At 41.4% G+C, this 72,089-nt stretch overlaps 1 protein-coding gene across 1 annotated transcript; it reads right to left on the minus strand.

The window, feature by feature from the left end:
- Positions 1–6,434: 6,434 nt before the first annotated feature.
- On the minus strand, positions 6,435–42,572 carry CAT (catalase). Its single transcript, XM_027562688.1, has 14 exons — positions 42,442–42,572; positions 42,239–42,368; positions 29,031–29,202; positions 27,485–27,595; positions 26,320–26,450; positions 25,666–25,770; positions 24,951–25,076; positions 20,574–20,765; positions 19,961–20,113; positions 16,322–16,460; positions 13,636–13,766; positions 9,558–9,665; positions 7,736–7,819; positions 6,435–7,144 (listed from the first exon to the last, which is right to left on the minus strand). Exons 2-14 carry the CDS (start codon positions 42,302–42,304, stop codon positions 7,079–7,081), a joined length of 1,584 nt encoding a protein of 527 aa, XP_027418489.1. The 5' UTR covers positions 42,305–42,368; positions 42,442–42,572; the 3' UTR covers positions 6,435–7,078.
- Between the last annotated feature and the right edge of the window lie 29,517 nt (positions 42,573–72,089).

The following is a 72,089-nucleotide window of genomic DNA, read 5'->3' on the forward strand; positions in this document are numbered from 1 at the left end:
GCAGCAGTGGACTGTACACTCACCACCTAAGAGATGCTGTCCCCCGCCGGAGGTGGGCGTCAGGCAATTCAAAGAACAAAAAAATGAATCCCTCTGCTACTCAAAAAGTTTTCCTTCTGTAAAACCATTAAACTAGCTCTGTCTCTGTATGAGTTTCCAAGGCTACCCGAAAGAAGTTACCAAATTCGGTGACTTAAAACCACAGAAATTCATTCTATAACAATTCTGGGGGATGAGTCCAAAATTAAGGCATCAGCAGGGCGACGCAACCTCCATAAGCTCTAAGGAAGACCCCTTCCTTGCCCCTTCCAGCTTCTAGAGTCTCGAGTGGTTCCTTCACTTGTGGCTGTAAAAACTCAATCTCTGCCTCCATCTACATAGGAATTGCCCATTCTCCTCTCCTTCAGTCTCTTAAAAGCTGACCTTGGAGTTTAGGACCCAGTCCAGGATGACCTCACCTGGCCATGCCATGCATGCGCGCTCAGTCGTGTCTGACTCTTTGTGACCCCATGGACAGTAGCCCCCCAGGCTCCTCTGTCCATGGGATTCTCCAGGCAAGAATACTGGAGTGCATTGCCATTTCCTTCTCCAAGGGATCTTCCTGACCCAGGAATCGAACCCACATAAGAGGAGTCTCTTACGTCTCCTGCATTGTAGGCAGATTCTTTACGCTGTGCCACCTGGGAAGCCAGATCTCATCTGGAGATATTTGCAAAAACTTTTTCTCCAAATAAAGTCACCTTCCCAGGTTCCAGAGGTTAGGATATGGATATATTATTTTAGACCATCATGCAATCCACTATACTCCTTAAAATGTGAGTTTTACTTAAACATAGATTTTCATAATATAATTCATTCCAGATCAGAAAACACAAGGATTATTTAAAATACCACATTTAAACAATAAAAAAGCAAAACAACAAAAATTAAAATGACAATGCAAAAATCACTTATCAAACAGCCAAATGATAGAATAAGTATTTCTTTTGTAAAAAAAAAAAAAGAAAGAAAGAAAGAAAAAGACCACAGTAGAGCTTTCGACATGTGAGTGATTAAAATTCTCAAAAACTCAAAAGTATACAGAACTTTTTGAGTTCACATCTATTAACCTTTCACATCTTTAAAAGCTCTGATGAGAATTTTAAAGCCTTCAGTGTGCCCTGTAGGATCATTTAAAATAGAATCTGGCCCTTTGCCTTTATCATGAAATAAGAGGCAAAGAAATGGCCAAGAAGCTTGCCCACTGTTTTTCTTTCAGAAAAGCAAGTGCTAAGAAATTTTGAAAACTTATTTCTGTAGCAGGGATTACAAATTAGAGTCATGCCCTTTTACCTGGGGAAGGGAAAAAATTAATGTGCTTTAAACTAAAATTCTGACATTGAATTTGAAAGCAACAAGATGATTCTTCAATGTTTCCCTAAGTCCAGACCGACCCTCCTTTTAGAACAGTAAATAACAGAACCAATACAATTTTGTAAAGTTTAAAAATAAAATTTAAAAAAAAAGAAAGAAAAACGAAAACATAAAAAAATAAATAAATAAAAGAAAAAAAAATAAAGAACATTGTATTAGAAAAAATAAAAAAATAAAATACCAGTAGATTTTTAGAGAGTGGTGTGCTAGAAGGTAAGTGAAAATGTCTTTTAAGAAGGTAAGAATGTGAGAAACGAAAAGATATGTCCACACAAAAACACACACACAAATGTTCATAGCAGCATTATTCATAGTAGCCAAAAAAGTGTAAACCACCCAAATGTCTGTCAACTGATGAATGGATCACTAAAAAACAGCTTATCCATACAACGGGATATTATTTAGCAACAGAAGGCAATGAAGTACAGATACCTGATAAAACATGTAAGAATCTTGATAACATTATACTAAGTCAAAGAAGCCAGTCAATGAAGATCACATGTTGTTATGATTCCATTTAGATAAAATGTGCAATGTAGGCAAATCTATAGACAGATCCCTAATGGCCAAGGGTTACTGGGCAGGATTAAATTGGGCGGGGGCAGGGGGGCTGGTGCATGACTGCTAATGAGTACAGAGATTTTTAGGGGGTGACAGAGATGTTCTGAAATTGTGGTGTTGACTGTACAACTCCGTGCATATGCTAAAAACCATTGAACCATACACTTCAAATGGATGGATTTTATGGTATGTGAAGTCTATCATCAAAAAACAGCTGGTTTCTTTTTTGAAAGAAAGTGTCAATGATCAACTGTGTCAAACACTGCCGAAAGGCCACGTTAAGGTAAGGACGAGAATGGACTTTGAGCTTTGGGCTTGTGTGTGTACGTGTGTGTGTGGCAAAAACATACATAAAATTGACCATTTTTTAACTGCTTTTAAGTATACAGTTCAGTGGCAAATATATTCACGCTGTTATGTTACCATCACCACCATCCACCTCCAGAACTTTCTCATCTTCCAAATGAAACTCTATACCTATTAAATAAGAATTCCCCACTCCCCCTCCCCCAGCCCTTGGCAACCACCATTCTACTTTGTCTTTGTGTATTTCACTGTTCTAGGTACCTCATATAAGTGGAATCATACCATACTTGCCCATCTGTATCAGACTTACTTCACTTAGCATGTCTTCAAGATTCAGTCATGTTGCAGCATGTGTCAGAATTTCCTTCCTTCCTAAGGCTGAATAATATTCCATTATCTGGATATACATCTTGTTTATCCATTCACCTATTAATGAACCCTGAAGTTGTTTCACCTTTTGACTCTGATGAATAATGCTTCACACGGCACACATCTCTTCAAGTCCCTGCTTCCACCCCTTTTGGGGATATACCCAGAAGTGGGACTCCTTGATGGGACCACTGGATTTTAGTGGCATGGAAGTCACTGGTGACCTTAACAAGGGCAGTCTGCTTGTAGGTTCAAAGAAAGGACAGAGAGAGTGAAGATAGCAAGTAAAGGCAGTTCTTAAAAGACATTTTTTCAATAAAAGGGAGCAGAATAAAGGGAACAATAACAATAAATATCATTAACACTGCTGTATGTTATATATGAAAGCTGTTGAGAGTAAATCCTAAGAGCTCTCCTCATGAGAAAAAAATTTTTTTTTCTATTTCTTTAGTGTTGTATCTATATGAGATGACGAATGTTAACGAAAATTATTAGGTTGGTGCAAACGTAACTGTGGTTTCGTACTGTGATTTTTAAATCATTATAATCAGCCTCAAACACATCTTTATTAATCAAAATAGGAACCACTACAATCAACACATTTTTGCCAATAAGAAATGTTTGCTTCTTCCTGTAATGTAAAAATCCATGCTACAGGATTCAACAAACTCTTGGAAAACATTTTCTGCATCCTGCTGGCTACGGAAGCATTTTCCCTGCAAAAAGTTGTCCCTGCAAAATGGAGATTTCACTGCATCTCATCAATTTGCTGAGCATACTCAGATGTAATGGTTTTGCTGGGATTCAGAAAGCTGTAGTGGATCAGTCCAGCAGCAGACCACCAGTGACCTTTTTTTTTGGTACAAGTTTGGCTTTGGGATGTGGCTTCCCTGGTGGCTCAGAGGTTAAAGCGTCTGCCTGCAATGCGGGAGACCTGGGTTCAATCCCTGGGTTGGGAAGATCCCCTGGAGAAGGAAATGGCAACCCACTCCAGTATTCTTGCCTGGAGAATCCCATGGAGGGAGGAGCCTGGTGGGCTACAGTCCACGGGGTCGCAAAGAGTCAGACACGACTGAGGGACTTAACTTTCACTTTTCACTTGGCTTTGGGAAGTGATTTAAAGCTGCTTCCTGGTCCAACCACTGAGCTGGTTGTTTGTCACTGGCTGTCATATAAATTCCACTTTTTGCCACGTCACAGTCCGATCCAGAAATGGTCTGTTGTTGTGAAGAATAACAGAAGATGACACTTCAAAATGACGATTTTTTTTTTCAGTCACTTCATGAGGCGCCCTCTTATTAATTAGGCTTTTTTACCTTTCTAATTTGCTTCAATGCTGAACAACCACAGCATGGCTGACGTTGAGTTCTTCAGCAACTTCTCGGGTAGTTGTAAGAGGATCAGCTTCGATGATCCTTCCAGTTGGTCGCTGTCAACTTCTGATGGCTGGCCGCTACAATCATCTTCAAAGCTCTCATCTCCTTTGCAAAACTTTGCAAAACCACTACTGCACTGTACTTCGCTAGCAGTTCCTGGGTCAAGCGCATTACTCATCTTACAAGCTGTCTCTGCTGCTTTACAACCCATTTTGAATTCAAATAAGAAAATAGCTCAAATTTGCTTTTTGCCTAACATTATTTCCATAGTCTAATGTAAATATAAGGAAAAGGAGAACATCAAGGCTGTATATTGTCACCCTGCTTATTTAACTTATATGCAGAGTACATCATGAGAAACACTGGGCTGGAAGAAGCACAAGCTGGAATCAAGATTGCCGGGAGAAATATCAATAACCTCAGATATGCAGATAACCGGAGAAGGCAACGGCACCCCACTCTAGTACTCCTGCCTGGAAAATCCCATGGACAGAGGAGCCTGGTAGGCTGCAGTCCATGGGGTCGCTGAGGGTCGGACACGACTGAGCGACTTCACTTTCACTTTTCACTTTCATGCATTGGAGAAGGAAATGGCAACCCACTCCAGTGTTCTTGCCTGGAGAATCCCAGGGATGGGGGAGCCTGGTGGGCTGCCATCTATGGGGTCACACAGAGTCGGACACTGAAGTGACTTAGCAGCAGCATGCAGATGACACCAACCTTACAGCAGAAAGTGACGAGGAACTAAAAAGCCTCTTGATGAAAGTAAAAGTGGAGAGTGAAAAAGTTGGCTTAAAGCTCAACATTCAGAAGACGAAGATCATGGCATCTGGTCCCATCACTTCATGGGAAATAGATGGGGAAACAGTGGAAACAGTGTCAGACTTTATTTTTGGGGGGCTCCAAAATCACTGCAGATAGTGACTGCAGCCATGAAATTAAAAGATGCTTACTCCTTGGAAGAAAAGTTATGACTAACCTAGATAGCATATTGAAAAGCAGAGACATTACTTTGCCAACAAAGGTCTGTCTAGTCAAGGCTATGGTTTTTCCTGTGGTCATGTATGGATGTGAGAGTTGGACTGTGAAGAAAGCTGAGCACCAAAGAATTGATGCTTTTGAACTGTGGTCTTGGAGAAGACTCTTGAGAGTCCCTTGGACTGCAAGGAGATCCAACCAGTCCATTCTAAAAGAGATCGGGCCTGGGTGTTCTTTGGAAGGAATGATGCTAAAGCTGAAACTCCAGTACTTTGGCCACCTCATGCGAAGAGTTGACTCATTGGAAAAGACTCTGATGCTGGGAGGGATTGGGGTCAGGAGGAGAAGGGGATGCCAGAGGATGAGATGGCTAGATGGCATCACTGACTCGATGGACATGAGTCTGAGTGAACTCCAGGAGTTTGTGATGGACAGGGAGGCCTGGCGTGCTGTGATTCATGGGGTTGCAAAGAGTCAGACACGAATGAGAGACTGAACTGAAGTGAATGTAAATATAAAATAAACAGCAAGTAATAAATCATTATCAAAAAACATAAATGAGAAATGCACATTAAAAAGTTGTATAACATAATCACATTTAGAATGTATCCCAAAATCAAACAGCAAATTTCAACAATGCAAAAACCAGTTACATTTGCACTAATGTAATATTATTATTTTGACCTCACCACACAGTGTATGGAATCTTAGTTTCCCAACCAAGGATCAAACCTGGGCCCGTGACTAGAGCACCAAGTGCTAACCACTGGACTGCCCAATTAAACTTATTGTGATAACCATTTCAGGATTTATGTGAGTTGAATCATTATACTGTACACGTAAAATTTATACAGTGCTGTGTGCCAATTACATATCGATAAAACTGGAAAGAAAAAAAGGGAAAAATAAAATTCAAAGAAGTTAAAACTCATAATCAGATAAAAAGAAGCAAGCTAATGAACAAGAGATCTAAGTAACTTTCAAAACTGGGAAATTTGCTGTTTTCCCAATAGAATAAAGTTCTGGTCCCTTGTATCTCAGAAGCTGTGTATAAAGGCTATTGGTTTAAACAAATAATATACTATCCTTGTGAAACCAGTATTTTCAATTTTAAGGGTAAGTATCTGATAACAGGGGGCTTTCCTAGTGGCTCATCAGTAAAGAATCTGCCTGCCAATGCAGGAGACACAGATTCAATTCCTGGGTCAGGAAGATCCCCTGGAGAAGGAAATGGCAACCCATTCCAGTATTCTTGCCTGGGAAATCCCATGGACAGAGGAACCTGACTGGCTACAGTCCATGGGGTCGCAAAAGAGTTGGACATGGCTAAGCAATTAAACAACAACAATCTAATAACATGATATTCAGATTAAGAATCTTGAGACATTTCAAGTTACATATGGAGACTAAAGAAATCAAACACCAGTCTTCTATTTTTATTTACAGATTATTTTATTGGAAAAAGGAAAGCAATTACAAATCAGTCTACTGCAAAATCAGTGCTGTATTAGGATAAATGTAATTGCAAGTTTTAAAAAACCTGATTAATTCAAAGCAGGAATAAACATCAAGCCATGATGGTGCTGAAGTTATTTTCAAAAGACAGCAATGTGTTCTTCCTCATGGGAACTGAGAAAAATTTAAATTTCTCAGTAAATTATCTTTATCTTTTCTTCTTATATAATTACAGTGATATTTTTAAAAAATAGGTCATGAGATGATATGTAAACATAAATGTCACTAAGACTTTTTCTGGTCAAATAAAATCATATTTCTGCTAGAAACTTTCATTCTAGTCATTTTAAGTGAATAATCAGCTGTCAAAAGCAAATACATGTTTCTTTTAAATGATTGTTAAGCCTTAACCTTCATTCACCCACAGGAAAGTAGGATTAAAAGCCATTATTACATCATTTGCTATAGAAATCTGGATTATCATTTTACAGACACAAACTTGCATTTGCATGTCTAGTGCAGGAGAATCTTCCATCCAGCGATCCGTGGGTACAGGTGTGAACACCATGCTCTGCTTCACAAGCGGACGGCAACGTGGTGCAGGGCCAGGCCCCCGACCCTCAGAGATTAGCTTTCTCCCTTGCAGACAAGTGAGACCCATGCTGCACATAGGTGTGAACTGCGTTCTGTTTCAAAAGGGCAAGAGCAGCAGGTTAATTAACTCACTTGGGCAGAGACTCAGTACGTATTTCTGCTTTCATCTATGCTCAAATGAAAATAACAATGCAGAATTTGTCCACCTTAGATTGTCTTATAACCATATGTGCTAAGTCGCTTCAGTTGTGTCCAGCTCTTTGCGACCCTATGGACTATAGCCCCTGTGGAGGAGGAAATGACAACCCACTCCAGTACCCTTGCCTGGAGAATCCCATGGACAGAGGAGCCTGGTGGGGTTGCAAAGAGTTGGACGTCTCACTCTCTCTCTCTCTCTCTCTCTCTCTCTCTCACACACACACACACCCCAGAGTCTTACATGGCCCAGGGCATCACACACCCACACACACACACACACCCACACATCCCAGAGTCTTATATGGCCCAGGGCTTAAATGAAGAGGTTGCGCTTTCCAGGTGAGATCTTTAAATCTCAACTGAGATTGTGAACAGCTGCTTAAGAAACTGAATAGCTGTCCCTGAGGAGAATCACTGAAGAGAAAACCCACTGTGCCTATCCATGACATACACCCTCTGCCACAGCTGGGCTGCTCTGGGCTCACCTTAGGTTTCTCCTCATTGTATTTGTCCAAAAGAGCCTGGATGCGGGAGCCATATTCAGGATGGACATCGCTGAAGTTCTTAACCTGAAACCAAATGAAGACCATGAGAGCATCACCCTAGGCCCCTACCGTGCCAGTCCCTAGTGTCTGCTCCACGGGATTTCCTCCAGAGGGGAGGAGGGACACGTCCACAGGAGGCAGAGACACAGCATTTAACAACAGGGAGCAGGACTCAGGTCCTGGGTGTATACTGGCTGAGCAACCCTGGATAAGTCATTCGCCTGAGCTTCAATACCCACTCCTCATGGAATAGGTGCGACAATCAAATCTCCCTCATAGAGTTCAATATCCACTCCCATAAAAACAAATGAGTCGATTAAATCAACCTTGCAGAGTATTGTGAGAAAAATGCATTAGGAGGTGAGCTCCACTTACAGCTGGTAAAGAGCTGACCTCGGAGGAATGCAAGCTACAGTGATTTGTATTAAGAAACGGGCCCCAACACTGCCTGAATTTACAGTTAGCGTATACCCCATGGGTAAAATAGATAGCTGGTGGGAAGCTGCTGTCCAGCAGGGGGAGCTTAGCTCGGTGGTGACCTAGACGGGTAGGATGGGGGCGGGGGTTGGGTTGAAGGGCCCAAGAAGGAGGGGATATATGTATACACATACTTGATTCACTTTGTTGTACAGCAGAAAGTAATGCAACGTTGTAGAGCAATTACACACCAATTAAAAAATAAAGTGAGGTGTACAAACACTGGCCTGTGTTGGGCAACTCTGCACACTTCTAGAAGGAATTCCTGACCAGGGGCCGATCCCCAGCAGACAGCAAGAGGTAGGACATCAAGAACCCACGGAGGCCAGGCAGCTTTAGCGTACGTAAGAGGAGAAGGCCAAGAGTTTGGGCCCAATTCTCTGCTTACAAACAGTCTCACTCATTTTTCTAAGAAAGATGAGAAAAAACCCACCCCACCTCTCTCACAGAGCAACAGTCAGGCTCTCTGCCTGAGTAAACAGCAAGAAGTACTAGTGTCCAGGGAATCAAAGGGTTATCTTTCATATACACACTCATCAAACACAGTTTATTGAGCTCTGCCTGCAGAGAAAGCGCGCAGCCTGCAAGGTACTTATCTCCAGACCTTAGAACATACTCCAGACAGCTGCCCTTATGAACAGAGAAGCAGCAGCCAAGAGATAAGAGAGGGGCAGCGGTTCCTAAATTTATGAGAGGCTGACCCTGGGGCAGCCAGGAAACCAACAGTGAGCAAACAGCACAACGAGCGACCATCAGAAATGCCCTGGGACACCTTTGCTCAAAAGGTCAGCCTGAGCTTTGGAAGCAGCTCAGTTTTTACCCCAGAAAACAGCATGTTTCTATTTGCTTCTGAAGGCAGATTGGGTATCATAATGTCGAGTAGTCAGGCAGACTTCAAACCACAAAGACGTAATCTGTATTTCTTATCATCTAAAGTCTAAGCAAAATTGTGGCAGGACCCACATTTTCATACTGGATATTACTCTCTTAACATGGACTTGGCTACAGTCAGATTGAATAGCATTAGGAGACGATTTGCCTTAAACTAAATTATTACACACTGGACAAAGAGTAAAGGACTGATGGATATAGTGTATCTACTGGAGGTAAGCCATAGAAAGAAAAGAATCAGAGGTTGATTGGGGATTCATACTCATTTTTTTTTTAAGTTTGCTTAACTCAAGTAAAATAGAAATGACACTTCTTTTGAAGGTCTTTCTCCCACAGCTGCACTCTCCCATCCTGCCAGCAGGTGTCACTGTTCGGCTTACAAAGTATCACTCACCGCTTTCTTCTGGATAAAAAGCTGTGCGTCTTTCAGATGGCCCGCAATGTTCTCACACAGGCGTTTCCTCTGCTCCTCATTCAGCACTTTCAAATAGAAAGTCCGCACCTGCTCATTGAAAACACAAGGCAGGGAATCAGATAACTATTTTATCACGAACAAAACTGACCCAAACCCCACTTTTGAAATGAAGACGCAAGATTTCTCATTGCTGTAAGAATGAAAAAAGGCTTTGCAATTTAAGAATAATTTATAGATGAAACTGTCACGTGTTGAGTTCCTCACTTTTTGTTTTAAGTCAAACAGGAAGATAACGGGGACTTCGCTGGCCATCCAGTGGTTAAGACGCCACGCTTCCAATGTGGGAAGCATGGGTTCAATCCCTGGTCGGGGAACTGAGACCCCACATACCATTGGGGGCATAAGCAAAAAAAAAAAAGGAAGATAATAGCTCATAACTTCTTTTTAACAATGTCTTTTGTGGTCACTGCTTACAAATCTCTTATAAATAAAAGGCAGTGTAGCCTACAATTAAAAATGCCACCACACCTTACTACTGACAAGTGCAGAATGTGCCATCATCAAATGCAAGCTTAGCACAAGACAACCTTTGCTCAGTTCACCCAGAACCAGAGAGCACACACCCTAGCTCATTAATTAGGCTCTTAGCTACTCGGAAGCCAAGATTTCTTAGAGAAGACAGATGTTAATAGTGGTATTTTGCTTACAGCACTGAGTTTACTTCTAAAATGAATATCAAAAGGTTAAAATTAAAAAGTAAGAGCAAAGTAATACACATATGAGTCCTAACAGCCTCTGCTTATTTCTGAAATCAGCCATTTCTCAGGTATCGCTCTGACTCTATGCAACATTTCATTCATTCATTCGTTGAGCAAATATTTATTACTCACATACCTATAATGCACCAGACCCTATTCTATGTACTGTTCTGATGCTGCTGCTGCTAAGTCGCTTCAGTCATGTCCGACTCCGACTCTGTGTGACCCCATAGACGGCAGCCCACCAGGCACCCCCCGTCCCTGGGATTCTCCAGGCAAGAACACTGGAGTGGGTTGCCATTTCCTTCTCCAATGTATGAAAGTGAAAAGTGAAAGTGAAGTTGCTCAGTCGTAAAACATCAAATTACCCAAGGTAGCAAATTTATAAAATATCAAAACTTTACAGTTTTTATAAGTTATCAAATATCAGAATATAATACTACTTTTAAAATTTGAGCAAACTTTAAATCTGATATTAAAGTTTAAAAATCTTTATACTTTGAGGTATTAACATAATCCAATCAAAGTACTGCATGTGGGAAGATCTAAATAGACATTTCTTTAAAGAAGATATACAGATGGCCAAAAGACATGAAAAAAATGCTGAACATTGCTAATTATTAGAGAAATACAAATCAAAACTACAATGAGGTATCACCCCACTCCAGTCTGAATGGCCATATCATAAACTCTAGTGGCTCAGACAGTAAAGAATCTGCCTGCAACACGGGAGACCCGGGTTCGATCCCTGGGCCGAGAAGATCCCCTGGAGTAGCAAATGGCAACCCACTCCAGTATTCCTGCCCGGAGAATCCCATGGACAAAGGAGCCTGGTGGTCTGTAGCCTGTGGGGTTGCAGAGTCGGACATGACTGAGCGACTAAGCGCAGCACAGCACATGCCTGGCTAACAACCACCAATCACACACAGCTCGGCTGCTCACTACAGGAGGGCACGGACTCCACAAATGGGACATCGGTTCCATTTTATCACCAGATGAGGATGCTGAGCTAATCTACCCACTCCAACACGTTAACCACAGACCTTTAAGAGCAGGACCAAATTCCTATTCACGAAAAAGTGACATTTTTAATAGTCTATACAAAGTGAGAGAAGAACTCTTTTTTTCTTTTTAAGTGTAATATGTCTGCAGTAAGGGTACCAAATGTTAAGTGTGAAGTTCACGGTGATTTTTCAGGGGACACTCGTGTCACAACCACCCAGATCAAGAGAGAAACATCACTCACATCTCAGAAATGCCCCTACCATACCCCTCCTCCCAGTCCCCTTTCTCCAACTGACCCCCCAATTGTTTTTACTTCTATTATTATAAATGTCTTTCTTTACTTCTCTTGGAAATGTACACAAATGGAATCATGTGGTCTATATTCTTCTATTGTTCAATTTCATATTTGTAAGATTCATCTGTGTTACTGCTTGTTGGGATACTTCATCAGTTTTCAATGCTGTACACTGTGGGAATATTGGAGAAGGCGATGGGAACCCACTCCAATACTCTTGCCTGGAAAATCCCCATGAGAGCCTGGTAGGCTGCAGTCCATGGGGTCGCTAAGAGTTGGACACAACTGAGCGACTTCACTTTCACTGTTCACTTTCACGCCTTGGAGAAGGAAATGTCAACCCACTCCAGTGTTCTTGCCTGGAGAATCCCAGGGACGGGGGAGCCTGGTGGGCTGCCATCTATGGGGTCGCACAGTGTCAGACACGACTGAAGCGACTTAGCAGCAGCAGCAGTGGGAATATACTACGGTTTATTTATCCAAGCTTTCGTTGATGAACACTTGGATGATATGAAGAAACTGTTGTACCTGTCTTCTGCTGCTCACATGTACACGTTTCTATGTGGAATCTATGCTTAAGAGTGCACTTACTAGTCAAAAGGCACGTACATGTTTAGCTTTGGTGGATACTGACAACCAGGTCTCCAAAACACCTGAACCAATTTACACTTATGTGAGAGCTGTTTCTCATTTTACAAACACTTGCTACACAGTCTTTTTAAGTCTCATCATTCCTGTGCATTTGTAGAAGTGCCTCTTTTCAGTTTTATTTTGTATATTCCTGATGGCTAGTGAAATACATGACCTTTCGTATGTTTTCCAGTCATTTGGATACTTCTTTTACAAAGTGCCTATTCGAGTCTTTTGCCCGTTTTTTTCATATTCATTTGTCTGACTTTTTCTTACTGCTGTGTGGGAGTTCTTTATACGTACTGTATGTGTGTTGTTTGTTATTTAGAGGAAAGCAAACCGTGGCTTGCGTTCTCAGGCTCTGAATGGTTTCTCATCATGAAGGGGAGTTCTTTTTCTCTCTGTCTTCATGACTGAGTCTTGATAACATCTACTGCTCTACCAGTTCAGTAATCCTCTCTTATGTTTAATCACCTTTTTAAACTCATTTACTAAATGCTTAAGTTGTTCATTTTCCAGCTCAGTATGTCCATTCAATTTTTTAAATTTTATTGGCCACACTGCACAGCTTGAGGGATCTTAGTTCCCCAACCAGGGACACCCCCCTGCAGTAGAAACGCAGTCTTAACTACTGGACTGCTAGGCATGTTCTCTCAATTCTTTTTTTATAGATTAAAGTTCTTAATAATGCTCCATGCTGTCATCTCTTTTCTATTTTCCTAAAAATATTATTTGCAGTTATTTTAAAACCTGTATCTGACAATTTCACTATCTGGATCTCCAGTAGGTTTGCTTCTATTGCCAATTTTGTTTTGTTTTTTCCTCCCTCTTGATTTTTCAGATATAAGGGCTTAAGTGTTGGGTATGCCTGATAATTTAGTACTTACTAAATGCTGGATATTTGCATATGAAAAATAAAGAGATAATCTGAGACTCTATTTTCAACTCCATCTAATATGGGAACTGAGTTATGAATAAAGATGTTGTCCCTGAATTCAATTTGAGACATATTAGACACTTTAAATGGAGAAGGCAATGGCACCCCACTCCATGGAAAATCCCATGGATGGAGGAGCCTGGTAGGCTGCAGTCCATGGGGTCGCTAAGAGTCAGACACGACTGAGTGACTTCACTTTGAGTTTTCACTTTCATGCATTGGAGGAGGAAATGGCAACCCACTCCAGTGTTCTTGCCTGGAGAATCCCATGGACAGAGGAGCCTGGTGGGCTGCCGTCTATGGGGTCGCACAGAGTCGGACATGACTGAAGCGACTTAGCAGCAGCAGCAGCAGACACTTTAAAAGGGGAATATATGCAGACATTGAGAAGAATGACCAAGCAACTCTCACAGAAGACAAAGGAGCCATTACCTGAGTGACATTGTCATCGTTGGCACTGTTGAAGCGCTGTACATCCCCAGAGAAGTGGGTCCTGTGTTCCAGGGCAGAAGGCTGATGCTCGGGAGCACTAAAGCTATTGGGGTAGTAATTTGGAGCCCCACCTTTAAAGGAAAACCACATACATTCACTTGGGGAGATGAAAAATGAAGTAAGTCTACAAATAGTCAACGAAATAAAAAATAAATTCAAGGGACAATTATATATGTGTGCACACACGCGCATGTGTGCAGATGCCATGCACATATTATTTTTAACTCCCCATATTTAGCTATAAACAGCACCCAGATTCTTAAAGAATACCGTCATCTGCTCACATGTCTGTCTCCTTCTGCGTCTTACAGGAGAGATCTCAAGTTCCCTTTGAACACTCAGATGGTCCCATCTCTACAATCTTCTCATGTTTACCAGGACAAATATATTTATATAAGTTTGGTTTGGCCCCCATAGAAGATGACACCCAAAGACACATTTCAAATTGGAGGGTTTCAGTTGGGCCTGGGTGCAGTTCAAACATGCAATCATGGGATTCCTGGGAGCTCAAAGTTCTAGCTCTGCTCTTTCAGTCACCAGACACATGGACTGAGCCCTGAGACACTCACTGACTGCTGCAGGGTGGTGTAGCGGTCAGTGCTGGATCCTGAATCCGGCATTTTTGACTTTTCCATTCCAGCACATACTAGATTCCCATCACGGGACTCTACTTCACTATTTCTTAAAGGTGTTTAAGACGCTTGGGGTTTCTTTCCTTTATTGACTACGACTTTATTTAATTCTATTGGGCTGGCCAAAAAAACCCAAACGAACGTTTTGGCCAACCAACCCAACAGCTTCACTTTTGCTTCTCTCTACAGATACATTTTTTTAATATTTTTTTAACTTTGATATTTCTAATATGTCACCACTGATTTCTCTGGACTTAGGAAAAATAATGACAAATGCAATCAAAACATGTATTAAGACTTCTGGAATAAATTTTGAGGCTTTTTTTTTTTCCTTTTGGCATGTTCATTTTCCCAACTATGCTCTGCCTCAGCTGATGTATACAGAAGCTTGTGTTATCTGAGTACATGCTGCCTAAACAGAAAGGATGGCTTGAAAAATCACAGCAAGTGGTTGGAACAAACCAGTCTGGATTTAGAATTTTACCCAGGTCCCTGCTGGAATAGACAATCCTGGGTGGATACATCACACTGTACCTCACACTGACAAAGGAACCAAAAGCTTGTAGGAAGACAGGGGCCCCATACTCCTATGGAGTCCAGTTACCAGCCCAAGAAATTCATTCCAGGTCAGCCACGTCCATGTGAAAAGCAAGGTTCTCCATAACAAGCCATCACAGTGATTTTCTGTACTAAGAATTAGTTCTTTGAAATGTACCAGTTGGAGTAACTTTAAAATTTTATTTCCAAATAAGCTCTGACCTTTACTCAAAGTTGGAGTTGTCCTCAAGTCACTGACTACTGGGAAAGATTAAGCTTTTTCACCGAACTGCAAGGGAACAGGTCAAACTTTCTACTTTTAAAATTAGGCAAGAGGGGTGTCAAAGTAGTTTTTTCACACATACGCCACCATAATAGTAAACAAGAATGGTAAACACAAAGCAATTACTTATTAATGACATCCCAAAATATATAATGAACCACTTTAATACAGCCGGGCTTCCCTGACAGCTCAGTTAGTAAAGAATCTGCCTGCAATGCAAGAGACTCCAGTTCGAGTCCTGGGTCGGGAAGATCCACTGGAAAAGGGATAGGCAACCCATTCCAGTATTCTCGGGCTTCCCTTGTGATTTAGCTGGTAAAGAATCCACCTGCAATGCGGGAGACCTGGGTTCGATCCCTGGGTTGGGAAGATTCCCCTGGAGAAGAGAAAAGCTACCCATTCCAGTATTCTGGCCTGGAGAATTCCACGGACTGCACAGTCCACGGGGATGCAAAGAGTAGGACACAACTGCACAACTTTCACTTAATACAGCCAGTCTCAACAACAAAAGAATCAAGGACTATTAATGAAAAACAGTAACTTTAGTATAAAAACACAGAAGACAGATAGAGGAGTACCGATTACTTTGGGCAATTATACACCAACACGTCAAGCCTCAGAGAGCAGAAATACTGCAACCACCCAATACACGCAGTTAGTGAGCATATTAACTTGTTGAATACTTGGAAGAGGCTTAATGATAATAATCGTAACAAGATGCAAGGCACAAAATTATATATATATAAGCTAATCTTAAATGTGTAACAAATATTCACAGGAGAGACTGGCAAGAAATACAGCAAAATCAATGTCAGTAATAAAATTAATTTAAAAAAAAAAAAACCTGCTCCCTAAGTTGGATGATATCCTGCAGCAGCCAGGGTGAAAGATCTTTCTCCCTGCCTTTCACTGTGAGATGGACAGAAAGTAAAATCTGAGGTGGGAACTCTCAATAAAACATATAAAATAGATAAAGGTAAGAAGAGTCCTCAGGCAGCTGAAACCTTCATTGCTGGGCAAGAAATACGTGGTGGGCACAAGCAGCCATATGGGGCTTCCACAGAGCAGGAGGTCCCTGGGGCAGCCTGAAAACCCGTGGGCTGATGGGGCGCCCCAACCCCTGCCCAGCAGTGCCCCCCGGCACCCTCAGAGCGAGCCACCTTCTGAGGCTTACCCTGATTGTCCATCATGCACATGGGGCCGTCACGCTGGTAGTTGGCCACTCGAGCACGGTAGGGACAGTTCACAGGTATCTGGAGATAGTTGGGTCCCAGGCGGTGGCGGTGAGTGTCAGGATAGGCGAAAAGGCGGCCCTGCAGTTATAAGGGAACAGACATTGACAATGTGCAGTAAGAGACAAGAGAGAAACAGCCCGTGAACTTCACTGGCAAGCGTTGAACACAGAGCACCACAGAGCCCTGACTGTCCGCCCAGTAAAGACCAAAGTTTCTTCTCTCTCACCAAATGAGCGCTCCCTAACTGAATGGGCCTTAATCTTCCACATCATGCAGCCAAAGAGCCACAAATCTTCACATCTCTTCTAGATCTTAACTCCTTTTTTTCTCAAATAACAAGTTAGTGCCCAGGCTTGAATTCCTTCTTATTCCTGGGACTTCCCTGGCAACCCAGGGGTTAAGACTCCAATGCAAGGGGGACACGTGTGACCCCTCATTGGGGAACTAGGATCCCACATAGTAAGTGGTGCAGCCAAAATATAAAAAAAAAAAATAAGAAATAAAAATGATTTCTGTTTCCAAGGACACATTACATTGCAAAACAAACTTGCTAGAACCCGACTAACTGGAGTCATGAACTAATTCCATTCCTCCCCACTCTCTCACTCCAGGGGAGGGGTCAACCATTTGCTCTTAACAAAAAGAAGCAGATTTCTACAAAACCAACTATATGGGAAATTATTAAAAAAAAAAAAAACACCTTTTGTGTTGCAGCCTGGTTTATGTCAGATACACTTTGAGCTCTGAGACTTTCTAGATATTAACAAAGTACTACACAAAGAAAGCCATGGTATAGGACGATGGCCCTACGATGACACAAGGCCCTGAATCAAGATTAAACTAAATCACATATTTACCAAGGCAGGAGATTGTGCAATTTCTTTCAATTAGTGTTGAAACAAAAACCTTGATGATTAACTCCATATAAATCTTAGTATCCAATTATTTAAATATTCTCATTATTCAAAGCTCTACTCACAAGCAGTTTTCTTTAATTGACTTTATTATTGGCCTTGAATCTGAAAGAATATTCATGCGTGCGTGCGTGCTAAGTCACTTTAGTCATGTGTGACTCTTTGCAACCCCATGGACTGGAGCCTGCCAGGCTCCTCTGTCCATGGAATTCTCTAGGCAAGAAAACGAGTGGGTACCCATTCCCTTCTCCACGGGATCTTCCCAACCCAGGCCTCGAACCTAGGTCCTCCCGCATTACAGGCAGATTCTTTATCATCTGAGCCACCAGGGAAGCCTGAAAGAATATTCTTATATCACTAATTCTACGGGCCAGCCAAAACACAAATCAAGTTGAATAGGGCAACTGATGTGATTATTTTGTTCAAATCACTCAGGCCAACATGCTTAGTCCAGTCTTGCTCTTCTGTCCATAATCTGCTCTTGGCTGAGTGACTCTACCTCCCATAATCATGAGTCTAAAGTAATATTCAGGGACTTCCCCAGCAGTCTAGTGGGTAAGACTTCATCTTCCAATGCAGAGGATGCAGGTTTGAACCCTGGGCAGGGAGCTAATAAGATCTGATATGCCTCTCGACCAAAAAAAACAAAACATAATGCAGAAGCAACACTGTAACAAATTCAATAAAGACTTTAAAAATGGTCCACATCAAGAAAATCTTTAAAAATATTAAAAATAGAGTAATATTCAGATGACCGGCCATGCAACCATGAACAAAAGCACCTACAGTTTGGAGCTGGTCGCCTCCTTCTGCCCAAAATGGACTAAGCTGTGCTCTAACCATACCAATAGGACGGAAGGTACAGCTGGCCACCAGCAGCCCCTGGATGGAGCCTCATCATATTGTTCTGGTTTGGGGTCACCTTGTATTTATAAGGCGTCCCCACCCCACCTGCAGGTAGAGACCTTCCAAGTTAAGGCCCAGAAGTGCAGACAGCAAGGTCGCACCCTGACCCCACCTGAATGAAGGCCTTACCCAGGGCCCTGTGCCCAAGCTCCTTACCCAGGGCCCTGTGCCCGACCTCCCTGCTGGGCCGGGGCACAGCTCTCCCACTCCAGCAGTCGACTTCTCCACTCCTGATAAACTGTGAATCTCGGGAGGGAAGAAGGGCTACCCCTGCATCACCAGGCACTCAGGGGACAGTCTCTGGGACTCACGTTACACTACTGAGTGCTTTTCACCATGGTCCAGTTTACACTTTGTATCCCCAAGTTTTAAAATTTAATAACGTGTTGCCTTTCCACATTATTGTTGAAAACACTGTCCATTAGCGTACAACTACTACCACCTGGTCATGCGTTAGTTCCCATCAGAGTAATTTCCAAGCCCTCCTCACTGGCTCTCCTTTTCCAAGCCATTCTTCCAACAACGTCACCCTAAATATTCCTGCCAAAAGACTCTTCCTAAGACCCCATGCAGATTCTACTACTTACCTACTCAAAAAACCCTGGACAATTCCTCAATGCTCATCAAAAGGCTAACCAAGTACAATGGTTCTTCCCTGCTGTATGGCCTCCTGCTATAGCAGCCACGGCAGTCTATCAGTAGACAGGTATTCAACCCACAGAAGTCAAATTAAATTAAAAATTAATAGACATTTATTTTCTATAAAAGGTTCAAATGTTCCCAATGTCAGAGCAAAAATATCGTTATTTTAAAAAAACAAAGGAAACTTAGTTCACCTCCATGGACGGCGATACCTGAACTGGAATTGGACGCTTACATAAGAAATAGCTGTCAGTCACTGTGGTCTGATCTAGGGTAAAAACTTTAACCTTTGTACCATGATCATAGTCTAAGAACACAAAAGATTGATTTACTCAATAATTATTAAGCCAGTTATTTCCCCATTAATTTTTGATCCAGATAAGAATTTTTCACTCTTTGTACTCTTGAAAAAACATACTAGAAAGAGGTGAAAAAATACTGAATGCCTAGGAACATTACCAGAGAAGGCAATGGCAACCCATTCCAGTACTCTCGCCTGGAAAATCCCATGGACAGAGGAGCCTGGTAGGCTGCAGTTCATGGGGTCGCTAAGAGTCGGACACGACTGAAGTGACTTAGCAGCAGCAGCAGCAACATTACCAAAACAAACAGTAAAACCCACTGCCTTTAATCAATGGAAACATAAACTGAGCTTGTAAAAATCACCTCTGGGTCTCTTTTTACACGTGCCATCATTTTCTCTTTACATGAAAGAGAAAATGAATACAGTTATGCTGATCAAATGTTATAATCAATTAATGGTATTCCCCATCCTTGATTAGAGACTGAAAAAGAATATCCCACAAATACCTAAGGTATTTCTCCTATAACTTCTTTTAAATTAAGAGCCTAAATATCAAAGTTACCATATTGAGGGACTCACTATGAAATTTGCTTTATCCTGTAACGCTCATTTAAGGATGTTTCATTCAGTCCCACAGGACTAAAGACCCAAACCAAGGTTTAAGTGATGTCCTAGTTAATTCTTCATATAAAGATCAAGCCAAATTACACTCTGTGTGTGTGTGTGTGTGTGTGTGCGCACGCACACGTGCAAGGGCACACAGGCATGTACACACACTCCTGCCTCAGAACCTCTCGATCAACTGGGTTTACCTGGAGCATTTTGTCAGGGCTGGGCTCGATGCCGGGCGGCATGTTGCTTGGGTCAAAAGCCAACTGTTCAACCTCAGCAAAGTAATTAACTGGGTTCCGGTTTAAGACCAATTTACCAACTGGAATAAGAGGATAGTCGCCGTGAGGCCAAACCTAAAAATAATGTCATATTCACAATTACCAGACAACCAACAGAAGGAAATTACTCATAAAAATATCAGCTTTCAAATACACTGAAGCCAATGATAGTAAGTGAAAATAACATTTTTGAATCTAATAAAATGGTAAGAACTTAAGGTGAGGGCATGGGTTGAATCTTTTGCAACAGCAAACAGGAGTAAATATTGACATTTTCCCTGGGCAAAAGTACATCATCTCATCAAAATTTGTTCCCTGCTAACAACAATATATCAGGCCACCCAGACGAACTCAGTAAAGTTATCAAACAGGAACTGGAAGGGAGATGCTGGTGAGCCCTCATTCACAGGCTAGGAAACTCTTAGGTGGCTCCAACTGTTTTGTACACGACTTATAAATGCTTGACTACAATTTTTTTTTAATTAGGTGTGAAGACACTTTAAAAAGAAAACAACTTAGTTGTTAACTGACTCACCTTGGTAAGATCAAATGGATTAAATGGAAAAATTTCTGCCTCACTAAATGTCATGACCTGGATGTATAAAGTCCAGGAGGGGTAGTTGCCTGTGGCAATGGCATTGAAAAGATCGCGGAGGCCATAGTCAGGATCTTCGTGGGCAAGTCTTGCTGCATCTTCAACAGAAAGGTTTTTGATGCCCTGATCAGTCTACAGGAGAAAACAAAGAAGCTCAACCTGAAACTTACTGGCAAAGTTATCAAACTTCAATCAGTAATTCATTGAGGGATTGTGAGTGACACTATCCAAAGACTGGATTTTCCTGTAACAGTAACTCCCCTCTTCAAATCTGACACAAGTATGAATTTATCAGTAAGAAATTCTGTTTGCTTATCCTGATTCTTTTCAATCTCCAGGGAATCTGTCTACACATTTTATATTTAAAATTAGTCTTTCTTTCTCTTTATGGATTCCACATTATTTGAATTTTTTAAACTGTTGACATAGAGTTCACTTTCAATTTTTCGCTCATCTAGAAAATGCTACATTAGTGTCTTCAGAAAAGCCAAAACAATTTTTGCTATAAAGTATACATAACATATAATTTATCATTTTAACCGTTTTCAAGTGTTCAAGTCAGTGGATTTTTCTGAGCACATATTGTAAAATGGACTTGCTGAGTCATATGGTAATTCTATGGTTAATTTCTTGAGGAATTTCAAAAGTGTTTTCCAGAGTGGCTACTATTTGAATGTTTATACTCATGCTATTTCCAATCAGAAAAAAAAATCAAAATATATTTTTAAAGTAAGCAAATAGTTAATAAAATTAAAGGACTTTCCTCCTTTTTTAGCATGAAATAATTTTTTAAATTCCCTGTCTTATAATATCTCAAATCAACTACTGAGATTGTGCTCAGCTAGTATTCCTCCACCCCAACTCTCTTCCTTTTTTAACTTTTTTTTAAAGAAATCATAGACTCACGGTTTATAGAGCTGAAAAGAAATTCGGTATAGCTACTCAAGCAGTTCACCAACTATGAGCAACCAAAAGTACTGGGTTGGCCATAAAGTTCATTCAAGTTTTTCCATAAGATGAACCCAACTGAACTTTTTGGTCAACCCAATAGTATTAATATTCTGACTTTCAAACAAGCCATTAAAACCCAAAGACGTTAAGTCACTTTCACCAAAGCTCCTATTATCATCCCATCCTGCTCTTCAATAGAGTTCCCACCACTATCTTATTTTGAAAGAGCCCAAATAAGTCAGGCACCACATAAATATTTCCTTCACAAAAGTCACCTCTAGAAGGCTGGCCGATGTCTAGCACAGAAATCCCAGCTCTCTCTAGCCAGTGGCAAGATTTTTTTCAGCCTGTTAGATCTTCAGAATTAGAATATGGAAGTCACCATCTGCAGATCACCCAGCAAATACACTAAATTGTACAATATTATTGCAATACCTTTCTGATTTTAACTGAAGCCCCTGGGTTTAGAAAGGTATGACCTTAGGTTAGAATAATCCAGACTGATGAGTCTATTAGATCCCACGCTACCTCAGAGCCCTTGGCTGAACAGACCCGTAAGCATCCCAATCTTTCCAGGGCCACTAACAGCTGGCACTATTTCACCATGACTAAACTGGAGTTCAGAGAACCTTTAATAATGTGCCAAGAGACAATTATCTAGAAGAGGGAAGATGGGAGTTCAGATTGTTCTAACTACAAAGCCACGACCACACTAGTTGTCCCAGATACAATCACTTAGTCTTGCTCTAAGTGACACTACACTTCTTCTTTTGGCAATTACAAGCCAGTGGGTCAACTGTTTCCTGTAACTGTTCCTTGCCAAAGGTTATAGATCCAAGTCATAGATATAAACAGGGGTAACAGTTTTCCTGTTTGATACACCCACCTAAGTTGTTCAGATAATGCTTCAAATAGGACAGAAGAAAATAGGTCCTTGGGATACCATTAAGTGGGAGCCTGTATACGTCATGAGTCCACTTCTGTCTCTGCTTATTTTAGCAGCAGTATTTGGAAACAAGTTCTTAAGCAACCAGAGGTTTTTTAAATAACCCTCTAGAGTTCTCTGGCAATGTTACTTATTCTAACCAATGCCAAAGTCATACTAAAAGAACCCATGAGAACACCTCAATTAAAAGATTCTCAAAATGTTCCCCAAAAGTAACTGATCTGATTGTATGAAAGGAAATGAAAAAAAAAAAGAAATTTTAGGCTGGAGGAGCAGCAGCGGCCAGGTGACCCAGCATACCTCCCCAGCTCCCACTGCTGCCATGAGGAAGGTCAGCTCAGAAGCTGGGGGAGGTGGGGAGAATGAGGAGCCCAAAAAGAGAGCTGCAAGGCTGTCAGCTAAACCTGCTCCACAAAAGTGGAAATAAAGCCCCAAAAGGCAGCAGAAAAGGATAAATCTTCAGACAAAAACGTGCCAACAAAAGGCTAACGGGGAGGAGCAAAAGGAAAACAGGACAAAGTCGCTAACCAAGGGACTAAAGATGATCACCTGCAGAAAACAGAGACACTAAGAAACGAGGGAGCCCGGCCTCTGATGAAGCAGGAGAGAGAGAAGCCAAGTCTGATCAGTATCACACACCCAGTGCTATCAGTGGTCCCTGTCTCCCTTCTTGTACAATCCAGAGGGATGTTTTTTTAATCAACTATTTGGTAAATCCAAGTTTCTTAGTAGCTTTAGAAACAGTTTTAAGAAGGAGGGAATCTTGGGACTTCCCTGGTGGCCCAGTAATTAAAAATTCACCTCGCAATGCAGGGGACGTGGGTTCAACCCTTGATCAGGGAACTAAGATCCCACATGCCATGGGGCAACTAAGTCCATCTGCCACCACAAAGACCCAGCACAGCCAAAGAAGTAAATAAATATTAAAAAAAAAAAAAAAGAAGGAAAGTATCCCACCTTATCCAATTTTTTAAGTGTAAATGCTTTTTTTTTTTTTTTTTTTAAATAAGATCATTTGCTGGTTGGTTATTTTTTGGTACAACCATAAAGTAGTGGGGTACTGAATATGGGAGGCTTTGATTGTCTTGGGTGTCAGCTTAACAACTCCATAAATGAGGATAGCTTTTCTACCCTATAAAACAAAGCATATTACATAGCACTTTGGAATTAGTGGCACACTTAATGTCTTGAACACTTTAAGTCACTTCTCCTATGTTGTTTTTGGTACAACTGTTCCCTAAATAAAGCAAACCACTGCTTGATGTTGGCTCTCCTTGTCAGAACCTTATGCACCCCGTAACATCTTTGGTTGTGGAAGTCCAGTCTTCCTAGTAACTTTGTTAACATGCTATGAATGACTGAAAATTCAAGTATGTAGTATATATGATATTAAATTGTGAATTAGTGGGACTTTTGATATAACAGCATATTAACATTTGAAGATATTGATACTTGATATACCATCAAGGAAAATTTGCCTCCAAATTTTAAGCTAGAAAATCACTGAAATGTTTAGAAAAGAATCACAACTACATGATTTTTTTAGATTTTTGGTACATATGTTACAATTGTGTACAACTTGAAATGTCTGTATACTGATCCTCAAAACAACCAATAAAAATCTCAATTATGAAAGAAAGAAACAATTTTTGTTTCCTGAAATTTATAACTGATTTTTTAATGTGTGGTGATCATAATAAATCCTTAAAAAAATAGATGGATGAATTTAAAAGCGAGGAGAAATATTTTTGGAAAGATAGCATCAGATGTTGAAAATGAGAATGAGATTGCTATTACAAACAAGAATGTCCCAATTCTGTCTTAAAGCCCTCCTGGACCCCAAAAGTATCTGTAGGCAAAGCAAACGTGTGACGGAAGGCAAACGGAAGGCAAAGCAAACGTGTGACTGTTTGCTAACACCTGACTCTAAACTCCAACAAAGAACTCTAGGCTAAACCAGGTAGGAATTTCCTTTTACCAAGCTGGGAGGCCTCTATAATCTCTTTATCTTTGATCTAAAACCTTAGATCTTCCTTCTCCAGGGGAAAAAAATATGTATCAATTTGCACCTGCCAGCACCAGAAATGCCGAGAGCCAGCACAAAATGAGCACTTGCCCGAATATTTATGGCAGAGTTCCCAGGGTCCAGAAAGAAAAAGCTTGACTACTGATAGCAGCTGTGTGCTATCAGCCACATGAAGAGACCAAAGAGAGACTACTTTGTTCTAACTGGGCCTCAGGCAGTGGCCAATAAGATAATCAGGGTCCTAATCAACCAGATAGATACTTGTCATTCTTGGGGGTGGAGGTAAGGGAAAGGTGGAAAAGGCCAGGCCTTGATCCTTGCCCAATCCTCAGGAGAAGTAAGGAGACGTGGGTAGTAGGAGCCTTCCACCCACTCTGCCAAAGGTGACCTATACCTTATAATGGAATTTGCAATAAACTGCCTCTCCATTTGCATTAACCAGCTTGAAAGTATGCGATCCATATCCATTCATGTGCCTGTGTCCATCTGGAATCCCTCGATCACTGAACAGGAAGGAAACCTAAGGAACAGAAAAATCAAGGGTCAAATTCTTCAGTTTAAATCAAAACATATTTTTAAAACAGTCCTAAGTTGCCAGAAAAATCTCTTAATGACATGGAACATACTAGCCAAGTGCTCACAGGAAGGGTTGCCATTTGAAAAAAATATCAAACGGAAGAATTTCAAAGCAGAAAGATTAAACATAAATCACTAATGTCCGGACTCAAAATTCTATAAAGAAAAGCTAAAACAAATCTGAAAACTAGCCTAACTTGTTCACATTCTAATTTAATAGAAAATTTGATTGGTACTACTTTCCCTTCATTTCCCTAATACAAAGAGCTTGACTTCCTACAAGAAACTTTAATCCTTAATACTGTTCAATATCAATTGATAATGGTTCAGTATCAAGTAAAGTCCATGAATGGGGAAAGATGAATAAAATCGTCATTATAAAAGTCTTCAAGGACCAAGAAATCTGAGGAAGGCTCTCCAAAAGAAAGTCAAAAATCAACTCCAATAAAATATCCAAAACTGGAGAAAACTATATGAGGCATAATTAACAGTTCCTTATCAGGTGACATTGTGGAAAAAAGAGGCATTCCCACCTGATGCAGAGACTCAGGACGCAGGCTCCAGAAGTCCCAGACCATGTCCGGATCCTTCAGGTGCGTTTGAGGGTTTCTCTTCTGGCTGTGGATAAAGGATGGAAACTAAATGGAAAAAGAGAGGGAAAAAATCCAAAAATTAAGTTTACAGGACTTATGGTGTCTTCAATTCAGTTCAGTTCAGTTGCTCAGTTGTGTCTGATTCTTTGCGACCCCATGAACCATAGCACGCCAGGCCTATGGTGTCTTAATTCATTGCCTATTATTAGGTTTACAGATTATCATTTTGAACAAGACAATTTAAAAATTTTAAGCTGCAAAACCCTAAAATGAAATTTACCCTCTACACGTTTTTGAGCAGACTGCCTCTTTTTATTCATCTTTCAAGTGCTGCAAGGAAAACTGGATCATTCCCATCAAGTCAGTGCACCCCAAAATGCCAAACTAAGACTAATGATAATTGTTGTAATCTGACCTCATAAAAAGATACTAAATACAGAAAAAAATGTAAAAGGCAATCCAGCCAATCCCAATCGATGTTCTCTTCTTTCTGCTCTTCCCAGGGCTTTTCCTCAAATGCCAATCTATACGGAGTATTTGAAATCAATTTAAATCAACAAATATCTGCAGAGTGTGAAATAATTCATCACCTACCAATAGAGCATCCCTGATGAAGAAAATGGGGGTATTATTTCCAACAAGATCCCAATTACCATCTTCTGTGTAAAATTTCACTGCAAAGCCACGAGGGTCACGAACTGTGTCAGCTGAGCCCGATTCTCCAGCTGGAAGATTCAAACGGGGAAAATGAAGCCTCACAACAGTACTCTGCATCCAGGAAGCCTCAAGTCATAAAAACACTGGGGTCTGCCCTTCCCAAGCTCTAGAAGCATATTAGGTATTTAAGTGCCTGGGTTATTATTTCTACTACCCACCAGCTAATTTAGACTGAAAAAGTAAACAAAGAAATTAGCTGAGAGAAATAAGAAAGTATATGTAATAACAGCTGAAAATATTACCCATTTAACATAATAAGATAGCTTTGTTCAAACAGGTAATTAAAATTTAAATTAAAATAAGAGATGATAGCTTTGTTCAAACAGGTAATTAAAAATTGAAGTAAAATAAGGGAAGAGAATAATTATGAAGATTAAGGCAATGAACAAAGAGAATAAGCAAGTTGTCAAAATTATGAGGTTAATATTAAGAAAATGAGTCAAGACAGAAATTTTTATCCTCAATTTCATTTCCTTTTGCATTTCACACAATTATAAAAATGCACAAACACAGACTCATGCAGAGGCAGAATTAATCAGGCATTGTGGTATGCTGAGATGCAATTTGATAGCTCTATCTCTGACTAGCTCTGTAACATGAGAAAAATCACTCTCTCAGAAACAGAAATAACCCCACCATGCAAAGCATTAATACATCTACAGATTATAAGCAGGATCAGTACAACACTAACCATGGGTGACACAGAGTTAACCCTCAATAAAGGGCAGTTGTTCTCATGGCTGTGGAGTAACACTACCACTTCATGTTCCATCTGAGGCAACCGCTCATAGGAAAAACTCAAGAGTCACAGGCGTGAGCTCTGCACAAGCATGATTTCCTAAGACCTCTCAACAAACAGAATTATAAGTAACTTTCTACATGTCTTAAAATAATTTTTCTACTGTAAAATGTTGCTATACTTTGGAGAAGTGCTTGTTTCCTATTGTCTGGTAAGTTTTTTCTGCAAACTAAGCTATAAATGCCTCAGATAAAACACAGAGTTGAGTCAAGCAACACCAGTAATACAAACAGAGCAACTTACCAACAGTGGAGAAGCGAACTGCAATGGGCGTCCTCTTTCCAATATGCTCAAACACCTTCGCCTTGGAGTATCTGGTAATGTCATGTGTGACCTCAAAGTAGCCAAAAGCCCCTAAGGAGGAAGACACAGAAATTGGCATCACAAGACTATCACTCAGGTCACCAGGCCCGCAACAGGTATCTGGGTGACAAGAGAAACCGGTGACTTAGCACTGGCCTTCTGGGAGCTTCCAATGATGGGAGAAGGGGAGATAACCAAACATAAAATGATGAGAGCAAAATGCAAAGCCCTACGTCACTCAGGGCTAAGCTGAGAGCTACAGAGCCGGAGCCAAAGAGAAGTGGAGCCAGAAGGAACTAGTCAGGGTTGCTGGAAGAACACAGGGTCTGAGAGGCCCTTCAGGTACAAGTAGGATCTAGGAGAGAAAGAACAGGGGAGAGAGGAGGAGAAAACACACGGAAAGGCTGAGCACTTAGGAAGCTCGCCACAGAGCCAACCAACCACCTGAACAGCATATCAGAGGCATGACGGAAAAACCCCACAAAAAAGCTGGAGACGATAGAACAGGAAATAAAGAAATTGTGTCCAATACTTTGGCCACCTCATGCGAAGAGTTGAGTCACTGGAAAAGACCCTGATGCTGGGAGGGATTGGGGGCAGGAGGAGAAGGGGACGACAGAGGGTGAGATGGCTGGATGGCATCACCGACTCGACGCACATGAGTTTGGGTGAACTCCGGGAGTTGGCGATGGACAAGGAGACGTGGCGTGCTGTGATTCATGGGGTCGCAAAGAGTCGGACAGGACAGCGACTGAACTGAACTGAAACGGGAGTCCAACAAAACTTCTTCCTTTCTATCAAGCTTTCTTTTCCCTATTGAGTTTTTTTTTTTTTTTTAAAGATTCACAATATTTAAGTAATTTATTTATTTATCGGCTGTGCCATGCAGCCTGTGAGATCTTGGCTCCCCAACCAGGGACGGAACCCAGACCTCCTGCATTGGAAGCTTGGAGTCCTAACTACTGGACTGCCAGGGAAGTCCCTCCTTTTGAGTTTTTAGCTTTCTTTTAAATACCATCTATATCTTTTGTTTCTGTAATAAAAGCAAGATAAAAGTTTTACAGAAGTTTTGGACAAAAAGGAAAAATCACTACAAAAATCACTACAGCACATTTACAGCACATTTACACAGTCATTGACTTTGCACAGTTAATTCCAGTGTTTATCCAGTTAAGTGCACCATCTTAATCCAGTTATAATTACAGTATGTCTGTGTATTTCCATATTTTTTTGTACTAAGCTGCATAATGGAATAAAAGGAAGATTACTTTTATTTTTAGCAAAATAAAGTATTTTACATGGAAGGTTCAATCCAGGGAAATAACCATCATTTAATTACTGACTCCTCTACTGATGGACAGTTTTGCCTTTCTCCAAGGAATGGAAATCTGGCACTTCTCTTAAAGAACTCTGATCCTTTGAGAAGTAATTTTTAACCCAGGTGTTATTAAACAGTCCTTTCACAGCAAATGAACACAGCTCTCACCTGCTCCTTTGGCGTGCACGACTCTCTCAGGAATTCTCTCCCGGTCAAAGTGAGCCATTTCATCAGTGAAAACCACATCCTGGACGAGAAGGGGCCCTCGGGGCCCTACCGTCAGACTATTGAGTTTGTCTCCTACTGGATTACCACCTCCAGTGGTCAGGACATCAGGTTTCTAAGTGAACACGAGAGGAAAAGAGTGCAAGAGAGTCAATCACGCCTTCAATTTCCACTGACACAGGGCACATCATTTTGCATTTTTACATCTGCTACTCAAACTCTTTTTAAATTTCCTGTGTGAAAAGTACTGAAATGTTACAAAATATGCAGCTGCCTGAAATTTTAATTGGGTCACAGAAATCCTATGAAATGCTGAGCAGGACGATATCTAGATAACTCACCAACTTGCTCCCCCTCTGGTCTAGGTATAGCCACCAGGCTCCACACAGGAAACCCCAGGTAGAGATCCCCCTAAAAGGGATTATATGTCATATCGTTTAACACTGAATATCCAAACTCATAATGAGAGATGGTCCCCAGGGAAGCTATGCCTCCACCTGCTTTACACAGATTTCCAAATACTTCCTGACCACCAGACATGTCAAGGCGAATGACCCTGTACAGTGCAGTACGCTGCTCTCAAGCAGTACTCAGCCATCTGCAGCATCTCTTCTCAATTCCAAAAGAAGTCACCGGCTTTTGTCATCACCGAAAATAAACAGTTACTGGTAAGATGGATTACAGCATTAATTTTCGAAAGATGCCAAATGTCTATGAGATGAGATAGGTTGTTTCACTGTAATTAAAAATTAGATCCACCCAATTTTCCCATTTCTATTATAGCAGGAGCCCTTCAGCTGTCCCTTCTCTAGGGTGGGAGCAGCATTTTTAAGCCTCTCGTGATCCCGGGCAGCTTCATCTTGCTCTGTGGTCACATTCTGCTTTTGACAGCAGCCAACTGCCTCTCCCACAACCTTCCCCAGTCCTCCCCTGGCTACTAGCAAGTTAGTCAACTTTTCATGTGCAAAACAATAAAAATGGCAGGGGAGGGGGGCCAGTGGTGGGGGAAGAAGAGTATGTGAGAGAACACCAAGCTCGGTGAGAGGAACGGTAAACGGGTCAGAGGGTCATTTCCATCTTTGCATCCCAAATACAGAAAGGCGCTGCTGCTGAGAAACTAACGAGACCACATCCCAAGACTCCTCCTCAGGACCAGGTCAGGGTGATAAAGTCAAGACTAAAACCTACGCCCAGAGGAGGCAGATGCAGAGCCAGCTGGATGAGGGCATGAGCGAGTTGAAGGACTAAAGAATGAGATGGTCTCGCCTCGTGACAATGAATCATGGAATCTTAGTGTGGCAATGCTGGAACGCTGCCGTCACTGGGCCTCCTGCCCACCCAGTGCAGGAATCTCCTCCATGACATCCATCCCCCCGAGAAAGGAAACCTGGGTTTGTAGGTCAGTAACATTCAGCCTCTCTTCTAGTTCCCTGGTCTAATAGATCAACTGTCCTCTCTTTTAACACCTTTCCAAGCCAATGGATATGCAATATGTCTTTAAAACAAGTGTGGCAGGAAAAGATTCAACAGTCAGCAAGACAGAATGGAGGTCATGGTCAAAGATCAGGGAGGAAAAGACTCCTGACTTCAGGCGGTGTTTAGGGCAACATCAAATAAGAGATACTGAATTTAAACAAAGACAGAGAGTAATCACTAGATGAAAAGAAGGACACAGTATATTCACTGAGATGGTGAAAATTAACAGAATTAATGCAATGAAGCTTTACTAAATAAAGTAAGTGAAGGTGGAGCTGGGAAATGGACCATCAAAAGCAAAATTTTAAAAGTCATTTCTGAAAAAAAGCCAGTTCCATGCAGTAAGCATTGCAATTAACCCCAGAATAGATACAATTTGTTTTGATTTTTGTTTAAATCAAACTTCCAGCATTCTCAAACATTTAGAATAATTTTGAACCTGATGCTAGGAAAGATTAAAGGCAGGAGGAGAAAGGGAGGACAGAGGATGAGATGGTTGGACGGTATCGCCGACCCGATGGACATGAGTTTGAGCAAGCTCCGGGAGTTGGTGATGGACAGGGAAGCCTGGCATGCTGCAGTCCGTGGGGCCGCAAAGACTTGGACATGACTGAGTGACTAAACTGAAGTAGAAAGCAGTGAAAACCAGCCCTCCTGGGCTACAAGCAATGACAAAAATGTCCCAGAACAGCAAGACCTGGAAGATGGTACCTGTTTAGAGTACAGTCAGATGAAGCCACTCCCTGCATGTGCTGAGAAAGGCAGAGGTGATGACAAGGGAGGGGAGTGGTAAAGAAGGGAGAAAAAATGAAAAGCCTACCAAAGGCAGAGGCAGCAACTGTCTGGCAGTGGTGATGAGAGCAACAGGTCAGCGGACTTCAGCCAGAGGCCGGGAAAGACGGGGCAGGAGGGAAAAATAAGTGGGAGCTTGTCTGTTGGTCAAGGACGTAAGAAGCAGCCACAGTGCACCTGGGTCTCATTAGTTCAACAGCCCCATGGCGGACCCCTCTGCAGGCTGGATGGCAGGCGTGGGGCGGCGGGGGAGTGGATTTAGCACTAGGGCCCCCCAGGTGACTCACTTCAAGTCACTCATTCACCAGCTGTGGTCCCTGTCCTCCCGGTCCCCACATACCAGAGCCCGGCAGGATGTATCCCTGTGACCTGCACACACAAGGGTAGAGGTCTGCCCCCTCAGAGGAGGGTAGACAGAGGGCTCCTGAGGACAGCGAGTGCCAGTAAAACCAGAATATAACCACACCCTGGAGCCCGTGCCCCTGTTTTTCACCAGCAGCAAACAAAAGAAACAGCATCCCCAACATCCCGTGACGCAAGCTCTGGGCTTTCTCTAGGGATATGATGGAGGATGGTTACCACTGGTCCAAAGCTAATCAGAAAGGACAAACACACAGATTCAGCACAGCTGATGGAACGGTACCTAGTTTCTCATTTCCTTTTGTAAATACCATTTCTCGAGCACTTGCCATATGCAAGGCTTTTTTTTCTAGCTATCTTCTTTCAAGCCTGTCCACAACCAGTGAGAGGAATATCATTACTTGTTTAGTGGTCGATGCCACATGCTCAGAGTATTTAAGTAACTTTATGCAGATTTCTGTGTGGCAGCACATAGGAAAGTATGGAAGGGCAAAGATATGTCTGCCAACTTGCTGGTTATAGGGGTTTTGTTTTTTAAATTTTTTGGCCACTCCACGTGACATGTGGCATCTCAGTTCCCCAACAGGGACTGAACCTGTGTCCCCTGCACTGGAAGCGAGGAGTCTTAACCACTGGACGGCCAGGGAAGGGCCTGTTTTAACTCAGTGCAAGACCACTTACAACTAGAGTATTTTTGAGGACAGAAGAGCTCTTCTGTTGATAGGCAATTCTGAGAGCTCCTGCTCTGGAAAAGCAGCATCAGTTACCTGTTACTATGTTTAACATCTTTCTGGCTGCCAATTCCTCATGACAACCGTACATGCTTCTCCCGGACCACTCTTCCTGCCGCACCCATGCCACCCCACAAGCTGGGCCAAGGGCATCTTCCTGGGCCCACAGAACAGATAATCTCATTGCCTTAGTGCCTTGTGGTTTTTTCTCTCGAGACAGTATACTCTTTCTGCATCTAGAGCCCTGCCACAAGTGCACAATCACGGCTGAGGATTCAACAAGGGAATGAATTAAACTGTGGACCGATATGAAATGGCCAAGAAAGATTATTTCTCAAAAGGAGGAGGAGGTAACAATAGCCCATGCCTCTCCCTGCACTTCCCTCCAAAAAGCAAAAGGGAAATATCTGAATTTATAGCTTCAAATTCTTTTCTTTTTTTTTTAGGTGATGCTGGGTTTTCATTGCTGTGCAGGGCCTTTCTCTAGTTGTGGCAAGTGGGGACGACTCTCTAGTTGTGGTACGCAGGCTCCTCATTGCTTTGGCTTCTCTAGGGGCAGAGAAAGGTCTCGGCGTTCAGACTTCAGGAGTTGTGGCACACAGGCTTATTTGCCTCGTCGCACGTAGAATCTTCCCAGATGAGGGGTGGAAGCCACGTCCCCTGTATTGGCAGGTGGATTCCTAACCACTGGACCACCAGGGAAGTCCTGTAACTTCAAATTCTGATGAAAAACCGTGAAACAAACTTGTCATAAAAATTGCTGCAGCAATTGGCAAGAAGTATTTTGGCCTGGTTTAAAGGCTAACACCATGATTAGAAAGAGAGGCTCGAGATCAAAGTAAAATTCCACTTTGGCTTTGCTGTTTGTATTTTTTGGCTCAAACTAAGACAGGGATGAAGAAATTTTCCTGGGAGCAGTCAAGATGGCTTTCTCTGGTGAAATATTTTGTCAACATAGTTGCCACTGGTAAGTGCCCTCTGCTCACAGAATTTCCAAGAACTCGCTATCGTAGGCTTCTTTTTTTAAACTGAAAAAGAGGGTCATACAAACTGTCCCCAGCTTTCAATCCCAATAGAGTCATAATGTCAGCTTTATATTCTCAGAGATCAGTACAGAATATACCTAGCGTCTTCTAGCATATCAGTGCCTACAACACACCACGTTCAGAAAACCAAAGACTGCCTTGGTCCTCGAGTTTCTCGGTGGGGGGTTAGAATGACAGTGAGGTGGTGTTCCGGGCCTCCTGCCCTGATGCAAGGAAGCGGGGAAACTTCCCCTGGTGGGGCAGTTTGGGAAAGGGACCCAGGCCTACACAGGGCCCACGCTCTTCCCTTTGGAAGCCAGTGGCCACAGTAGCATCTACTCCTCTGGTGGTCTCCAGAGTCGCCTAAACACAAGGCGTAAATAAATTCAAATCAGGGAAATGGCCTCAGCAGGCCCTCTTTGCCCAAACTCCTAAGCCACATTCTCCAGTTAAGCCTCAGCTTATAATGAAGACGATGCCTGCATCTCCTGTCATCCCACTGATTCTTTCTTCCTCTCTCTGTTTAGGTGTGAAAGGCCTTACTAGACACACTCAAGCTTCAGAACAACAAATATCAGCTTGCTCTGCGGGCACTGTTCTACACTCTACTCAGGTTATCACATTTAGTCCACCTCTCCAAGGTAAGGACTGTGAAAATCTCCACTATACAGAAGAGGAAACTGAGGCGTGGAGAAGTTATACAACCGGCTCAAGGCTACCCACCTAAAATGGGGCAGAAGCAGAGTTTGAACCCAAGCAGACTGGCTCAAGGACCCAAAAGCACACACTATAGTGCTTCTCAGAACAGCACAGCTTACATCTCCTGCACATATTCTACAGGCTGGGTAACTGACATGTGTTGGTTTACACACGTTTTATATAAATTAATTCTCACAGCAATACTGCAAGGTAAGGAGAATTGTTATCCCATTTTCAATATGAGAAACGAAAGGGGAGGGAGGTGAGGTAATCTGCCCAGCGGTCAAGCCTCAAGTTGAACCCTGTTTGATTGTAAAGCCTGACCCTTCACAGGTTACTAAATCACTGTAAACTTCATTTAAAACCACCCTAAGGAAGAGACAGATGGACTTAAGAGACATATCAATCAATGCCATGTGTGAACCTTATTTGCATCTAGATTTGAACAAAGTGTTAAAAAAAGAAAGACAATGTCAGGGTTCCTCAAGACCTCCCCCGCGTGATTCTCTAGAACTCAAAGAACTCAGCATCTAGCCATCCTCAGACCATCATTTATTACGGCATTTAGATACAAAGCAAAATAAGCAAGGAGAAGGGGCTCCTTAACTCTGCCAGTGGAGCCACACAAGACATGCCTAATGACCCCAGCAAGTCGTGGCAACTCACATGAACTGCTATTCTGTAGGGGAGCTCTTAGCGGGGAGAGCTGGTGTGACAAAAATTCATTATTGAAGCTGACAGACAAAAGCTTGGAGCTTCATTATACCATCTTTTCTGTTCAGCTCCGGTTTGAAATTTTCCACAATATAAAGTATGGGTTGTTTTTTGTTTTTTTGTTTTTCCATGAAGAATCAAAGAGCAATGTCAAAAGAAGTAAGGGAGAAGTTGAAACAAGGGACAGAAATAAAGGGCTGCATCATGCATGAGTGGTTACCCTGGGCAGGCTCTGTGTTAAATACTCTTCCTACATCAACACATTCGGTCAAGACAAAGGACAGGCAAGTTCAGCACTGTACTCAAAATATACAACAGACCAACCAGGTGATTAACGCTGGCTTCTTCCTGGTGGTGATTCAGTCACTAAGTTGTCTCTGACTCTTGCAACCCTGCAGACTGCAGCCTATCATGATGGCTGTTCATGGGATTTTCCAAGAACACTGGAGTGGGCAGCCATTCCCTTCTCCAGGGGATCTTCCCAACCCATGGATCGAATCCATGTCTCTTGCATTGCAGGCAGATTTTTTGCTGAGCCACAGGCTCCTGCCCAGAGATTGTCACTAGAAAACGAGAATCCTAACTTCCATGCAGGTCATTCACTCATAAATTCTGAATTCAATAGATGTGCTTTTTTTGCGTCTTAAAACATCGGAAGCATTAGAAAGTGACTCACCTCAATACCACATCACACTGAGGGGGTTCTCTAGCACAAAAATCAGTGTCCTGACAACACTGGGAAACGTTGCTGACTGCCTTAAAGACTAAAAACTATGCTTTCTGGGCTCCAAGTGGTGACTTCATCACCAGGATATACTTCATCTTGTAAGCTGACTTCATGCTTAAGCCACCAGGTGCCTCAGTATACGTCAAGAACCGTTGGTCATTCTAAGTGCAAGAGGCAAGAATGAGTTCCTGTCCTACTTTACTCATTTCTAAGTTATTCTATACCATCCACCTCTAGAAGTGCCATTCAATAAAAAAAAATTGAATAATATATAATAGAAAAAAATGAAATCCAATAAATGTAAGAAAAAATCAAAATATGTTCTTCATTAAGAACCAAATGGGCCCTGTTGGTACTAAACAAAGTGTACTTAAGTGTCAGTGAGTGACAATAGGCATGTCAGCACTGTGCTAACTGCTATGAAATATAGCCTCAGGCTGACAACAATGCCCTGGGCAAGGAACAATAAGGTCTCACCAGCAAGCCAAGAATTGCCCTTCCCTGGTAGCTCAGATGGTAAAGAATCTACCTGCAATGCAGGAGACCTGGGTTTGATCCCTGGGTTAGGAAGATCGCCTGGAGAAGGGAATGGCAGCCCACTCCAGTATTCTTGCCTGGAGAATTCCATAGATAGAGCCATGGAGTCGCAAAGAGTCAGACAAGACCGAGCGATTTCACAAACAAGGCTGTTGGTGTCAAAGTGAAGCCTGTGAGGGCAGAGGGAGCAAATGCCTGAAGAAAAGTAAAAAGTGATTCCAAGGATCCCAGGGAAGACAACTAGTGGGGTTTTTTTTGTTGTTGTTCTTTTTTGTAGATATTAATCCAACTTTATTAGTAATCACTTTTTTTTTTTTAAGTAGGTCTGGATGAGCTCTATCAGCTTTTTTTTTTTTTTAAACAAAATTTATTGAAACACAGCTGATTTACAGTGTTGTGTTAGTTTCAGGTACATAGCAAAGTGATCCAGATAGATATTTTAGGTTCCTTCCCATTACTCATTATTACAAGATATTGTGTACAGTTCCCTTATGCTGTACGGTAGGTTCTTGGTGGTTATCTGTCTTATTTATACTAGTGTGTATATGTAATCCCAAACTCCCAATTTATCCCTCCCCCACCACTTTCCCCTTTGTTAACCGCAAATTTGCTTTCTATGTCTGTGAGTCTATTTCTGTTTTATAAATAAGTTCATTTGTATCATTTATTTTTAGATTCTAGTGGACGGTTTTTATTCCAGAAAAAAAAAAGTTGCCTTTAACAAGGAAAATAAATGTCAGACTTCAAGGTCACATGGTTGGACCCCTAAGCACAGACTGATTGAACACACCTCCTTCCTCACCCTAATGGGAAATGTCTGCTTTTCAAACAAGGTTCTTTTGTATTATTTTGTACACGTCCCAGTAGCTGCTCACATTTTTTTTTCTTCTTGGTGAGCTGTCTATATTTCCAGATATGGTGAAAATACACTGCTACTGGTTTTCAATAATCAGCAAACAGAATAATCCTACCGGGAATAAAGCCTTGAAAATACACGGAATGGCTACTGAATAAGAGGTTTTCTCTGTTGTGAAAATGACTTTACTAAATAAGTCTGACAGCACTGAGAATTGCACTAGTCCTTTACTTTTTCAAAAAAAAAGTAGGGAGTAAGAGGAGACAAAGGCTCAAAAAATGAAGGATGACCGATGCACTAAGTAAAAGACTCCTTTACTCTTAGCAGGAGAAACGACAGCAGTCACAGTACTAGAAGGAAAATGAACAAAAAAGGTGGTCTCCACAAGAAATGCAAACACACATGCACAAGAAGTTATTCAGTCAACTCTCTCCAGCCCCCGAGTGTCGGCAACGTTACGTCAGTGCAGCTAGTACCAAGTTTACCCTAAAAAATACATAAACCCTCAAAGGTTCTGTCTTGTGACTCACTGACAGGAATGGATGGTCTAAAACCCAACTTCTCTTCCAAGTAATTAGGAATTGTTTAAAAAGGAAAGTCTCGAAATGCTCAAAGTCTCCAGTTTTTAAGGGATCAGAGGCTACTAATTACTTTAAGTTTCCCACAGGAAGAGCCAATGGCATTCTAAGCAATAAAAGTTTCCATCAAGTTTCATTCAGAGGGACTGGAAATAACCTGGAGAACCACCTCCCTCCCCTAAACCTACTTTGAGAGAAAGAAAAAGAGAGATTTTTAAGAAGATCCAAGGCATACCTATGAACGTATTTGATTTGTCACTCTCCTGTTAAATTTCACAAAGGTCCCAATTTACTTGTCAGCAATGAAATATGCCCACAAGGAGAGACGCTCCATAAATTGTTTTCATGCTGGCTGACTCGGTTCCAAAGGAGGAGACACCCAGCACGACATTCAGCATCCGGTTTTTGAGGGAGGAGATGGCAGGGTGCCCTCCAGCAGCAGTTCCACAACTTAAAGTGCTCATAGTCCAGAACAAATATAAACAAAGTGGGTGGTGGAAGGCAAGATACTGATGCAGACCTGCCCGCTTATTTTTTTAAAAAGCACTTGCCAAGCAAATGAAGATTTGAAAAAAAAAAAAAAAAAACTATACTTTACTGTCATAAATTTCTAACAGAATATTTTAAAAGTCCAACATACCCTTCTGAAAGAGATTATGCCTGTTTGCCCATCACCACATCAGAAGAAAATGGCCAGAGATATTGTCACCATATTGAAAGTATGTTTGGACACGGTGTAGAAGGGTTGGCGACCTGGGTGTAGAGGGAGACTGTCGCCCAGCCTCGCTCACAGTGGGTGCAGCCATGTGACACGGTTCTAGACAAAGGAATGCAGGCAGAAGTGACATACACCACTTCCAGCCTGGCATCTAAACCTCCCACATACTGTCCTCCACGCTCTTCATCGTCTGTGACTAGACAGTGATGTGGAGGGCAACATTAAGAAACCCTGTGTTGCCACAGGAGCAGCCTCCTGCAGCCTGCAGCCTTGGGGAACTGTGGGCTGCCGAGGACTCACTACCTCCTTCTGCAACCTCAAACCATTTTGGCTAATCACATAAGACAGAAATAAACTTCTTATAGGTTTATGCCATTATACACTTTGGGATGTATTATTACAGCATGTAGCCGACTGTACTTAAAACATGGGCTATGAATCAAGGATAGTAAAACAAACAATCCAATGTTTTAAAGGACAAAAGATTTGAACAAATCCATTAAAGAAATACATATGCGTGTGTTGGTCATATCTGACTCTTTCTGATTCCGTGGACTGTAGCCTGCTAGACTCCTCTGTCCATGAATTCTCCAGGCAAGAATACTGGAGTGGGTTGCCCTTTCCTCCTCCAGGGGATCTTCCTGACCCAGGGATCGAACCCAGGTCTCCTGCATTGTGGGCAGAGTCTTTAGCATCTGAGCCACCAGGGAAGAAATACTGTATACCACTGGTCAAATAGGCACATGAAAAGATGCATCTCTGGTCATCAGAGCAATGCAAATATCACTTCTTATTCACCAGAAAGGCTAAACTTAAAAAGAATGACAATCCCAAAGGATGGCAGGAGGTGGACCAATGTAAATCTCAAACACTGTTGACAGAAGTGTAAAATGGTAAACCACATCAGAAGAAGGCTTAGGAATTTCTCATAAGACATTCACTTACCTTATTCACTTACTCACCAATTCTATTCACAGGTATTTTTTAAGAGAAATAAAAGCATATGTGCACAAAAAGACTTGTATAAGACTCTTTATAGAAACTTAATTCATAACAGCCACACACTGGGAATAGTCCAGGTGCCCAACAACAGGATAAGCACACAGTGCTCTAATCAGACAATGGTGCTCTAATCAGTAATAGTACTAGTACTATTACTACTCAGCAATACATGCAATGACAGGAATGAATCCTAAAACATTTTTTTTTTATCTTAAAACATATTTGCTGAATGAAAGCAGCGTTAACACAAGAAGTACCTAAATCAATGGTTAAAAAGCAAAATCATCAGTGGTTGCCTGGAGCAGGACTGCAGGAGAAGCAGGAAAGATGGGAAACAGCATGAGGGAACATTCCAGGGTGATGAGAATCTTCTACATCTTGATAAAAGAACCAGATTCACAGGTGTTTATCAAAAAGCACAGATTGGTGTACTTCATATTTGTATATTTTTGTATATAAATTTTGCCTTAAAAACATAAATAAACAATGAATTCTGGTAATTTGCATCAAGTCTACTGATGTCTACAACATACTCTGAAGTGCCCCTCCAAAACATAGGTTAAGGGATGTATGAAGGGACAGACAGATATGGAATAACATGCTAAAAGAAATTTTTTAAAATGCCGTGGGTATATAGGCATATACTACACAATTTTTCTCATTTTTCTGAATGTTTGAAAATTTTCCAAAGAAAGCATTGGGAAATTACAAAGGGTATGTGACAGATGCAAAATTCCTTTGCGAAGTGGGCAGTCTCCTCATAAAAATAAGCAGTTTCCACTCAGAGCAGCTCAAGTAAGGAAAAACAAGACGCCAATGTGACTGCCCATCAGGACAATGTAAACAGTGCACTGAGATGCATGGGCAGAGGAGACAGAAGTATTTCAACTAGGAGTCCCCAGATTATAGATGAGCTTTGCAGGCCAGCTGTTTCTCACATGGGTGACCATGTAGGGCAAGTCACCAGCAAGATCTTAATGATTTAACAACAGTTAATAATTCTCCCAAACAGTGACAAGGCAAGCTAGTCTCAAAGGAGTCCTTTCAAAAGAATGAATTTTGTTTTATGAGAATCTCATTTGCCCATATTGTTTCCAATTCACCGAGTATTCATGAACACCTCCATGTGAACCAAGATGCAGCAACCACTGGGTGTACAGAGAATCCTGGCTCCAGGAAGCAGAGTTCTAATCTTGACTCTGCCACTGACTAGCCACTTGTCCTTGACTGATAAGATGCTAAGTCTCTCTGGTTCACTTTGACTAAGAACTCATGAAAAGCCAAATCCCCTAGTAGCACATAATAAGGAACAAAATGAGAAAAGAGATTTTCCAGGCCCTTTAAAGAGAATGGTAGCCTTCTCACAAACAGGGAACTACAAGGTAATCCATGAGCACTCAGCATTAATCCTAGTTCATGAACACTAACCCGGTTTTAAGGAAGAGCACTAAACGAGTACTCTGTCACTACCTAGACAGGTGGCATGAGGTGGAAGGGAGGTTCAGGAGGGAAGGGACATATGTTTGCCCACGGCTGATTCATGTTGATGTATGGTAGAAACCAACACAATATCATAAAGCAATTAACCTACAATTAAAAATAAATTTTAAAAAGAAGAAAGCACACTAGACAAGATGAAGAAAGCATGACTCTAGTCCTCTCTCTGCCATTAACCAGCCGCCATGGGAACTGGGCAAGTCCCGAACACTCTCTAGGCCAATTTGACAAAAGAAGACTCAAAACAGAAGTGCTCCCATCCCACCCAACCTGCTCAGAGATGCCCTTGAATGCTCTACATCCTAGGGGTACAGGCCAGGAATGACTGGCCAACCACTATAGGGCTGAATTCCTACTCAGCTGTAAAGCTCTTGTTCAGATGTCACCTGCTTTGAGAAGCCTGCCAACTGGGACATTCACTCCCTTTACATTCAGCAGATAACCTATATTAGTGCCCTGGCCACGTTGGAAGGTAACCATCTATTTACCTGTCTTGTCTCCCAAACTTGACTTTGAGCTTTCAGCCTCACTGGAATTTGTTCCACTTGCCCCAGCGCCGTGCCTAGCACATGCTGGCACTCAAAGCATAGGTGTAAATAAATGCATTAATTAATCACTAAGGTCACGTTTAGCTCTAAAATGCTAGACGATGTTTTTAAGTGCAAAAGAAATCATGGGTGTACAAATCTTTTTATTTAGCTGTTTAATGCTGTATCTGCGCTTCCCTGGAGGCCCAGATGGTAAAGAATCTGCCTGCAACACGGGAGACCTGGGTTACATCCCTAGTTCGGGAAGATCCCCTGGAGAAGGGAATGGCAACCCACTCCAGCATTCTTGCCTGGATAATTCCATGGACAGAACAGTCTGTCTGTGGGCTATAGTTCATGGGGTTACAGAGAGTCGGACACGACTGAGCAACTAACACACAAACAACGCTTTATGTTCAATGCTGGGGACATGGAGATGATAAAAGTCGTTCCCTGCCCCCAAGACACCCCCCACCCCAAATACGAAAGCTGGTAGTTATTGTTTGAGCCAGGGCAAAGCTAGAGCCTGCTCCCACTTCCCCCGTCACTTCATTTCTTGAACTGCAGCTCTCTGCCTCTTTCCCCATAAGCCTTCACTGCTGCCTCAAACTGCAACCTCTGTCCCAGCTGGCAAAGGCGCAAAAGTGTAAGCCAACCATCCACGACCTACAGCCTACCACAAACCCTGCAGGACCGCTGCCCCCGGGCCCAGAACCCTCTCCCCTCCCGCCCGCGAATGTAACAGCCCAACCAGACCGAAAGGAAGCACACAAACACCCCTAGCCCCCGCGCGATCGGTGGTACAACCCTCCCTCCCCAGAACCTCCGCGCTGTGGCAGCAGGGGCCGTTACTCGAGAACACCCTGCTTCCTACGCGGACCGTAGGGCCGGCTCGGAGAGCGCAGGGTGTACCTGCGCGGCCCTCTGCTCCTTCCAGTGTTTCATCTGGTCGCTGGCTGGATCCCGGTTGTCCGCCATGATGTCTGAGTGGCGATGCAGAACTTTGCAGGTGGGCCCGGCTCACGCGTCTCCAGCGCCGCAGCTGAAATAGGCGACTTCAGACTCCGCCACTCAGCTCCGCCCCCCTCGTCCCGCCCCCTCGGCAGGACCGTCACCTGATTGGCCGCTTGAACTCCAGGCGGAATGGGATTGGAAGCCAAGTAGGGGCGGGGCTGAGGAGCAGGGACTCCGGGAGAGGAGAGGCTGGGAAGAGATAGGAAAACGAACGGCACCTCCTCACCTCCGACCTGCAAACGCCCTATTAACTAATTTGGGGTTGGACCCAGCGTACCCAGATGTGACTGTCTCCTCGGCTTATCAATATCCTTCAGGGTGCCCTGGGAGGTGGCGGTTGGTGGCCTGCCAGTTTTTTTGAGGGAATGCTTAGGCCCTGCTGGGTGGGGCTTTGAACTCTGTTAACATGCTTTCAGCTCTTAAAAAACAGAGAGAAAGAAATCCACTCCTGTATAAAATAAAAAGCTTTTAAAAATAAAAAACAGAAAAGCGAAATATTTGCAAGTTATAAATCTTAATAGTCTAAAATACGTAGGACAAAAACTCAGTCCTTTAGATTCCCTTTTTGGTTTAGAAGTTCCCCTTTTTGAGTGTCTGCTTTGTACTGGACACTGCTGATTTTTGCCAAACTCTACCACTTAATCTTCACAACAAAAAGAATATAAAGGTCAATGAAGTCTCCCCATCATGACAGAGTATAAACAAGCATGAAGAGGTTGGCTTGCTCCTGATGTAGAATAATTAACTAAGTTAAATAAGATGTCCAAACCCACTATTTATTAACAGAAATGCTGCCTTAGAGTTTAGAAAATGTCTTCCCTAAGACAATGTAACTAATTTTTGAGGTGTTCGAGCAATGCATTTTAATAAGTGAAATAACAATATATTTTGTGATATTCCAGAGAAAATTGCTCAGGAGTTCAGCAGTACAAAAATGGCTTATTCTATGAAAATACCTTCAATTGGTGTTTTACTCTTGTCAAGACATTTAAATTAGGTAAAGTGTGAAAAGAGACTTGGTTATACCCAGCTAGAGAGATTGTCTACAAAGTCTGAGACTTGGCATAATAAAGCTGGGGGAAAATGGTCCTCCCAGACCTCAACAGGGATCTGTACTCCTACAACTTCTCATCCTGAGGCCATGTTATAGATCTTTTCTTCCTCTGTGTGAACCTCCCACTCATAGGGCATCAACATTTGTTCTTCGGATCTTCCCTTCCTCTAGTCGTTTCCATCCTCTTGTGGTCAGGAGTTGCCTTATTCCAGATAGGCTGCCATTCTTTTCTTTTACTTCCGGTTCATATCACTTTTTATACTTGAGCTTGGTCTTGGAAATGTTCGCATACTCTTGGGGAGTCCAGTTCAGTCACATTTGTATGAAAAAAGGATTTTTGTGGTTAGAACTGGTAATCTAACCACTGTCTATAACATTATTTGCATGGGAATAAGTCTTTCAAGCTTAAATTAAGTAGAAGGAGCTAGGGAGGGCCACCAAAAATTTATTGCCAAGTCACGTTATGATCATTGGACCTATTAAAAGACCCTAAGGAAGAAAAGAAAACACAGTACCCATAGAGAACTTTCAGGTGTTTATGTACATGATTTATGGAATGATGTACATGATTCCTCCAGTGGTCTTATCTCCTGTACCTGCTGATTTATGTGTCTCCTTGTTAAAGGCCCTTTGTTTCCTGGGCCTCAGCTGCTTAGTGGTAGGACTTTTCTTTTTCTTTTGGCTGCACCACATGGCCTTAGCTCCCTAACCAGGGACAGTGTCTTAAAGTGGTAGGACTTTTGATTCTTTCTCATTTTCACTGGGAATTGGATCAAATGCAATCTCTCTCCAGGGCATCACTTTGCTCATCTGCTTCTCTTGAAAAATAGGCATTTTGATTGTTTGTTTGCTACTCCAGATTTACTCTCCATCCTTCTTGACTCTAATCTGTACTCCAGAAATTTTGATTTTTATCATCCGCTTGGCCCCACAATACCCGGCCTTCTTATTGAGTTCAGCCAATGGTGGGCTGGCGTGAGATCAGAGTTTAGGCAGAAAGAGGGACCAAGTTATTCGTTACATTAGCACCAAAGTTGGATTTACCACAAAGTTAATGAAGCTTAATTTTAGAGTTCCTCACCTACACATGTTCCTTCCAGACTTTTGGGAGGAGTCCTCACAAAGTGCTTATGTGCACTTTTGTGAGTCTTCATAAAATGAGTGAGGTATTTAACCACAATTGATATAACCATCATCTTTTCAAATCCAAATTCCCCTTCACCACCTTACCTTTCTTATCATGTGTCATTGGAGTGACTGTGGTTATTTTTGGCATCCTGCTAAGGAGACATTGAGTTGGAGATTATTTACTTGAGTTTAGTGGAATACAGTTGACTTGCAGTCTCTTCCGTGTGTAGTTAGTAATTGTTCATAAAGTTTCACAAGCTAGAGTATGGCAGACTTATGTCTGACTCTGATACCAAGTATCTCTGTAGCCTTTCCTCTGTTTGGCGAGCATCACTGAGCCTTTGATTTCTCTTTCTAATGCACAGAAACCCATGCTCAGCCTCTTGCCAACATCTGACCCTCTTTTCTCACCTCGCCTATAAAACTCCAGCACTTTGTTGTCTTGTCACTTGGTTTTATCTCCCATCACTGCCGTACCTGTCCTCACTCCACTAAGCTAAGGTTCTTTTTTTTTTTTTGGCCTTCCTGCATGGCTTTCAGGATCTTAGTCCCCTGACCAGGGATTGAACCCAGGCTGCGGCAATGAAAGTGTGGAATCTAACTACTCGATCACCAGGGAATATCCTATAATTCATCAATTTTAAATGGCATTATCAGTAGTAAGGTATAAAGTCAAAATGAAAGTTTTCTAAACTATAAATAACAAACACAGATTTTTGGAAAACTATGCTAGAAGGAAGATTGAATTACCTTTCTATTCTCTCTATTGAAAATTTTTACCTCTTTTGGTGATCAAAAAGTATGCACTCAAAATGAAAAAAAAAAGTATTTTAGAGATATGTCAGGCTGTTAATAAAGTATTATGCTTTGGAGGGGGGGATTTTGTAATGTTTTTGTGGTACTTTTTTGATTATTCAAGTTTGTAAGTTGTGGTTTTTTTTACCATTGTAAACAAAGATTGATTTTTATACTTAAGTGTGTTTTCTTTTCCTTATAGAGATAGTGAAAATTATACATATAAGCTTCGAATCCCACAAAATTGGGATCCACTCTTAGCAAGCTCACTGCCTGCCTACCCTGCCATGATTCCTTGATTTCTTGGAAACAGCCATGTCCTACAGCTATAGGTATAATTGGTTCCAAAAACCACTCTTTTTCTTTGCCTCTTCAGAAGCAAGAATGGCACACAGGCTGCTTGCAGTCACAGATGCTTCCCCCTTTTTATATACTCCTTTCATGAAAATTTCCACAGTTGTCCCTTCAGAGTGTGCTGTTTTTTTCAGGGGTTCTGACTGATACAACTCATAAAAAGCAAAACAATGTGATGCATTTTATCTTATTTTATTTTTAAATTTTTTTTTATTCAAGCACAGTTGATTTACAATGCTGTATTACTTTCAGGTGTACAGAAAAGTAATGTAAATAATTGATATATATATGAGTGATATGTCACTCAGTCATGTCCAGCTCTTTGCGACCCCATGGACTGTAGCCTGCCAGGCTCCTCCATCCATGGCATTTTCCAGGCAAGAATACTGGAGTGGGTTGTCATTTCCTTCTCCCAGGGATCTTCCCCACCCAGGGATCAAACCCTGGTCTCCCAAGTTGCGGGCAGGCTCCTTACCATCTGAGCCACCAGGGAAGTCCTTTATATATATATGTATGTGTGTATGTATATATATATATATATATATATATATATATCCTTTTTCAGGTTCTTTTCCCATATAGGTTATTACAAAATATTGAGTATACTTCCCTGTGCTATACAGTAGGTCTTTATTGGTTTTCTGTTTTATATATAGTAGTGTATGACTATTAATCCCAACCTTCTAATTTATCCCTCCCCATCCCTTTCCCCTTTCCCCTTTGGTAGCCATCAGTTTGTTTTCTATGTGAGTCTACTTCTGTTTTGTAAATAAATTCATTGGAATCATTTTGTTTTAGATTCCCCATATAAACACTATCATATGATATTTGTCTTTGTCTGGCTTATTTCAATGTGATTCAATTTAAAGGACACTTTCTGAAAAAAAAGAAAAGGATACTTTCTGGAGACATTACAGTCCTGTATTGCTCAATACTTATTCAACCAGCATGGTGTCCAGCTTTTGACCTTAGCACCCATTTACATGTTTAAAAATTACTGAGGACTCCAAAGAGCTTTCTTTTGTTAATGTTGGAAATATATATGTGTATATGATTAGAAATTATAACTGATAAATTTTAAATATTTAAATATTATTTTAAAATAAAAACAATAAGCCCAATATATGTTAACGTAAATGACATATTGTTGTAAAAAATAACCATATTTTCAAAAAATTAGAATATGTTTTACATTTTTGCAAATACTTTAATGTCTGGTATAGAAGACAAGTGGATTCTCATATCTGCTTTTACATGCCGTCTGATGCAATATCAGATTATGTAAATTTTGGAGTACTCCCCTGTACACCCATGAGAAAATGACAGTGAAAAAGGCAAATGACATCTTAGTATTATTAAGATCATTTCAACCTCATTGACCCCCTGACAGGGCCCTCAAGGATCAACAGAAATTTCTGGACCACATATTGAGAATCACTGGTAAAGAAAAATGGACTCTTATTTGGAAATCAAAATCCTTGGGTTTTATTTCTGACATCTCCTAGCATTGTGGTCTGCAGTAAATCAGTATTTAACTTTTTTAGAATATGGTTTCCACGTCTACTAAGTGAAACATCCAAACAGAAAAACCAAGACTATTACTAATATCAAGATTCTTCAATTTGTGACTTGTTTATGAAAAGAAATAATAGCTGTCTTCGAGTCACTTCAGAAGATAGCTAATGAGATGTGAGTAAGGTCCAGGTTAATACTCATGGAAGCCAAGTTCCATGGTGTTGAACCTCACTTCTGAAGGCACATATCAGGAAAATAAAGAAGGAAAAAAATTATAATATGTCTAATTATGACTTACTTTTTGATAAAACAGTAAGTATATTGGAACTCTCAATCTCAATGCTGCCAAACATCATTTAAGATAGGGTGTGATTATGAGGTAAGCTTCTTGGGAAAATTACAGCAATAGCTTCCAACTTCCATTGGCTAGGAACTGAAAGAATTGCAAATATGTGACCAACCTCAAAGATATTTGACATGAATGTTTTAAGCTCTAAAACAGAAAATTGTGGACAAAACAGTATTATTAAATACTGATGGCAGAAGTTCTCATATTTTTGAGAACTGAGTTTAGGAAAACAACCCCTCCACTGCTTACTGGCTGAGCTGAACTAAGGGCAGCGTTGGCTTTTGTAACTCTCCCCACCCTTTCTGGAGCATGACCAGCCCATTGGGCAGCTTTATTATAGAGCATCAAGTTAAACTGGCTCACTGGGGGGTGGAGCTGAGGCGGCACTTTGTCAGCCTGAGAGTAGCGTGGACCAAGGACACATCCCTGCCTTTCCTTAATTCTTCCTGGGCCTTGGTCTTATATCTGACCCCCCCACCCCCGCCCCCGCCAACCCCGAAACTGCCACTGGCATGCAGGTGGTGATGGCAGTAGGAGCCAGGGGGAAGGAGCAAGAAAGAGTGTCAGAATGCACTGGAGAAGTCAGTTATTGTTAGGAGGGGCAACTTTAATACTATAGACATCTGTTCCATTGAAAAAAGACCTTTGTTTAATGTATGGAGCTTGTGGTATAAGTCATAAAACGATCTAACCTGTAGATGGTAGGCTGGAATATTAAAATCCTCATCCCTTACATGAATGAAAGCTGTCACTGAAGAATTTAGTCCCCTTTGTAGTTCCCCCAAATGTGCACCAATTATTAATTTTTAGATTTATAGCTTTAGAACTGTCAGTAGAGCTAGCTCTGAATTGAAAATAAAAATCTGCCTGCTGGTAAGCCCTCAGCTGTTTAACACTCAACAGGTTTTTATTGGGTATCAATAAAACCTACACAGGCTCTGGGGTTCAGTAATCTATAAATTATCATGGTCCCTGCCCTTTGGACCGACCCTATCTTCTAATCTTTCTCAAGTTAACAAGATCACAGTTTCAGGAATTAGTTAACCCACTGTTCTGAAAAGACAACTGGCTGAGTTGGAAGGAATTATCCAACCTCTCAGTTCAGTTCAGTTCAGCCACTCAGTCGTGTCTGACTCCTTGCGACCCCATGAATCACAGCACGCCAGGCCTCCCTGTCCATCACCAACTCCCGGAGTTCACTCAAACTCATGTGCATCAAGTCGGTGATGCCATCCAGCCATCTCATCCTCTGTCGACCCCTTCTCCTCCTGCCCCCAATCCCTCCCATCATCATAGTCTTTTCCAATGAGTCAACTCTTCACATGAAGTGGCCAAAGTCCTGGAGTTTCAGCTTTAGCATCATTCCTTCCAAAGAACACCCAGGCCTGATCTTCAGAATGGACTGGTTGGATCTCCTTGCAGTCCAAGGGACTCTCAAGAGTCTTCTCCAACACCATAGTTCAAAAGCATCAATTCTTGAGTGCTCAGCTTTCTTCACAGTCCAACTCTCACATCCATACATGACCACTGTTAAACCCATAGCCTTGACTAGATGGACCTTTGTTGAAAAAGTAATGTCTCTGCTTTTGAATATGCTATCTAGGTTGGTCATAACTTTCCTTCCAATGAGTAAGCGTCTTTTAATTTCATGGCTGCAATCACCATCTGCAGTGATTTTGGAGCCCCCCAAAATAAAGTCTGACACTGTTTCCACTGTTTCCCCATCTATTTCCCATGAAGTGATGGGACCAGATGCCATGATCTTCGTTTTCTGAATGTTGAGCTTTAAGCCAACTTTTTCACTCTCCTCTTTCACTTTCATCAAGAGGCTTTTTAGTCCCTCTTCACTTTCTGCCATAAGGGTGGTATCATCTGCATATCTGAGGTTAGTGATATTTCTCCCGGCAATCTTGATTCCAGCTTGTGCTTCTTCCAGCCCAGTGTTTCTCATGATGTACTCTGCATATAAGTTAAATAAGCAGGGTGACAATCCAACCTCTACACATTAGCAATTTTAAAATAAGGGGTTAAAATCCAAAACGCATAAGGAATCCTACCACTCAATAGCAAAAAACAAACAAACAAAACCCAAATAAGCAAATTTAAAAATGGGCAAAGGACCTGAATAGACATTTTTTTTTTCTCCCCAAAGAAAACTTACAAATAGCAAACAGGTATACAAAGAGATGGCTTCCCTGGTGGCTCAGTGGTGAAGAATCCACCTGCCAATGCAGGATACTGGGGATCAATCCCTGGATCAGGAAGATCCCCTGGAGAAGGAAACGACAACCCACTCCAGTATTCTTGCCTGGGAAATCCCATGGACAGAGGAGCTTTGCACGCTACAGTCCATGTGGTTGCAAGAGTCAGACACGACTTAGTGACTAAACAACAACAATATAAAGAGGTCCTCCACATCCCTAATCATCAGGGAAGTGAACATCAAAACCACAAAGAGATATCACTTAGTACCTTTAAAGATGGCCATCAAAAAGAGAGGAGACGGTACATGTTGGAGAGGATGTAGAGAAAAGGGACCCCCTGTACTCTATTAGTGGGAATGTAAATTGGTATCGCCATTATGGAAAACAATATGGAGGTTCCTCAAAATATTAAATCTAGAACTCTCATATTATTCAGCAATCCCACTTCTAGGTATACATCCAAAGGAACTGAAATTAGTACCGCCAAGAGATATCTGCAGTCTCACATTTATTGTAGCATTATTTACAACAGTCGAGATACGGAAATTACCTAAATATCTGTTGACAGATGAGTAGATAAAGAAAATATGGTGTGCGCACACACACACACAATAGAATATTATCAGCTCTTTATAAACACACACATATACACATGCAAAGGGAAATCCTGCTGTTCCCAACAACAAGGATGAACCTGGGGAACACTGTGCTAAATGAAACAAGTCAGACACAGAAAGACAAAAACTGTATGATCTCACTGACATGGAAAAACTGTATGAGCTCACTGACATGTGGCATCTGAAAAAGTCAAACTCGTAGAACCGGAACATAGCATGGGGTTGCCAGGGGCTGGGGGGTGGAGGAGGTGAGGAAATGTTGGTCAAAGGATCCAAACTTCATTATAAGATGATTAAATTCTGGAGATCTAGTGTGCACTGTGATGACAGCTAATAATACTGTTAATACACTTGAAGTTTGCTGTAAGAGTAGACCTTCAGTATTCTCATCACGCATGAGAAATGGCAACTATGTGAGGTGATGTGATTAGCTTGAGTGTGGTGCTCATTTCACAACATACACATACATTAAATCATATTAAATCAGCACTGTGTACACCCTACATATATGCAATTGTTATTTGCCAATTATACCTCAACAGGCTGGAAAAAATAAATAACTGAGGTCCTCATGGATTATTATATCTGTGTATCCGGCATTCAAAACTAGCTAGAAACAAGGACTGGAACCCAGCGCTACGCACTCCAGATTTTTCCTTTTGGGTGATGTGTACTTTTCTTCCCACTTCCCCACGCACGAAAGAAGCCTAGCTGCACATTTTAGAGTCACACACAGGCAATCAAAGGCCATTGATTCTTGGCCTTATTGCAAAAGCAGTATGTTGTTTGTCCTGTGTGTTTGCCAAATGCTAGAGTACAGTTGTCGCATAAATTTGTCTTTCATGAAACAGTCTCTGTTTTTAAAACCAAAGTTCAACAGAAAGCTGATCACATGAGAAGAATTTCACATATAACCTTGATAGATGATAGATTTAAAATGATAAATATTAAATAATGGCATTAATTTCTGTTATTTTATGTGTTTCAGAGAAGTCCCATCAACATTTACCTTTCATAAACAGGTACTATTCAAGTTGGCATTTCAGATTTCCAAAAAGATGTGGCATAACTTTTGTAATAGATTTTTTTAAAGATGTATTTTTAATGAAACAAGTAATGCAGGAGTACTTTATTGTGTTAAAACATTCAAAACTTACAGAGATAACTAGTTTACAAAGTGACTTACAAGAAAGTATGTAATAGTGATTTTTTTTTTAATATGATAGACTAAGGAAAAGTTGTGAAATGTCAATATATTTAGGAGTGGAAAGGCAGAATGAAGTTTCCTGTTTCTTTTTTCTCCTTTCAGGCATCCAGTGGGTTCAATGTCCTTAGCTTAGTGTACCAGCTAGAGTAGTTGACAACTGTCCGTGAGAAAACTGTCAAGTAGTTAATGTTCTAGTTATCACTCAAAAAAATACCTTTAAAAAAGAAGGGAAAACACCATCGATACAAAGTACTGAATGCTCGTGTGGAATCCAGGCAACACTCAGAAAGTGTATTTTGCAGGGGTAAAGCGGTTGGAGGGAGCAAAGAGAGAGAAGTGGGGAGACAGGGAAGAAGCGAAGGGTGAGGGGATCTGGCAGAAGCACAGCACCGGGCGTTACTTCTACCGGCTGTCAAGCCAGTTAGGGTGGAGACTGATTACACTCCTCAGTCAGGGATAAGGAAAACAAGGAGACTGATTACACTCCTCAGTCAGGTAAAGGACAACAAACTTCACTTTTGTCACTTGCCCACGGTCACATGAACCAGAAGTACAAAGCCTGGTCTGATTTTATTCTCCTTATTATGAATCCCACGTGCTGGACTTCCCGGGTGGTCCAGCGGTCATGGCTCCTCGCTTCCACTGCAGGAGGTGTGGGTTCTGTCCCTGGTTGGGGAAGATTCTACATGCCACATGGCATGGCCAAAAAAAAAAAAAATTACCCTGGCATTACTGCTCTATCATCGTTCCAGGCGTGGCATAGCTATGTTTAATTCCAACAGCCCCATGAGACACATGCTGTTCTCAATTTCAAAGTGAAGGAATTGCCTCAGACAGGTTAGGCCACTTTGCCCAAGACCCTACAGTAAAAGAGAGAGCGCTGAGTAAACACGTGTGTGCAAACCTCTGCCCTAGTATTTCAGTGTTTCTCGAACAGACCCTCAGAGTCTGTGAACCTGTTTTTAGAGGCCTGAACATCTTCTTCGAGAACTTTAAATTTTTTTTTTAATTTTAAAGATAATATTTAAGATGTAATAGAAGCATATTTTAGATAGCTTCTAGGTTTAGATAGACTGACATCCTTCTTAGGTTCTCTGGCTAATGTATTGACTTAGATGAACAGGAGAAGAACAGACTTAATTTCATACATACAAGAAACCCCCAAATATGAGACTCTTCCCATGCAGCCCGGGAATAGAGGCTTATAGGCCAACTTTGAGCTAAGGAGAGGAGTGTAGGGGTCTGGCACTTGAAAGGGAAGGACAGCAATTCGCAGAAAGATGGGAAGAGCAAATGTTTGGTAGACAAACATTTGTTGAATCATGCGATAAGCCTCCCAATGAAAAAATTAGTGTTGCTAATGTCTCTCTCTCTCTCTCTCTGGTACAAGCCCTCTATCTAAATTCTCTAATGCAGCAGAGGAAGGGATAAAAGGCTCTTCTTGAGTCTGTTGAGCCTTGATTGTTTTCGACTGGAAATCATCCACATGCCAAAGTGACAATTCGGGGTAGCCTGCCAGAGGCCCCATCAAGTCATGCAGTGACATTTCAGTGCAGGCACTTGTGTTCACATTTATAATCATCATAACCTTCAAAGTCTTGGCAAACGTGGATTTGCCCCTGGATTGGTGTGTCCTCATGTCAAATTACAACTCTCCTTCACTTGTACCGAGAGTTTATTACCAATTATAAGACCATACTTCTATTCTGCAGTGATAATTCCAACTGAAAAACTATTAGAACATTATTTGATATATCAAGACAGTTGCAGCTCTGGATTTTCTATGTAGGAGAGACTTTAATGGCTCTGCTGAGTGCTAAGTTGCTTCAGTCATATCTGAGTCTTTGCAACCCCGTGGACAATAGCCCGCTAGGCTCCTCTGTCCATGGAATTCTCCAGGCAAGAATACTGGAGGGCTTGTCATGCCTTTCTCCAAGGGATCTTCCTGACCCAGAGATCGAAACTGCATCTCTTACATCTCCTGCATTGGCAGGAAGATTCTGTACCACTAACACCGCCTGGGAAGCCCTTTAATGATTCTAGTGGATTGGCATTAGGAGCAACAAGAGCTGTCCTGAAGCTTTATTGACAAGGGAATGGTTTTCTAAAAAATCAAATTGAGTCCTCTACAGAGCATAGCTCTCTCCAGGGAACTCTTTTAACATTTTCATAAAATGGTCATTTTTCAATTACTATGTAATGTCTTTCACTCCTGCATTTGTTTAAAATAAAGTTCATTTCCCCCTTAGCCTGATGTAATTCCTTTGCTCTAGTAACTTTGTGTCTTTTCTGATTGCTTAATTTAAATGTAAGAAACTCTGGAAATTCTTAACCAGATGCCATGTATATGGTGCTAATCAGAGCTTTGCTCTCAGGAGTTAAACCAGCATTGAGTCTGGACTGCCAAATGACTTAGAAATAGTATAGATTTTAATGGCTAAAATCACAGTTAGCTATGTAGACCTTTTGATTTCAGAGCTATAACATACAAGATTCCCCTTGTTATCCACATTCATTCACCAGACTCTCTGAACCCAGGAACTGAGTTCATTTGGATAGCAAAGATAACTTTGTAAAGAATAAGACATGTCCCCCAAAGTTCTTTGTCCTTAGAAGAAGTCTCACCCATGGAACCAAGAAACAATACTGACCGATGCTATTCATTCCATGAGAAAACAGAGATCAACATTTCCTCCAGTTTCTTTTTGTTTCTCTTTAACTTGTCTTGAAAACAGAATCATTTGGTCCTGAAGTGAGAGAAGAAACCATTTATACCAATGGCATTTAAAAATAGTATATCCAACTATGGCGGTTGGAGAGTCGGCAGTGAACACACGTCGTCGTCTGTCGGAAAGAACTGGATCCTCGTTTCAGACTACCATCAGAAAAACTAAGTTTGCTGTGTAGTGAGGATCAGATCTGATCCTGATTGCAGAACAGCCCTCAAAAAAAAAAAAAAAATAGTATATCTAGAAATGCAATTAAAATTAAGGATGATAGCGGGAAGCCATATACATATTGAGATTCAAAAGGTGAATATTTCTCCAATACAAAGAGGAGATTTTAGCAATTAGGTAAACCTTTAATGGTGAATGATTGCATGAAAAAAAAATTGCAAGCTATGAAGACCTGGTCAATTTGAAGAAGTCTACTCAGCCTTGGGCTCCCCAGGTGTCTCACTGGGAAATAATCCACTTGCCAATGCAGGAGTAATGGGTTTGAGCCCTGAGTTGGGAAGATCACCTGGAGAAGGAAATGGCAACCCACTCCAGTGTTCTTGCCTGGGAAATCCCCCAGACAGAGGAGCCTGGTAGGCTACACAAGCCCGTGGGGTCTCAAAAGAGTCAGACACAACTTAGTGACTAGACGACAACAATTACTTAGCCTTACCTGGTAAAGGGGAAAACAATTAGTATTTAAGAACTTAACTGTCCTCTCTTTCATCTGTAAGATTGTTTGGGGGGAGGCATAACTTGTATCCATGAATTATAAAATACAAATATCTTTATACCATACCCACCCCCTTGCAGAGAGTGACAGGGAAATTAAGTCCAGGGTTTAGCAAAAATATCATCAAGTCCTTAACTAAGTAAAGGGATCCTGAAGCTGAGTTTGGGGGCAAGAGAGTGAGCTGCACGGTAAAGCAAAAGAGATTTTAAGCTGTTGAGATCCAGTAATATGGAGGTCAGAAGGGAAGAGACCTAGAAATCACCAAGGAAATTTTGAAGAACAAGAGAATCTGATTCCGTTTTGTTATAGGCTTGGATAACACTGCTGCATAATCCTCCTTGCCCCTTTCTCCACATCCTCATCATACATTTGATTCCACAAATAACATTTTTTTTTCTCATGGGGGATAATAGGAATCAAGAAAAACACAACTGAGTCACATGCCAGGGTCATAACCAAGAGAGAAGTAACAGCAAAAGGCAGTATTCTCCTTAAACTTGGGCCAGAGGGATCCAGCTTCAGACTCCAAGCCCCATTCTAAAGCAGAGCTAATCCCACTGCGATATGAATGCATCCCCAAATGGGGCTTGTTAGGTTTTCAAGCAAGGCTGAGATTCTACAGTTCCAACAAGCTTCTAGGTAATATTGATGCAGCTGGTCTGAGAACCACACCCTCCACCTTCCCAGACCATGCTCCGGTACCCTGCCCAAAGGACCCCAGCCCACGCTTAGGACATGCACAAGCTTTATCGCTGGGTCCATCCTCCTAATGATAGCCCATCTTGCTGCTGTGCATGTCAATAGGACTAAGGTTTGCCCCACAGAGTTGCTATTTGAGGGCCAGCACACAGAACTTAGACATGCTGGAATGTCCATAGCTACACATGAAACCTTTTCATGGTGTGAGATAGTGGAGGAGGGGGCACAGGAAAAAAAAAAAATTGGAGGATGGACAGGGAGCAGAGGGATTCAGTTGGCAGGGTTCAACTCTCCCTACACTGCCAAATTCCAAGGGTGAATCAGAAGTCCAAGAATTCTAAATTGTAATTCCAAATGGCAACCTGAGATTTCCCTGATGGGGAAGATTAAGTGGGTAAGAATCTGCCTGCCAATGCAAGGGACATGAGTTCGATACTGGTCTAGGAAGATTCCACATGCCGCAGAGCCGTTAAGCCTGTGTCCCACAACTCCTGAGCCCACACTCTGGAGGCCCCCCAGCCACAACTGCTGAGCCAGAGTGCTACAACTGCTGAAGCTCGTGCGCCTAGAGCCCGTGCTCGCAACAAGAGACGCCACCACAGTGAGAAGCCCCTGCACTGCAACGAAGAGCAGCCCCTGCTCGCCGCAACTAGAGAAAGCCTGCGTGCAGCCACAAAGACCCAGCACGGCCAAGATAAATGAATAAATTGCAACCTGGCCTTCTGTGTTGTTACGAAGACATATTTGTCAAAGTAGGAGGACAGTATTTTACTTAATAGTTTAGTATTTAATAGTTCATTAAATATGTAGACAACTGCCGTGTGAGCTTTTCTTATTATTTCTGCCCTGCCCTGGGCTTTGCAAATGTTAGGGGCAGGTTCCTGCAAAGGCACAGGCCTCAAGCCAAAACAAGAGTGGTGTGGGAGCTGGATCCAGCGCAATGGAAATTTCATCAGAAAAGTGCCCATCTTGGCAAGGAGGGGCCTTGGGAGGCTTGTGGTAACATCTGGGTTACATTTAAATGTTTGGAAGTTATCACAATATGATAAGGCTGTTCTCAATAAAAAGGTGGGGACCTCATTCCCAGAAGACTTACAAGAACCTTAGAGAACGTGTGAAAAAGGCAAGTAAGACCTTGGCCAGCTTATTTCATCTGTTGAAGTATGGGAGAAGCCAGCGATCACTCAACGAATTAAATAATATCTAAAACATTGAGAGTATTGCAGCATTTTTAGTTTTCCAGCTAACAGAGAAATGGCAAAAGCTAGAGAGAATTACCAAATATATTTCAGTGGTTCTGTACATGAACTTTTCACGTGAAGGGTTACAGTCAGAGTACAAAATTACAGGCACACTTCTATGGACACAGAAAATCACCATGCTAACATTCTTTTCTTCACAAGGCCATAGGAGGTCCTGACCAGTCAAATTCAGAGCATACTTGCTTTTTCTGACTTAAATTATTTTGTGCTGGAGAACAGTTGGTTCACAGAGTTGTTCTAGTTTACGGTGTGCAACAAGTTCATCTATAGAACACGCGTGCTCATAATACCCATCAGATTTCCTTTCCTGTTGGCTAAACTCAGTGTTATTAGAGACCAAGATCAGCAAGTTGGCTAGGGGCAGCATGAAGTATAAACAGCATGGACCTAGGAATTGGAGATCTCTGGATTTTAGTCTCAACTCTAGACTCTTAGAGCTTGTAGAACCCCGGGAAGCCATTAAGCCTCTCTGTGACTCATCTTTAATTTGATTCTGTAGGCTTCAGCACACATTCTAGGGCATCTCTGAATGCATTCTTTATTTTTCCTCTTACAGTACTGCTCTTGATATTATTTTCTGCCACTGGAAGAACCAACATATCACAAAGAATTAAAGAGGAGACTACACATCAAATCTCATTTTTACTGGTGAGAACACTGAAACTAAATTTCAGAAAGAATGTATATCAGTTAAGGTCACTTAAACAAAAAGGGGGAATTTCCTGACTTGGAATCAGAAAGTCCAGGGCTAGGCAACATTTTCAGGGGCACCTCTTCCCAGGTTCAAATTCAATGAAAGGAAATTGCAGGATGTCTCAATTGCCCACTCAGCTTTCTAGGATCTTCTTTTAATTTTCCAAGAATCCCTTGAGGTAGGTATTATTATTCTGTTTAGTAAATACAAATATCTACTTCATGAAGTTATGACTTTAAAAGAAAACCATGCATTTAAAAAGCCCTCAGGAGAAAAAAAAACCTCAGCACAATCCCTGGCACGGAGTCAGAGCAAGAGATGTCAGCTACTTAATATATATTTACATATTTCATATTTTACTATACATAATAGATTACATATATTCTATGTAATTCTACACTAGTCAGTTTTAAATTTTACTCCAAGGAAATAAAAGGTTGCACAAACAATGGAGTATTTGCCACCAATAATGAGAATTACTGAATGAGGAGCTCATTTCTTGATTTCTTAAAAAGTATTTTGTATATTTATATGTTCCATGCAAGACTTTGCTTGAAAAATGGATTTCACTGCTAAAGATAGATTAAATGACCTCTGACATATTCCAATCCATTAATTTTACTGATGATAAAAATAAGCACAGAGAGATAAAATTCTTAAATTCTCATCTTAGAACATCTTAATATATCTGTTAGGATATATTCAGCTGCACATATGTAACAGAAAATACATGTTAACTGGTCTAAATAATAAAAGGAAACAATCAGTCACATAATAACAGGAAGGCCCATAAATAAGCAGGGCCTATTTCAGGGCTGGTTTGATTCCACAGCTCAGTGGTCAAAAAAAGAGTAAAAAGACCAACACCTCAAAACGAAAAACTATGCACTTGCGAAGTTTGTTCTAGCAAACCTAAACTAACCCAGTTTCCCATCATTCTAGTATAGAGAATAACAGAAGCAATGAGTTGGAGATAGGAAATATAGCAGAATGACGTGTCGTCTATTTTAATTGGAGCCCAGCTATTCTTAATGTAAGACTATTTTGAAGAAAGAAGCAATGTACTGATAACTGGACAGCAATAGAATTTCATTCTCCAATTATAATGGTTATCAAAGCATCTCTGCAGAAGGTGACAACCAGAGACTAGAGAAGGTGGGTCACCCCGGGACACACAGGGATCCCACCACCCTTGGGTGTCCACAAGGCACTAGAGGCTCCAAGGTTTAGCGCTTCACTCAGCAGCATGGAAAGCACAACAAGAACATTTTATGTGACCTCAGGGACCTGTATCCTCATTATGCCATGATTACCAGCCAGACAGCATCCTTAGTGTTTCAACTTCCTTAATGTGAAACTCTGGGATTAGGCAGCCAATGCACAGGCAACCTAAATTCAGAAATGGCCCCATGCTATGCAACAAGTCAAGCTAGTACTAACCCATGTTTCATATAGCTCTCTGGGTGATGTCCATCCTATGTGATGAATTGTGTAACATTCCGCTTGTATGTTCCTCTGGGGTTATGTTAAATTACAAGACATTGTTCATGGATAATGTTTCAAAGTTCTGTAGAAATGAGGTAAAGGGTCTTACATCTAGAAAACTAGATTCAATATCGTTATAATTTAGAGTTAGATGATCAGAGAAACAGTGTTAAGGAATATAAAAAAATCCAAACCTGGAGATAAATATATATGAGTTCCAATCTCAGCTCTGTCCCTTCAACTGTGTCACTTGGGCTACATTTTATAAATGTAATATTTGGACTTGCTTCCTAGGGTTGTTGTGAGAATTATAGAAGCAATTTATCTGTAGCACTTACATGATGCCTAGCACTTAATAAATTAGATTACGTAAGCCAAATAAAATCATCAAATTAAGATGTAGCAGGGTACTGGTAGCAGTAAAGATCTAGGTTATTGAAGGAGACATCCTTTTATGCTAATTCTGGTAGCCATCCAGTTTTCCTCTGAGGAATCCCCTATATCCTGCCCTTGCCCCCATCCACTTGCTTCAGGATAACTTGATGTCATCCCAGCTGCAGGACTGGACTCATGACTAAAACCTAAGCAATCAGGTCACTGTATTCCACTGGCTTAGTAATGGCTTTAGGGATGGGAACATGACCCAGTCACGTATAATGACAGTTTTGCTGGGAAAGCGGAAAGAAAGAAGCCTAACCTTATTCTGGTAGGTCTTAAGCTTGAAGAAGATGCCTTGTAGCTTTTGGCAGTCGTCTTGCCCCAGATAAGGGGGTGGGGCATGGGAAGCAGGGGAGCCAGTACAGAGGAAAGCAGACACAGTGGCAGCAAGAAACAGAGGCCGAATGACATAAGTGGATGCCTAAATTCACCTCTGCTGAAATTATCATTAAATCAAACAATAAGTTCCCTTGTTGGCTTACACTACTTTTGCAATCAAAAGAGCCTAAACTGATATACCCGGAGATACATATTTTAAGATATTTATATTAGGAAATAGACTGGCAACTCATCCCGATGGCACTAGTGGTAAAGAACCCGCCTGCCAATGCAGGAGACACGAGGGACGCAGGTTCAATCCCTGGGTCAGGAAGATTCCCTGGAGGAGGGCATAGCAACCCACTCCAGTGTTCTTGCCTGGAAAATCCCATGGACAGAGGAGCTTGGCGGGCTACAGTTCACAGTGTCTCAAAGAGTCAGACACAACTAAAGCAACTTAGTATACACACACCATATAAATGAATTAGAGGGGGGAAGGCATAAGATCATTTCCATGGATGCAACAAAAGGAGAGACTTGATAAAATTCAATATCCATTGATGATTTTTAAAAAATAATAACAAGGGATGCTTTAAAATAGGAATAGAAGAAATCTTCCTTATTCAGATAAAAGGTATTGGGGGGAAGAAGGCAAATAATTAACTGAGTGAATCAGTTAAATCTTTCCTCTGGAGGTTGCAAAGACAAAGACATTTCCAATCATAGCCTTTGCTTAACTTTGTTGGGTATGCTGGAGGCCCTAGATTGTGCAATAAAGGAAGAAAGGAAATACAAGATACAGCAATTGAAAAAAGAAGGGAAAACATGTCATTTTCAGATTATACAATAATGGAAAAAATCCAAAAGAATCTATTCATACATTATTAGGGCAGTAGGAGATCTTAGCAAAGTTCCTAGGATACAAAGTCCATACAGAAAAATCAATAGCATTTTCATACTCCCCCAAAAATTAGAAAATGAAATTTGAAAAGTGATACTACAGACAACAGCATTAATAATATTGAGTACCTAGAAATAAATTGTTTTTAAAAGACATAAGAGACTTCTATCAGATCAGATCAGTCACTCAGTCGTGTCCGACTCTTTGCGACCCCATGAATCGCAGCACGCCAGGCCTCCCTGTCCATCACCAACTCCCGGAGTTCACCCAGACTCACGTCCATCGAGTCAGTGATGCCATCCAGCCATCTCATCCTCTGGTGTCCCCTTCTCCTCCTGCCCCCAGTCCCTCCCAGCATCAGAGTTTTTCCAATGAGTCAACTCTTTGCATGAGGTGGCCAAAGTACTGGAGTTTCAGCTTTAGCATTATTCCTTCCAAAGAAATCCCAGGACTGATCTCCTTCAGAATGGACTGGTTGGATCTCCTTGCAGTCCAAGGGACTCTCAAGGGTCTTCAACACCACAGTTCAAAAGCATCAATTCTTCGGCGCTCAGCCTTCTTCACAGTCCAACTCTCACATCCATACATGACCACAGGAAAAACAGACTTCTATAGGCAAAATGATAAAATAATATTGAGATACATTGAAGAAAGTCTGATTAAATGAGGAGTTATACCATATTCATTAACCAAAACTTTCAATGGAATTTGGGCAGTTTCTTTTGTGTTGTTTTGTTTTTAGAACTTGACAAGCTAATTTTAAAACATATGTGATGATGCAAAGGGGCAAAAATCCCTAAGACATTCTTAAATAAGAAAAATGACCAAGGATTTATTTCAACAGATATCAAGATATCAAAGCTATGATAATTAAAACAGTGTGAAATTGATACAGTCATAGACAAAGAAACCAATAGATAAGAAAAGGATATCCTAAAAAAAAATAGCACCCACATATATGTGGAACTTGATTAGACAGAAATGGCAATACAGGGCACGGAAAAAGGACTGTATTTTTTAATAATGATGCTGAGACACTTAACTATATATGGGGGAAAAATGAAATTGAAAAATACTGACTTCATTGGTAAACAGGAAAATGCCGTTTAAAAATCACAAGGAGATACTACTCCATACTCATCAGGATGGCTGAAATGCAAACATCCGAAGTACCAAGTGCTGGAGGGGAGTGAAGTAACAGATGTTTTCCTACACTGTTTGTGGGAGCATGAATTGGTTCAATTACCTTGGAAAACAGGTTGGAATGATCCATTAAAGGCAAACAAATGCACACCCTATGACCCAAACATTCAATTCCACTCCAGGAACGTGTCCATGTTCTCAAGCATCCAGCAACAGTAGAAGAGATGGGGTTTTTTTCAAGTGTGATGTATTTTTACAATGGAAAGTTGTCATTGTTCAGTCACTCAGTTGTGTCCGACTCTTTGCAACCCCATGGACTGCAGCATGCCATCCTTCACTATCTCCCTATATAGCAAGGAGAATGAACAAGCATTAGCTATCTACCACACAAGCGGGTGTTCAAAATAGTCAAGAAGCCAGACAACAAAAACACATGCTGTAAAATTACATTTTAAAGTTGAAACTAGGCAAAACCCAAAATGTATTGTTTAGAAAGTTTACAAAGGTTGTAAAATTATAAGGAAAAGCAAGGGTGGAATAAAAGAAGTATGATGGAGAAAGAGCCTCTGGGGACTCTGGGGACTGTCAATATTCTGTTGGTGCCATTCAGCAGGACTTTCTGGGATGACAGAAATTCTCTACATCTGAGCTGGCCAATACCATAGCCTTTAGTCATGTGTTGCTATCCAGCACTTGAAACGTGGCTAGTGTAACCGAAGAGCTGAATTTTAATTTTATTTCATTTTAGAATCTAAAACTATTTCATTTAAAATTTAAATAGCTACTTGGGGGAGAATGGGTACATGTATATGTATGGCTGAAACTACCACAACATTGTTAAAATTGGCTTTGTGTGCATGTTTGTGTGTGTTAGTTGCTCAGTCATGTCTGACTCTGCAACCCCATGGACTGTAGCCCACCAGGCTCCTCTGTACATGGGATTCTCCAGGCAAGAATACTGGAGTGGGTTGCTATTTCCTTCTACAGTTGGAGTGGATAGCCATTCCCTTCTCCAAGGGATCTTTCCTACCCAGGGATTAAACCCAGGTCTTCTGCATTCCAGGCAGATTCTTTACCATCTGAGTCAACAGGGAAGCTCTGATTGGCTATACCCCAATACAAAATAAAAAGTTTAAAAATGGCAAGCCCCTAAAAATAAAATAAACTTTAAATAGTTACAAGCTGTCAGTAGTCACTGTATTGGATCAAGTTTTCGTTGGAAAACAGAGGGTTTACTCAAAACAGCATAATTTGAAGAGGGCTCATTTAAAAGACGATAATTACAAAGGGGCAGGTGTAGGGAAGCACAGGAGATGCTTTCTCAACTGGAGTTAGTGGCAGCTACGCTGTTAGCACCATGGGCTGAAGGGACAGAAAATTAAGTAGAGTCTACCAATTTAAAAGGAGTGGAAAGACACAGCCAGCCTGAGATGATCTCCTATTAAGAGCCAAAGGAATAGAGGCCCAACTCCCAGTGTCTCTCCAAAAGGTTTCCTGCCGTGGCTTCCCCTCGGGCAGACCCAAGAGACAGCCAAGAAAGCCAAATTGCTCACTGGTAACACAGGTCAGCCTCCAGGCAAACAGCAGATAGAAAGTGGATCTGTGGGGATAAACAGAAGATCTCCACCAGGTGGCTCTTTTAAAAAAACAAACAAACAACTTTTTATTTTTTACTGGAGTATAGTTGATTAACAATGTGGTGACAGTTTCAGGCGGACAGAAAAGGGACTCAACCATCCATATACATCATCCATTCTCCCCCAAACTCCCCTCCCATCCAAGCTGCCAGATACCACTGAGCAGAGTTCTATGTGCTATACAATAGGTCTTTGTTGGTTATCCATTTTAAATATAGCAGTGAGCACCTATCCATCCCAAACTATCTCGTCCTCCCATCCCTCCCCCTCAGCAACCATAAGTTCATTCTCCAAGTCTGTTCAGCACCTCAATCTTGACCTGTTTGCTTCGTTATTATTTATTACACTGTACCTTTATTTTATTTATTTATTTAGGCTACGCTTGTGGGATCTTTGCTCCTCGACCAGAGGTTGAACCCAGCCCTCGGCAGTGAAAGCTCAGAGTTCTAACATGCTATATTTTTTTTTCTGGTATGGGACTACAGTTTACCAAAAAAATAAAAAGAGGAAGAGAAGGAGGTGGGGAGGGGAAGAAATGAGGAAAGATAAAAGAAAGATGAGTAAGAAAGAAAAGAACCAGGCCTGACCAGCTAACACCTGTTATGCACTGGATTTAACTAAACTGAAAAATAGTAATCAAATATCTGAGTAAATTCACTTTATCAAATATTTTTATCAAATCAGTAAAACAGCAGAATTTTTAAAGCTGTGTATAGTATTTCTGAACCCATGATGAGCTTCGATCTTTAAACATTAATATCTTTCTGTTTAAAGTAACCGCAAATTAAATAGACATGTAACATGCCCAGAAATGTTGTGGACAAACCCCACAACTGTGTGGAATTTTTATTTTGTTTGTCTTCCTACAATAGTGGGACTGCTCTTCAAGGTTCTGGGTAAAACTAGAGCTGTGAAATGGAACTGCGGTTTGTTTTTCAAGATGTGTGGATCAGTTAGGAATGCTTTGGCTGACAGAGAAAGACAACTGGTTAACTGTAGTTTAACACATAGAGATTGTGTTTCACACATTTAGACAAAAGTCTGGACTTGAGCAGCTGCTGGTGACGGTTCAATGACTCAGTCATTTCTGGACTGGCATCTTCTGACCTTTTCCTTCCCATCACAAATGAGAAAAAAAAGCTCCAGGTATCAAGTTGAAGGTACTTGTTGAGGGGTGAGAGGAGGCTTTGGAGCACACAAACATTAACCTTTTGCTTTTATCATAAATGCAAAATCTGGGACTTCCCTGGTGGCCCAGTGGTTAAGAATCTGCCTTGCAATGCAGGGGACGTGGGTTCAATCCCTAGCTGGACAACCAAAGATCCCACAAGACCCAATAAAGATCTGCACTCAAAGAGAACTTGAAAGAAAGAAAAGAAAAATCTTTCCAAACCCCCAACAGACTACCACCTACAACTTACTGGCTAGCACTGTGCTGCCTGGCCACCCCTGGATGGAAAGAGGTTGGGAACAGGAGTTTTTCGCTTTTGCAAACTTTATAGGGAAGCTGGCGGGGATGAGGGAACCGGAAACAGCTGTTAGCTCAGCCTGCTGAACTCTTAACGCCTGAATTATGTCTCCTGCAATGTCCAAAATACCTACCATGAAAATGAGAAGTCTTTGGTTGCAGGAATAATTTCTAGAAGGCCTGTGTATGTACATGTTGCCTGGAAGGGTGACATATCATCAACACATTATGTCCCTTATCCTATTAGCAATAATTTGTTTCTGAAGATTTGCTAGGAGTTGCTGAGTATGCCACCAAGTGCTAAAAGACTAGGGAAAGTAGGCTTTATCATAGGAGAAATCTATCAGGAAAACTTTCGACACTGAGAGTGAATCTTTTGTATCAATAATCAGGAGTAGGCACTACACCTAACCAGTGTGGCAAATACGGCAAGAGGCAGTGAGAGAGAAAGTTTACCCATTGTTCCTTGCCTAGAGTCATTCTCAAAGTTAATTCCTAAAAGCAAGGCAGATCCTCTCCAGTATGTGCTCCTTCCAAGCTGCCAAGAATCAATGAGACATGAAAAACAGACATCATTAAGGTATGTCAGAAGAGAGACAGACACAGACCGAGATGTGTTCCCTGGTGGTAGGGTGTTCATTAGGAGGACAGACTCCAGAGTTAGGCTCGCAGGGACCAGATCCTAGCTCTAGTAGCTCTGTGACTTAATCATAGGGTGTTCAGGAGGATTAAACAGTTAATACATGTAACTTTCTTGAAATCATGCATTGTGTATAGTAAGTGCTATATAAGAGCTGGCTTCAAAAAATAAAAATAAACCCTTTCTCCTTTGATCTTATTTGTATGATGCTTTAATATATGTATATTTTTTTCTAAAGTCTTTTCTTTTTTCTTATAAGAGCAACAGAGGTTTACTTCAAAAAACTTAGAAAAGAGAAAAAAAAAAAGAGAAAATTTTGAGTCAGTAATCTCCCTCCTTCAGAGAAAACCATTACCAATTATATTTGATCCACTTGTATATTTTCACTTATAAAAATTAAGTCTGCTTTGCATACTGCCTTGTAATATGACTTATTTTTAAAATGTAATAACATATTAGAAACATTTTTCCATACCTAGAAATACATTTGTACAGCATCTAGTATCTTTTTAGTTGTCACGAGTTATTCTTAACAGAATGTTAATGGGTGTTCCATGATTATTATCCTTACCAGTTCTCTGCTACTGGGCATTGATACAGTTTGCTTTGTTGATTTTCCCTGTTATAGATGACGCTCTGTTGAACATCCTTACAGCTACTTTTTTGTGCACATCCACGATAATTTCTGTAGGATAAATCCTCAGAAGTGAAATAGCCATGTCAAAGTTATGCTTATTTGTAAGGCTTTTGATGGGTATGCTTTGGTTATCTCCAGAAAAAAATGCATCCAAGTATATTTTCATTTCCTTACCCTTGAGGGGAGGTGTCAGTGCATAGTGAAGCGTGTGGGATCTTACTTCCCTAACCAGGGATGGAACCTGCACGCCCTGCAGAGGAAGCTCTGAGGCTTAACCACTGGACCACCAGGGAAGTCCCTCCTCTCCTTACCCTTGAAAGCACTGAGTATTATTATTGTTTGGTTTGCCATTTTCCAGGAATACTTTCTAAGATCCCCAAACCTGATATTCTTTGATGTAGTACCCACAACACATATGTGTGATTTCTATGAATTGTTTACCTTTAGCCCATGGCCCCTGACCCTTTCTGTTCACTTTGCCTCGAGGACTTCTGTGGTGGGCTAGATTTTTGCCTTGGTGATATTTACAGTTCTTTATGTCAAGCTCTGATTTGTTTGTTTGGGAATAGAGCTCCCACATATTTTTGATCATCATCTAAGTGTGAGAACCACTGCTTTTTTCAATGTTTTAATATAAATAAATACACTGACTACATTCCTAGGTTAAAGCAAGACAGATGGTGTGATCATCAACACTGTGTCTTGGAACTAAAACTGAAATCTTTCAACACTCTTCAGTGTGCTGTTTACTCAATTATTCAACATTTACTCATCACATAATAGACTCCTGACCTATGTGCTAGGCATACAGTGATAAATAATAATCCCAGCTCTCGAGAAGCTTGGGCTGAAGCAGAGGCAGATAGGCAAACAAACAATGGGATGTGAAATATGCTGTTGAAACATATTCATTACATCTCAGCAGGGCACAAATTGCCATGTGGGGAAAACTGAACATTCTATAACTTTTGGTTCATCTATTTACTTCCATAATACTTCCTAGAGTTTTGCCTTGCACTTTTTTTAAAAACATCTTTTGGCCACACTACAAGCATGTGGAATCTTAATAATAGCGCCCCATCCAGGGACCAAGTCTGTGCCTCTTGCACTGGCAGCTCGGAGTCTTAACTCCTGGACTGCCAGGGAAGTTCAGGCCCTGTACCTTCATTTTATGGCTGGATGGCATCACTGACTCGATGGACGTGAGTCTGAGTGAACTCCGGGAGTTGGTGATGGACAGGGAGGCCTGGCGTGCTGCGATTCATGGGGTCGAAAGAGTCGGACACGACTGAGCGACTGATTTGATCTGATCTGATCTGATTGCTTTCATTGTAACAAAGTAATACATACTGATTTTGGAAGGATCAAATAATATAGACAAGGCCCTAACCCAAAAAGATACTTTGAAACTGTAATTTCATCTACCTTTTTTTTTTTTTTTGCCACAAAGCTTGTGGAATCTTAGTTCCCTGACCACGGTTAGAACCTAGGCCCTGGCAGTGAAAGCCCCAAGTCCTAACCACTGGGCTGCCAGGGAATTCCCAAACTTGAGTGTTCTAGGTTGCTTTCTGTTCTTTTTAAACAAAAGTAGGATCAAACCATTATAGTCTACCTTTTTCATTGAATATATGGTAAACATATTTCAAGATAAAAGATATATTTCTACAGCACTATTTTAAATGGCTCCATATTGTACTATATGGATAGTCTATTATTTTAGCAATCTGCTTCTGTTAGACATTTATAGTGTTTCTATCTTTCAACAATCACAACACACCTCATCCGTAAGATGGTTGGAGGGCATCACCAGCTCGATGGACATGAGTTTGAGTAAGCTCCAGGAGTTGGTGCTGGACAGGGAAGCCTGGTGTGCTGCAGTCCATGGGGTTGCAAAGAGTTAGGCACGACTGAGTGACTGAACTGACTGAACAATACTATGATGAATTTTTTTGTTGCTAAGTATCTGTGCTCACTCCTATTTCCTCAGCACAAACTTAAGAAGTCAAGTCACGTAATATTTGAAATGCTTCACCTGTAGTCACATTTAGAGACAAACGGCCACATTAGATATCTCCCAGCTCAGTTGCTTTTTGCCCTCTTGGATTTTAGTCCTAGCTGCTGTAAATTAAACACGATCAAAGAGGCATGTACCATGGGTCAAAGTTCAGTGGCACTTACTGCTGCAGCAGGCTGGAGGGCATCATGTCGCTACAAAACATAGGAAGATGATTAGTTCTGAATGTAATGTTTTCCTGAAGCCTGATTGGCAAGTTGCCTAGGATAACTTGAAGGCTACCGCCCCATTTGTTTGGGTTTCTTTTTTCCCAAGATATCTTTTTTCTGATGTTAGTGTTTGTATCTCAAACTACCTAAGTGCACCCTTGGCAAGATTCTGCCTGGGCTACATTTAACTGTGGCTTGCCAAAACCATGGGTATATTTCCTGCTGTAAACTTGTACACGATCTTGGTCCACTCCAAGCTGACTGTCAGCATGTTAACTTTGCTCAAATAAAGAGCAGCTTGCTCTCTGGGGCATCATCTTTTTATTAAAAGAAAATGAGAAGCAGAATAATGAGGTGGGAGATTCCTTCATTGAGAAGCATTGAGCCAGGAACTCTGTAGTGGGCACTATGTGGGCATGAGGGTGAAGTGAAGTGAAGGGAAGTGAGAGTAGCTCAGTCACGTCCAACTCTTTGTGACCCCATGGACTATACAGTCCACAGAATTCTCCAGGCTACAGTACTGGAGAGGGTAGCCGTTCCCTTCTCCAGGGGATCTTCCCAACCCAGGAACTGAACCCAGGTCTCCCACATTGCAGGAAGATTCTTTACCAATTGAGCCCCCAGGGTATGAGGGTAGGATGATTCCAACACAGCTTATCTGGCTCTTCTAGTTTCCAGGGTATCTGAGGTATTACTAGATGTAACACAAGACCCCAGTTATAAACTGTGAGAAACAACCGAGGAGTCAGATTACAGAGAACTAAAAGACATGATCCCCAAGATTATACTCCAAGAGTTCCACTGGGTCCCCCTAAGCCACCAGTTTCCAGACTAAGTCTGAACAAGAGCAAATTGTATTCCCTCTCCAACACTCCAAAAAGGCAGATAAATTTCAACTGCACTGCATTCTGGAAAAGGCAAACCTGTGGAGATGATAAAAAAAAATTAGTGGCTGCTAGGGACTGGGGAAGGAGAATAAAGAATGAATAGGTGGAGAACAGAGAAATTTCAGGGCAGTGAAACTATTCTGTATAATACTAAAGTGGTGCATGTATGTCATTATACATTTGTCCAAACCCACAGAATGTACACCACCAAGAGTGAACTTGGATGTAAACTATGAACTCTGGGGGATGATGCTGTGTCAGTGTTGTTGCTGTTCAGTCACTCAGTCATGTCCAACTCTTTGTGACTACAGCACGCCACGCTCCCCTGTCCTTCACCATCTTCCAGAGCTTGCTCAAACTCATGTCCATTGAGTTGGTGATGCCACCCAACCAACTCATTCTCTGTTGTCTCCTTCTCCTCCTGCCTTCAGTCTTTCCCAGCATCAGGGCCTTTTCAAATGAGTCGGCTCTTTGCATCAGGTGGCCAAAGTATTGAAGCTTCAGCATCAGTCCTTCCAAGGAGTATTCAGGGTTGATTTCCCTTAGGATTGACTTGTTGGATCTTCTGGCAGTCCAAGGGACTCTCAAGAGTCTTCTCCAGCACCACAGTTCAAAAGCATCAATTCTTCAGCACTCAGCCTTCTTTCCAATAGCTGTGTATGGATGTGAGAGTTGGACCATCAAGAAGGCTGAGCAAGGAAGAACTCATGTGTAAGTTCATTAATTGTAACATATATGCCTCTGGGGTGTGGGACATTGATAATGGGGAAGGAAGGCTGTGTATGCACAGGGGCAGGGAGTCTGCAGGAAACCTCTGTACCTTCCTGTCAGTTCTGCTGTGAACCTAAAACACCTCTTAAAAAAAATTCTAAAAAGCAAAAGTGGATGATCGCAAAAACAGAGTCCCTAATCAAAATTATGAAATCAATTGTGCCTACAGAAATTTGGAAAGGTTGTAACAGATTTTTATATGAGTGGAAGAGTCGAATGATGTTGACTCTTGTTATTAAACTGCCAGAATGGATGCTAAAACAGTCACAATCTGAGTCATCACTTTATAAATTGTCACTTCAACAATGAGGAAGAATAAGAAATATTGATTCTATCTCATCTGCTCCCTGTAAGTGCAGATTTTTTGCGGGGTTGTAAGGTAATCGGAAAAGCTATTTCACTAAATTGTTTTTCAATTGTTAACTAAGAGTTTGTGGTAACTCATCCCAGTCACTGGCCTAAATGATGTTTCTTGTTACAATCCTGGTTTCTTTCTAGCTAATCCATCCTATCTTGAATCTTCTTTGCCTGAGAGAGAAAGAGTGTTTTAAATGTCCTACACTGTAGCATTTTGTAACTATTTACAAATCCTTTGCCATACAGTCTTAACAAGCAAAATGTGTTACAAGGAGACAGAACTTTCTGGTTTTGAGCAATGTGTGTTACATAATTCAGTATAACTCAACTGAGTTTAATGCAACAAATATTTATTGAGTGCCTATTCTGGGTTTAAACTTTGCTCTTGGGTGGAAAGGAAAGGGTTTGGAGTGAGAGATATAAATCAGAGTTCTTTATTTCCAGAAATAGGCAATGTAGTTGGAAAGAAAAGACATACACCCATGAAACAATTCAATCACATTATTGGGCATACATGATAAGTGCCATTCATCAATCTGTTCCAAAAAAAATGTTGAATGTTTTCCATGTGACTAAGTAGTTACCCTGCTTATTTAACTTATATGCAGAGTACATCATGAGAAATGCTGGGCTGGAAGAAGCACAAGCTGGAATCAAGATTGCCGGGAGAAATATCAATAACCTCAGATACGCAGATGACACCACCCTTATGGCAGAAAGTGAAGAGGAACTAAAAGGCCTCTTGATGAAAGTGAAAGAGGAGAGTGAAAAAGTTGGCTTAAAGCTCAACATTCAGAAAACGAAGATCATGGCATCTGGTCCCATCACTTCATGGGAAATAGATGGGGAAACAGTGGAAACAGTGTCAGACTTTATTTTTCTGGGCTCCAAAATCACTGCAGATGGTGACTGCAGCCATGAAATTCAAAGACGCTTACTCCTTGGAAGATAAGTTATGACCAACCTAGATAGCATATTCAAAAGCAGAGACATTACTTTGCCAACAAAGGTCTGTCTAGTCAAGGCTATGGTTTTTCCAGTGGTCATGTATGGATGTGAGAGTTGGACTGTGAAGAAAGCTGAGCGCCAAAGAATTGATCCTTTTGAACTGTGGTGTTGGAGAAGACTCTTGAGAGTCCCTTGAACTGCAAGGAGATCCAACCAGTCCATTCTGAAGGAGACCAGCCCTGGGATTTCTTTGGAGGGAATGATGCTGAGGCTGAAACTCCAGTACTTTGGCCACCTCATGCGAAGAGTTGACTCATTGGAAAATACTCTGATGCTGGGAGGGATTGGAGGCAGGAGGAGAAGGGGACGACAGAGGATGAGATGGCTGGATGGCATCACTGATTCGATGGACGTGAGTCTGAGTGAACTCCAGGAGTTGGTGATGGACAGGGAGGCCTGGCGTGCTGTGATTCATGGGGTTGCAAAGAGTCGGACACGACTGAGTGACTGAACTGAATTGAAGTATTTACTGGGGATACACAGTTAAATGAAATAATCTCTGCCTTCA

This window comes from Bos indicus x Bos taurus, chromosome 15, assembly GCF_003369695.1.
Source record: "Bos indicus x Bos taurus breed Angus x Brahman F1 hybrid chromosome 15, Bos_hybrid_MaternalHap_v2.0, whole genome shotgun sequence".
In the NCBI taxonomy this organism is placed as follows: domain Eukaryota; kingdom Metazoa; phylum Chordata; class Mammalia; order Artiodactyla; family Bovidae; genus Bos; species Bos indicus x Bos taurus.

What these genes read in the sequence shown, in the direction of transcription:
- CAT (XM_027562688.1), bottom strand. Translation starts at nt 42,304, where the DNA reads ATGGCGGACAACCGGGATCCAGCCAGCGACCAGATGAAACACTGGAAG. An exon ending in ATCCATTTGATCTTACCAAG is followed by an intron (nt 20,114 to 20,573) that starts GTGAGTCAGTTA and finishes CATTATTTTTAG; the next exon opens with GTTTGGCCTCACGGCGACTA. An exon ending in ACAATGAGGAGAAACCTAAG is followed by an intron (nt 7,145 to 7,735) that starts GTGAGCCCAGAG and finishes CTTTTGAAACAG; the next exon opens with AACGCAGTTCACACCTATGT.